Genomic DNA, 60,948 nt, shown 5'->3' with positions numbered 1-60,948 from the left:
TTCAAACATTTATTTATTGATTTTATTTATTAAACAAATTGATGTAAAATGTATATAAGACAAATTCATTAAAAATAACTATCCCATTCCATCCCCATGGCTGCAACAATTTCAGTCGTACCAGCTATTTGATCATCTCCATTAGTGGTTTTCAGGCCCACTGATAAAAGCCATGTTTTTAGGGCTTTTTGGAAAAGCAACAGAGTGGAGGCCAACCATATTATTATTATTATTATTATTATTATTATTATTATTATTATTATCATCATCATCATCATCATCATCATCATCATCATTATTAGACTCAGGGCGGCTCACAACAACAATAAAACAATGTACAACAAATCTAATAATTTAAAAGTCACTAAAAACCCATTATTAAAAAGCAAAAACATACACACAAACATACCATGCATAAACTGTATAGGCCCGGGGGAGATGTCTCAATTCCCCCATGCCTGATGGCAGAGGTGGGTTTTAAGGAGTTTACGAAAGGCAAGGAGGGTGGGGGCAATTCTAATCTCTGGAGGGAACTGGTTCCAGAGGGTCGGGGCCACCACAGAGAAGGCTCTTCCCCTGGGTCCTGCCAAATCTTGGAGGGGGTCTATAAAATGATGTTCCATAACGAAGGGGTCACCACCAAGCAGTCTCTTTTTAATGGTCCCATCAAATGACAATCCCTATTCTATGGGATTTGTGATATGCCCTGCCTATTTAGATGCAATAGGGAAGAGGCGGGTTGGTCCTTCAAATAACCTGGTCCCAAGCCTGGTAGACTTTTAAAGGTGATAAATAGGATTTTGAATTGCACCCAGAAGCAGATTTCCTTACAAATAGTTTCTTATTGCTGTTAATTCAAAGACACCACAAAAAACTGTGCATAGTACAAAACCAAGAACATACAGTTAACAGTGGAAAATCCTCTCCCACCCACCTCAAAAAAATCTGATTTTTGCAGAATGATAATTGCATAATAAAAGCCTCATCTGAAAACATTTAGCAACTCTCTCTTAGTCACAAAGCTTTATAGGACTCTTTAGCAGAAGGGGGTTTAATGGTCATGGCACACTTTAGATTGTGTTACCATCCAATGGGCGATCTATTACAGATAAGCCGTGCCAAGTCTTGAAGAGAAATAAGTTGAGAAAAAGTCTAAATATGTGTCTTAAAAGATGGCTCTAGCTCAGCACCTTGAATTTATTTCAGGATAGGCAAAATGGCACATTTGTTCCTTGCCTTCTTGCAAGTTTTTTCCTCATGATTCTTGACATCACTTGATCTGTCTTGCAGGGCAATCCCTTGATACCTTACAATATCCATTCAACAGCTATTTTATGGATATGAAATCTAACAAACAGTTCATGAAATACTGTAGTAGGAAACCCACTGAAACTGGAATATTTCATCACCATTCCAAGCCCTTAAAGACTGGGAGAAATTAGGGATGAAGTGAGTTAGCCCAAGAACAACAGAGAACTGAAAAAGTCCTTCAAATACTGATGGGCAGATTGTGGGGCAGTGTGTGTTTATTTATTTTATTTTTATTTATTTATTTGTCAAACAATTATAGGGTGATAATTTGTACATATAAAACATTAGATAAGTAATGATAAAAAGTAGACAATAGGACAGGGATGGTAGGCACAATGGTGCGCTTATGCACGCCCTCTGTGTGTGTGTGTGTGTGTGTGTGTGTGTAAAAGAGCTTGGCAACAAAACACCCTAGAAAAAGGACACCGCACACTCTGGAACTGCTGCAAGCCTGGTTTCTTTTCCCCAATCTCACATGTGGCAATCAGCTCTCTACAGCAGTGTTTTTCAACCAGTGTGCCGTGGCACACTAGTGTGCCGCGAGACATGGTCAGGTGTGCCGCGAAGCTCAGAGAGAAAGAAAGCAAGAGAGAAAGAAAGCAAGAGAGAGAGAGAAAGAAAGCAAGAGAGAGAAAGAGAGAGAGAGAGAAAAAGAACTAGAGAGAAAGAAAGCAAGAGAGAGAGAAAGAACAAGAGAAAGAAACAGAGAGAGAAAGAGAGAGAAAAAGAGAGAGAAAGAAAGCAAGAGAGAGAGAGAGAGAAAGAGAGGGAGGGAAGGAGAGAGAGAGAAAGACATAGAGGGACATAGGGAGGGAGAGAGAAAGAGAGCAAAAAAGAGAGGAAGAAAGGAAGAGAAAGAAAGAGGGATGGAGAGAAAGAAAGAGGAAGGAAGGGAGAGAAAGAGGGAGGGAGAAAGAAATAGAGCGAAGGGGAGGAAAAGAGAGAATTTTTTTGTTCAAACTTTTTTTAGCCGCCCCCTCCCCCCCCCCTCCCCCCCCCTCCGCTCAATGTGCCCCAGGGTTTCGTAAATGTAAAAAATGTGCCGCGGCTCAAAAAAGGTTGAAAATCACTGCCTTAGTGAATAGTTTGAGAGTGTTGAGGGAATTATTTATTTAGTAGAGTGATGGCGTTTGGGAAAAAACTGTTCCTGTATCTAGTTGTCTTGGCGTGCAGTGCTCTACAGCAGTGTTTCCCAACCTTGGCAACTTGAAGATATTTGGACTTCAACTCCCAGAATTCCCCAGCCAGCGAACGCTGGCTGGGGAATTCTGGGAGTTGAAGTCCAAATATCTTCAAGTTGCCAAGGTTGGGAAACACTGCCTACAGGATGGCAGAATCACCGGAAAGCGTCAAATCCACAGGCTAGATTAGAAATCAGAAACAGGCAAAACCCTAGTTAGTCCCGTGTTCTCGTTACTTGAGTCTCCAGGAGTGGAGGCCAAAGGAAATTTAAAGCCGACCACAGCCTGCCGGTGCCCGCACTGCATTTTGGGCCATCTGAGGGGCTTCGGGGCTGAATCTCACCGCGGCCCCCGGGACGTGAATTCGGCAACGAGCGCCTAAGGACGTGGATGCTTTTGAGCTTTCCGGGCATATTTCTGGGGGAGAATCCCGATTCTCCCGCCCCGCAGCCACTTCTCCTGCGGCTTTAAATAAAAGGCTGCACACATCCTCTTCCATTCACGGAGAGGTCGAAGCGGTGACGTGGCATTCTCACGTGTTCGGAAGCAGAAGGCCGTGTTTGCAGCGGAGAGGAGATCTTTAGTGCCCCGAGGAGAGCGGCGAGGAGCCCTGCCGACAGACACCCTCTTCCCCCGTCGCCCAGGCCCCCTAAGTGCACCATGCTGAAGGCCGTGATCCTGATCGGGGGTCCCCAGAAAGGTGAGCTGATACCCCACGATGACACCTCCCGGGTGGAGGCGGCAGGGCAGCTGCCCCTTGGCCGGAAAAAAAAGCCAGTCCACGATTTACTGGAAATCCCCCCCACCGGAAAAAAACAAACAAACCCCACTATTCGAGCCTACGTGTTCCTTTAGCCCAGGAGTAGGCAAAGTTGGCTCTTCTATGACAGGTGGACTTCAGCTCCCAGAATTCCTGAGCTAGCATGATTGGCTCAGGAATTCTGGGAGTTGAAGTCCACAAGTCATAGAAGAGCCGACTTTGCCTACCCATGCGTTTAGCCACCAGCTTTTACATGTAAGAGTATATTTAACCATTAGATGACTTCTGCTCCCCCCCTCCTAAATTCTGGGACCTAGGAACCCCTCTTTTTCCTCCTGTCCAGAGCAGCCGGGTCTCTTCTTCAGAAAGACCCTCCCTTTAAAAGGTTATTATGCTGGCTGGAGAATTCTGGGAGTTGAAGTTAAACGTTATCAAATTTGGGGACCCCCCTGCTGTTATGTCTCTCCCAAACCTTATCTGTGCCAGGCAGAATGGAAGGGAATGGGAATGGGAAATAAAATAAGAAATGGGAATTTTTAAAAAGGGGGGAGGAAGGATCAAAACATTTAAATATGTTAAGGTTCAGGAGGGAAGTGTTTTTAATGGGAAAGTGAACACAAGAACAATGGAGCACAATCTGAGGTTAGTTGGGGGAAAGATCAGAAGCAATGTGAGAAAATATTATTTTACTGAAAGAGTAGTAGATGCTTGGAACAAACTTCCAGCAGATGTGGTTGGTAAATCCACAGTAACTGAATTTAAACATACCCAGGATGAACATATATCCACCCTAAGATAAAATACAGGAAATAGTATAAGGGCAGACTAGATGGACCATGAGGCCTTTTTCCGCCGTCAATTTTCTATGTTTCTATGTTATGGTTGGCTCCCGATTCTGGAATTGTCTTGCTTTTTTCAGGGACTCGTTTCCGGCCCTTGTCTTTTGAAGTGCCCAAACCCTTGTTCCCAGTGGCAGGGGTGCCCATGATCCAGCATCACATCGAGGCGTGCACTAAGGTAAAGGGGTTATTCAGATTAAATTTTGGAAAGGCACCTGTTGCCTTACCTGAATCATAGTAATCAGGTAATGAAGCAAGCAAGAAAAGGAAGTCAGCTATGTCTAATGTTTTTCCTGGCGTTTCTAACAGGTGCCTAACATGAAGGAGATTCTGCTGATCGGCTTCTACCAACCCAATGAGGCACTCAACCACTTCCTGGTGTCTGCCCAGCAAGAGTTCAAAATCCCTATCAGGTGGGTGGCCGGTGCTATCTGTCACTCAGGCACTCCTTCTGCATAGTCTGGCCTTTTTTTAAAAAAGCCCTGTTGCATGGGTCAATACATTGGAACATTGTTAACATCTTTGCAAACATCTGAGCTGTAATTCAGTCTTTCTTCTCTTGGTTCTTAGCTGTTCTCAACCTGAGGGTCGGGATCCCTTTGGGGGGGTCGAATGACCATTTCAAAGAGGTCACCTAAGACCACGGGAAAAGGCAAATTTCCCATGGTGTTAGGAACTAAAGCTTCTATTCTGGTACCTTGGAACATATTTTTACAATCCGACCAATCAGGCATTTACAGTGGGGGTGTCCCTCTGACCTTCCTGCCAATCAGCTTAAAACTTGGTTGGGAGAATTGGCGCTAGACTTATGATTGGGGGTCACCACAACATGAGGAACTGTATTAAGGAACTGTTCCTCACAACATGAGGAACTGTATGAGGAACTGTATTAGAAAAGTTGAGAACCACTGACTTAGGGCCTTCCAGATATGCTAGACCAGACCTCCTGTCACTCCCAGGAGCTTAATTCTGTTTTACCTGTTGATTCCAAATTTCCCCTTCCTTTGGCTGCATCTATGTGTAATTTTTCCTAAGGACTGAGTACTGTGCCTCTTGTTGGATGACGTTAGATGTAGTACAGTGGTACCTCTACCTACGAATGCCTCTTCTTACGAACTTTTCTAGATAAGAGCCGGGTGTTCTGGATTTTTTTGCCTCTTCTCAAGAACCATTTTCCACGTACAAACCTGAACCTCTGAAACTATAACCAGAAAAGACAGGGAGAAGCCTCTGTGGGTCCTCTCTAGGAATCTCCTGGGAGGAAACAGGGCCAGAAAAGGTGGGGAGAAGCCTCCATGGGGCCTCTCTAGGAATCTCCTGGGAGGAAACAGGGCCTCCACCCTCCCTGTGGTTTCCCCAATCGCATGCATTATTTGCTTTTGCATTGATTCCTATGGAAAAAATTGCTTTTTCTTACAAACTTTTCTACTTAAGTACAGAACGAATTAAGTTTGTACTTGAAAGATTATCCTGAAATAAAAAGAAGTTCTTATATTGTTGTTGGCCGCCCAGAGTCCGTAAGGAGTTGGATGGCCTACAAATCGCATTAATAAATAAGTTTCCACTATTTGGAAGTCGGAGGCTCCAAAGGCGGTCTAATGAGGTGAATTTCTAATTTCTGTAGGTATCTCCAGGAATATGCAGCCCTTGGCACGGGAGGCGGTATCTACCATTTCCGTGACCAAATCCTTTCAGGCAACCCTGCAGCCTTCTTTGTGCTCAATGCTGACGTCTGCTCTGAATTCCCTCTCGAAGAGATGCTGGCCTTCCACCGTCAGCGGGGCAACTTCCTCATGCTGGGCACGACGGTAGGAGACAGTCCTGCCTTCCCAAATTGGGTCGGTCGTGAAAGGAGTGGTTTGGAAACAGAGGGGTCAGTTAGCTGGGGAGTCCTGGGACACCAGGCCGGAGAGCCTGGACCAGAGGTGGGTTACAGCAGGTTCCAACATGTTCTGGAGAACCGGTAGTGGAAATTTTAGTTCGGAAAACCGGTAAATACTACCTCTGATTGGCCCTACCCTCATCTATTCTCTGCCTCCTGAGTCCCAGCTGATTGGGAGGAAATGGGGATTTTGCAGTAACCTTCCTGTGTGATGCCCACCAAGCCACGGCCACAGAACCAACAGCAAAAATTTTGAAACCACCACTGAGTCACATGACCAACAAGGCACACCCACCAAACAAGCCACACCCAAAAAACCAGCAGTTAAATTTTTTGAAATCCACCACTGAGTCACGTGACCAACAAGCCACGCCCACCAAACAAGTCACACCCACCAAACAAGTCACATCCACAGAACCGGTATTAAAAACATTTTTGCGGCAAATTTTTTTTTTTTTCCCCACTCCAATCACATATGCAAAATAACATGCCATCAATCTTGAATTACATTACAATAAATCACTTTTTAAAGTTCGGTATTCATAACCCATCCAATGCTGCCTCCTTTAGATTTGACATCTGGACAAAAATCGTTACTCAAATTTCTTATATGACTTTGAAAAGCTATTAGCTAATACACTTTTTAGGCTGCTTCTATTCCAATCACATCTAATCATTTAGGCCATAGTGCTTCAATCTGCTCCATATATCCTTAATATCAATTTTCATGTATATTCGACTACTGCAACGCTCCCTACATGGGGCTACCTTTGAAAAGTGTTCGGAAACTTCAGATCGTGCAGAATGCGGCAACGAGAATAATCATGGGCTTTCCCAGAAATGCCCATATTTCATCAACACTCTGTGGCTTGCACTGGCTGCTGGTCAGTTTCCGGTCACAATTCAAAGTGTTGGTTATGACCTATAAAGCCCTACATGGCATTGGACCAGTATACCTCCGGGACCGCCTTCTGCCGCACAAATCCCAGCGACCGGTTAGGTCCCACAGAGTTGGCCTTCTCTGGGTCCTGTCGACTAAACAATGCCGTCTGGCGGGACCCAGGGGAAGAGCCTTCTCTGTGGTGGCCCCGGCCATCTAGATTTAACTCGCCCTGGAGATTAGGACTGCCCCCACCCCGCTTGCCTTTCGTAAACTTTTGAAAAACCACCTATGTCGCCAGGCATGGGGAAATTAATATACCCCTTAGCCATTATGATTTATGTATGGTTTGTTTGGGCTGTATGATTATTTTTTATAAGGGTTTTAAACTGTTTTTTAATCATTGGATTTGTATACTATGTATTGTTTTGTTGTGAGCCGCTCTGAGTCCTCGGAGAGGAGTGGCATACAAATCTAATAGAAACATAGAAACATAGAAGTCTGACGGCAGAAAAAGACCTCATGGTCCATCTAGTCTGCCCTTATACTATTTTCTGTATTCTATCTTAGGAGGGTTATATGTTTATCCCAGGCATGTTTAAATTCAGTTACTGTGGATTTATCCACCACATCTGCTGGAAGTTTGTTCCAAGGATCCACTACTCTTTCAGTAAAATAATATTTTCTCATGTTGCTTTTGATCTTTCCCCCAACTAAGTTCAGATTGTGCCCCCTTGTTCTTGTGTTCACTTTCCTATTAAAAACACTTCCCTCCTGGACCTTATTTAACCCTTTAACATATTTAAATGTTTCGATCATGTCCCCCCTTTTCCTTCTGTCCTCCAGACTATACAGATTGAGTTCATTAAGTCTTTCCTGATACGTTTTATGCTTAAGACCTTCCACCATTCTTATAGCCCGTCTTTGGACCCGTTCAATTTTGTCAATATCTTTTTTTAGGTGAGGTCTCCAGAACTGAATACAGTATTCCAAATGTGGTCTCACCAGCGCTCTATATAGCGGGATCATAATCTCCCTCTTCCTGAATGTTATACCTCTAGCTATGCAGCCAAGCATCCTACTTGCTTTCCATACTGCCTGACTGCACTGCTCACCCATTTTGAGACTGTCAGAAATCACTACCCCTTAATCCTTCTCTTCTGAAGTTTTTGCTAACACAGAACTGCCAATGCAATACTCAGATTGAGGATTCCTTTTCCCCAAGTGCATTATTTTACATTTGGAAACATTAAACTGCAGTTTCCATTGCTTTGACCATTTATCTAGTAAAGCTAAATCATTTACCATATTACAGACATAAATTATTATTAAGTAATTATTATATATTATATTATTGTTAGTTAATTATTATATTTCCCGGACCCTTCTTAAGATCCTCTTTCAAAGCCTGAGGTGTTTCTGTCCCCTCAGTGCATCGGTGCCCATCTTGTTTTCCGCAGGCCAATAGGAAGCAGTCTCTGAACTACGGCTGCATTGTGGCAAATTCCGACACACACGAGGTATGAAGGTATGAAGCCCAGGCAGGAGGGGGTGGGGGTCTGGGAAGGAGGCAGGACCCAGACGGAAAAGAGAAGGCCTTTCTGTGAGTCCGGCCTTCCTGCAATTCCCCTCAGGAATCCTTGGGGTTTTTTTCCCCCAACGTTGGCAAGGCCCTTGTCACTTCCACCTACGCCTTCCCCCTCCCCTCCATTTCCTTGTTCCAGGTCTTGCACTACGTGGAGAAGCCCAGCACTTTCGTGAGCGAGCTCATCAACTGCGGCATCTACCTCTTCACCCCAGCCATCTTTCACCACATTGGGGAAGTCTTCCAGCGTAACCAGCAGGAGCTGCTTTTGTGAGTGTCTGTCCCCCAGCGCTGTGTCCTTTGGGTCCTTCCTGCTGCTCTGGATAGGGGCAGGTTCACTCATCTACCATCTCTCTCTCTCTCTCTCTCTCTCCCCCCCCCTTTCTGTTCATCTCCTCCTCCTGCCAACCTTTTGCCCTCACGCAGGTATTCGTACCTCGGGTAAGTCTCCATCTCTCCCTTTCATCCTGCTGCATGTGCCTTTCCCAAGAGCTGCTGGTGTTCTCCCCCCCACCCCCTACCCTCCATAGAAGGGAAACCTTACACTAAATAAATGTTATACTAGATAGAGATGTAGGCTTTTTTTCGGTTTCCCAATTGCTGGAGGAAGTTGCGCTGCTCCCATATTAATTCTTCCTGCGGCTTGAGAGTTTCATTTCCTGGTTGGATATGTGCTCTTTCTTTCTTTCTTTCTTTCCTTTCTTTCCTTCCTTTCCTTCTTTCCTTCCTTCCTTTCCTTCTTTCCTTCCCTCCTTCCCTCCTTCCTTCCTTTTCCTTCTCTTCTTCTTCCTCTTCTTCCTTTTCCCTTTTTCTCTTTTCCTCTTTCTGTCTTTTTCTCCATTTTTCTCCTCCTCCTTCCCCTCCTCTTCTTCCTTTTCTTTTTTCTCTGTCTTTTTCTTTTCCTCTTCTTCTTCTTCCTTTTCCCTCTTCCTTCTCCTCCTCTTCTTCCTTTTCTTTTTTCTCTGTCTTTTTCTTTTCCTCTTCTTTTTCTTCCTTTTCCCTCTTCCTTCTCCTCCTCTTCTTCCTTTTATTTCTTCTGTCTTTTTCTCTGTCTTCCTCCTCTTTCCGCTCCTCTTCCTCCTCCTCCTCCTCTTCTTCCTTTTCTTTTTTCTCTGTCTTTTTCTTTTCCTCCTTCTCTTCTTCCTCTTCTTCCTTTTTCCCTTTTTCCCTTTTCCTCTTTCTGTCGTTTTCTCCTTTTTTCTCCTGCTCCTCCTCCTCTTCTTCCTCCTTTTCTTCTTCCTTTCCCTTTTTCTCTCTTTCCCGTCTTTCTCTCTTTTTCTTCGAGGAAGCAAATGCGCTGCCCCTCAGCTGGTCTTTGTCTCACCCCCACAGAGAGGAGAGCGCCAATGGTTGGCAGAGGGCTGAAGCCATCCGACTGGAGCAAGACATCTTTACGGCCCTTGCTGGGCAGGGACGCCTCTTTGCCTACAAGACGGAAGGGTTCTGGAGCCAGATCAAATCTGCCGGGTAAGGAAGAGGGAGGGGCTTTATAGGTTGCAGATTCATACCGGTCGTCCTCAACTTATGACCATTCATTTAGCAGCCACTTGAAGTTACCATGGTCCTGGAAAAAAAGCGACTTGAGCAGTGACTTAAGTCAAGTGAGGGAAGATGAGAGAGCGGAGCCTTGCTGCACATTTCCTTTTCCTTTTCCTTTGTTTCATAGGATGTAGAGCAGGGGTGGGTTCTTCACGGTTCGGACCAGATCACCCGAACCGCTGGTGATGTAATTTTGGCATCACGGATCTGGTTCTGTCTCTGTCAGTCCGTGCTTTACTAGATAAAGGGGAAGGTTTGGTAGGGAAGGTTTGCCTATTTGCCGAGGACTCTAAAGTGTGCAATAGGGTTGATATTCCTGGAGGCGTCTGTAATATGGTAAATGATTTAGCTTTACTAGATAAATGGTCAAAGCAATGGAAACTGCAGTTTAATGTTTCCAAATGTAAAATAATGCACTTGGGGAAAAGGAATCCTCAATCTGAGTATTGCATTGGCAGTTCTGTGTTAGCAAAAACTTCAGAAGAGAAGGATTTAGGGGTAGTGATTTCTGACAGTCTCAAAATGGGTGAGCAGTGCGGTCGGGCAGTAGGGAAAGCAAGGAGGATGCTTGGCTGCATAGCTAGAGCTATAACAAGCAGGAAGAGGGAGATTGTGATCCCCTTGTATAGAGCGCTGGTGAGACCACATTTGGAATACTGTGTTCAGTTCTGGAGACCTCACCTACAAAAAGATATTGACAAAATTGAACGGGTCCAAAGACGGGCTACAAGAATGGTGGAAGGTCTTAAGCATAAAATGTATCAGGAAAGACTTAATGGACTCAATCTGTATAGTCTGGAGGACAGAAGGAAAAGGGGGGACATGATAGAAACATTTAAATATGTAAAAGGGTTAAATAAGGTTCAGGAGGGAAGTGTTTTTAATAGGAAAGTGAACACAAGAACAAGGGGACACAATCTGAACTTAGTTGGGGGAAAGATCAAAAGCAACGTGAGAAAATATTATTTTACTGAAAGAGTAGTAGATGCTTGGAACAAACTTCCAGCAGACGTGGTTGGTAAATCCACAGTAACTGAATTTAAACATGCCTGGGATAAACATATATCCATCCTAAGATAAAATACAGAAAATAGTATAAGGGCAGACTAGATGGACCATGAGGTCTCTTTCTGCAGTCAGTCTTCTATGTTTCTATCTTTTATTCCCTTAAATTTCAGCCTATTTTCCTGTGTTTGAATGGCTTGTCCTCATTCTTTGCTTTGAAAAAAAGCCCTCCTGCCCACCCCTGAGTTAAAACCGACCTTTATTTCTTCGCCCGAAGCACAGCTAATCAGCTGTGTTTCGGGCTGAATCCACCGTCCGAGCACGCATGGAAGTCAAATTGCATAAGGGCTGCTTGAAATGTCGCGATGCAATCTGGTGGCGAAGATAAGTGGAACCCACCCCTGCTGTAGAGCCCTTGTAAATCTCTGTCCTGCTTCTTCTTTCTCTTAAGACGGTCATCTCTATAAAAAAGAAGAGCATCCAAATGAATTAAGATGTGTGCATCACTTTAACCGAAGCCTTGGTTTTGTAGGTTAGTGTCTTATCAGGTTTAGACTATGTAGCTTGTCAAGAGCAAAACAAAGAAAGAAAGATAATCTTATTTTTTTGGGTGTAAATATGGATACTATGCCCGGTGGAATGTCATCTACTAATTGTGTGTGTTTGTGTGTGTTCTTGTTGAGAGCCATTTGATTTCTTGTTTTGTCTCCCAAGAGGCAGATGATAAGAGGTTAAGTGTGGTGCTTGAGGGTTGGGAGCCAAACATAGTAACGCACAAGTTCTCTTTGCCAGCTCTGCCATCTATGCCAATCGTCTCTATCTGAGCTGCTACAGCCAGTGCCATCCGGAGAGACTTGCCCAGAACAAACCTGGTGGGCCCAGCATCCGAGGTATTTTCTCTTTCTTCACTACCGTATTTTTCAGACTATAAGACGCACCGGAGTATAAGAAGTAGCTTAGTTTTTGGGGAGGAAAATAAGAAAAATAGCTGATTGGTTAGTATCTATCAGGTTTGGACCTGTAGCTTGTCAGACAGATGGCAGGACCACAACAAAGAAAGAAAAATAATATTATTTGGGGGCGGGTGTAAATATGGATACTGTTCTGTCGGGCTCTCTGGTAGACTCCTCCCAAAAATTCACAGGTACAAATTTCAGACATACACACACGTTTGAAAATTCAAAACAATGTTCTTTATAATGAAAATTCACTTAAACCAAGCCCTCTTTTGTATAGCAAAGAGCACTTGTCTCCAAACAAACTGGTAATTTGTACAAGTCCCTTATCAGTTCTGTGATACTTAGCATGCAGCTGTGAGGCAATTCACAGTCCTTCTTCTTTCACAAAGTGAAACACATTTTGCTCTGGTTGAGTTTCAAAGCGGGGAAAAATCAGCACACAAAAGGTCAAAGTCAGCAAAGTAGGCACGAAACACAATGATCAAATAATCCTCCACAATGGCCAAACCCACAGGCTGCTATTTATAGCAGCCTCACTAATTACCACAGCCCCACCCAACCACAGGTGGCCTCATTTTCTTTGACAATAATCTCTCTGTTGTTGTTGCCTATGCATCGCTCTCCGCATGCGTGGCTGTATCATTAACTCTTGTTCTGAATCCAATGAGGAGCTAGATAATTGATCTCCTTCTGAGCTGTCTGCCACACTCTCCTCCTCCCTGTCACTCATGTCTTCTTGGTCAGAGGAGCCTTCATCAGCAGATTCCACCGGGGGCAAAACAGGCCTGCAGCATGTGGATGTCTCCCCCACATCCACAGTTCTTGGGGCAGGAGCTGGGCCAGAGCTAACCACAACAGATACTATGCCCAGTGGAATGTTATCTTCTACTAATTGTGTTCCCAGAGGAGAATTTTAGCAGCGGGTTCATTGGTTGTGAGGTCTGCTCCTTGCTTTTTTCCTGCCACTGAAACCTCCATTTCACAGGCATTTTTTTCTGAAACTCCATTTCAGAGCATGAAGCTCCGTTTGAGAGGCTTTTTTCAGCCTCTGAAACCTCCGTTTGAGAGGCTTTTTTCAGCCTCTGAAACCTCCGTTTGAGAGGCTGGGCGGGGCTACATTCGGAGTGTAAGATGCACCCAAATTTTCACATTCTTTATTGAGAAAAACGTGGGTCTTATTCTCCCAGAAATATGGTACGTTGTAAGGCAAAAGCAGCAATACATTTCATTGCAGGGATAAGGCACATTCTTTGTGTTGTCAAGGGAAATATGTTGTCATCGCATCCAGCTCCATCAGTCCTGTAGATCAGTGCCTGCATCTCCAAACCTTTGGGCACCAAGGATCGGTTTTATGGAGAAAGATTTTTCCATGGGGCAGAGTGGATGGGTTTTTGTATGTTGCTTGCATCCCACGGATGGGGCTTCACTTGTTTGTGTGAACTGGTTGCTAGCATCCAATGACAATCCACAGACCAGGAATTGGGGGGCCCTGGTGTAGATGCTGGACAAACCTTAGGTTCCCACATCTATTCCAGGACTCCAAAATGCCTGGCATATTTTCTTCAGCTCCTGGGTGATCAGACAGGGTTTCATTTATTAATACTACATTGTCGTCTGCATTGTTTTGGATGAAATGTTTTTTTCCCCCATTAACATTTTCATTGAGTTATAAAGTATTGTAAAATACAAAATACCAAGTAAATAGGAAAGCAATGGGGAGGGAAAAGGGAAAGAGAGGTGAGGAGAGATAAGAAAAAGAAGCATTGACTTCTGACTCTCTCTGTTATGGTAAAATAAGGCATTGACATTATATCGCAGCTTTTTGCTTTTTCATAATAATATGAACAAGCCATTTCTATGAAGACCTGTCAGTGTAATCGGTAAAACCCAAAGTCAAGAGTTTCATTCTTTTCTACATCAAGCATGAGGTTCAGGAGTGGTCTCCATTTGGAAACAGAAGTACAGTGGTACCTCTACTTACGAACTTAATTCGTTCTGTGACCAGGTTCTTAAGTAGAAAAGATTGTATGAAGAAGCAATTTTTCCCATAGGAATCAATATAAAAGCAAATAATGCGTGCAATTGGGGAAACCACAGGGAGGGTGGAGGCCCTGTTTCCTCCCAGGAGATTCCTAGAGAGGCCCCACGGAGGCTTCTCCCTGCCTTTTCTGGCCGTTTCCTCCCAGGAGATTCCTAGAGAGGCCCCATGGAGGCTTCTCCCTGCCTTTTCCATCCCTGTTTCCTCCCAGGAGATTCATAGAGAGGCCCCACTGAGACTTCTCCCCGCCTTTTACAGCCCTATTTCCTCCCAGGAGATTCCTAGAGACGCCCAACAGAGGCTTCTCCCCACCTTTTCTGGCCCTGTTTCCTCCCAGGAGATTCCTAGAGAGGCCCCACGGAGGCTTCTCCCTGCCTTTTCTGGCCGTTTCCTCCCAGGAGATTCCTAGAGAGGCCCCATGGAGGCTTCTCCCTGCCTTTTCCATCCCTGTTTCCTCCCAGGAGATTCATAGAGAGGCCCCACTGAGACTTCTCCCCGCCTTTTCCGGTTGCAGTTTCGGAGGCTCGGGTTTGTAAGTGGAAAATGGTTCTCGAGAAGAGGCAAAAAAATCTTGAACACCCGGTTCTTATCTAGAAAACTTTGTAAGTAGAGGCGTTCTTAGGTAGAGGTACCACTGTACTTATGCTCTTTTCTTGAATCAAAGTGGTCAATTTTGCCATTTCAGCCATCAACTTCTGCAATGTTGAAATGTTTTTGAAGCTGTTTTCATCTTAGTTGGGGGATCCTCTGGCTTTCCCCATATATTTGGTTCCATAAGCTCCAACATTCTGGCAAGAACCTTCTTTGCTTTGCCCCAACTTTGATGAGTTTGAAGTAGTAATTTTAGCAGCTAATCCCTGTGTGGGGAAGGGCATTTAGTGGGGTGTGTATTGAAATCACAAAGTAATTCAGTGCTAGAGCTGGAAGCCCATATGGTAAAGCAGGTGGCCTCCTCTAGCAAAGACTTCAGAAGAGTGGAAGTGGCTTGTAGAGGAGATAGGGGAACGGAAGTAATCGCTGCTTATTTTCCCTGCAGGCAACGTCTATATTCATCCAACGGCCTCCGTGGATGCCAGTGCTGTGGTAAGTCTGTGGGTTGGGTGAGGTCTGCTGCTTCCCACAAAAGAATGAGCATCCCAGTGCCACAAAGTCTTGGTGGGAATAAGCAGGGACAGAACCGGGGCTAATAGCTTAGGCTTGCCATGTAAGCCTTCTTTTCAGCCATTTTTATTTATTTCATTTTGTTTTATAGTTTTGTCAATTACATATAGGTGGTATACCAAGATCTAACAATGTTTATACACTGGTCAAAAAAAATAAAGGGAACACTTAAACAATACAATATAACTCCAAGTAAATCAAACTTCTGTGAAATCAAACTGTCCACTTAGGAAGCAACACGGGTCTACGGAGAGGGGCGGCATACAAATCTAATTAATAATAATAATAATAATAATAATAACAACAACAACAACAACAACAACAACACTGTCTGACAATCAATTTCACATGCTGTTGTGCACATTCAACTTTGTACAGAACAAAGTATTCAATGAGAATATTTCATTCATTCAGATCTAGGATGTGTTCTTTGAGTGTTCCCTTTATTTTTTGAGCAGTATATATAAACAAACTAGGTTTTTTTCACCTTGAACTTAATTGCAGTATGAAGGGAAGGATGCTGTGAGGGGATTGGGAGAGTCCTGCAAGAATAACCTTGGCTGTAATGGGTTGCGAGAATAACAATAGAATGGAATGGAATGGAATAGAATAGAATAGAATAGAATAGTTGGAAGGGACCTTGGAGGTCTAGTCCAACCCCCTGCTTAGGCACGAAACCCTACAGACAAATGGTTATCCAACATCTTCTTAAAAACCTCCAGTGTTGGAGCATTCGCAGCTTCTGGAGGCAAGGTGTTCCACGGATCAATCATTCTAACTGTCAGGAAATTTCTTCTTAGTTCTAAGTAACTTCTCTCCTTGATTAGTTTCCACCCATTTCTTCTGGTTCTACCCTCAGGTGCTTTGGCAGACAGTAGAAAGAAGAGGATATAGATAAAATCAGACCAAAGCTATCTCATGTCACAGAAGCAATAGGGGCAGGGAAAGCGCCTTAGACTGGACCTCCCCTGGTTCTCTGGGGTGAAGTGCTTTCAGACGGACAAGATCCATGATAACAATACTAGTAGTGTTCGTGGTTTTGGTTTCTTGTCTAAATTACCTCAAAAGACTGAAAGGGAGTACAATGGCTAGTCTTTCCTTTACCCTCCCTCCCTCCCAATAATAATAATAATGTCTAGCGTTTTAAAAATGGCAATATAGTAGCATTTATACTTATTCTGTAAACCTGAGGCCTCAAACTCGATTTCTTTGAGGGCCGTACCATGGCTGTATTTGACCTGGGGGGACATGGTCAGCTTGACATTTGTGAGTGCTCCGACAGAAAAAGTGGGCTCCCAAGCTCCATTTTCAGCTGCAACAGTCTCCTGCAATCCTCTGCCAACGAACATGGAGCCCGGGAGGCCTTGAGTTTAACACCCCTGACCTAAACTGTCTCTTAGCAGTTTTACGGCACACTCTGGATGGTTTGCAATTCAAGCATTATTTGCATATTAGCCCCCAACAATCTGGGTCCTCATTCTACCAACCTCGATCAACCTTCAGCTGGTCTGGATTGAACTCCAGGTTGTGGGCAGAGTTTGCCCACAATACTGCGTTTTTAAACTACTGTGCCATCAGGACTCCACCTACCCAAGCACTAGTTAGAGGGTTTAAAAGGATGTGGGGAGAGCTTACGAGTCTACGGAGAGGGGCGGCATACAAATCCAATAAATTATTATTATTATTATTGTAGAGATTTTTTTAAAAGAGCTCGCCTCCCCACCCTCCCTTTAGCATGTGTTGGGTAAGGCTAGGTTTTAGATCCTGTTCCATCTGGCCCTCTGGTCTTTTCCAATTGGGACAAAAGAAAGCTGTGGGCTAAGGAAGGACTGTCACCTGTCAGGTCAGTGATACAGGTATCTCTCCGTTGGCTTTCCCCTTTAGCTGGGTCCCAATGTCTCCATCGGGAAAGGAGTGACCATTGGGGCTGGAGTCCGGGTGCGTGAATCCATCATTCTGCATGGGGCCTCTCTCCAGGTAAGGGGTTTTCTAAAAATCCTAAGGACCATAAACCTAGTATTTGCACGACCTGCATTTTTAGGCGCACAAATACGCATTCGTTTTATATCTTTGTTTCTGGGCATCCCATAAATTTCCTGCAATTTAAATAATGGCATTTCATCTGTGGAAAATTAAATTCTTATCCCTCATTTATTTATTTAGCCTTAGTCTAAGTCACTAATTCACTAATTATACACTTCAGTAATTATACAAGGACTGTGCCTTAAAAAAAGTATTAGTGTGTTTTATTAGTGAGCGTCCTTCTGTGGCTCTTTAGATATTGGGTCACTTATGAAACACAATAAAATAGAAAGGTGCATCTTTTATTACACCAAGCTCCTGTCTTCTCTGAAACGGTGCAATTTCATTTCCCCGCTTTCATTTCCTCTCGGGGAATCCTGTTTAAGAAACGGGGGAAAGATAAATCCGTCATCCGTCCCACTTAGATGTTAGAGGTTTAAGTGAAATGGTGCTGGGAATGCTGGAGCATTCTGCTATGAGATGCTGCTTAGATGCTCTCACATGGAGGCGTTGAGGGTGGCTCAACAAAAACGCCTCCTGAGCATTTTTCTCCCATCCCTCTCAAAGTTCCGGCTTTAGTGTAGTTTTTGTAAATCTTAAATCTATGTGGTTTTAATGTTTTAATTATTTTTCTTTTTGTTTGTTACTTTTAAGCTGCCCAGAGTCACCTTACAGGGGAGATGGGAAGTGTTAAATATGTGCATATAAATGAAAAAAGGGTTTCCAAGGTTCAGTATTTGCATGTTAGCCTCTGATTGGCTGTTCGTTCTGGCGGGAGACTTGTTGCCATGTCAAAAGAGGTTTGTTACTTTGCGAAACATATAAATAGTTAGAGACGCGCCACTTTCCCTCAGATAGAGATTTTGCTGTACTGTACCTTTAACCGATCTGTTTTACTTGCCTGTTCTGACTAAAGAAAAATAAACACTGCTAATTCACCAGTTGGCTTCCTTCAAGTATTTTTCAGGAAGCATAAAAATTTAATAAATAAATAAGAGGCATAGCACCAGATTCTTGGTCACAGCTTTGCTTAGAGTTAACTACTATATGCCTGATACTAGTTCCTTTAACATTGACTTGTTCGGTAACCAATGGCATTAGGTAATGGGGTACTTATAACAACCTGAGAGTTGCTGTTATCATAGCATTCCCACAGTTAACCAACCTAGTTAACCAACTAGTTGGCAACGTAGTTGGCAACTAGTCTCTGAACTCAATTCAAAGTGTTTTAAAACCCTACATGGCTTGGGACCTGATTACCTACGGGACCGTCTCTTGCCTCATGTATCCCATTGACCAGTTAGGGCTCACAGGGTTGGCCTTCTCCAGGTCCCATCAGGCAGAAAATGCTGGCTGGCGGACCCAGGGAAAGGGCCTTCTCTGTGATAGCCCCTGCCCTCTGGAATCAACTCCCCCTGGAGATCCGTACTATTCCCACTCTCCTAGCCTTCCGGAAGAGTTTAAAAACACATCTATTTGTGTAGGGGTGTTGAACTTGGTTGCTTTGTGCAAGCCCACATTATTGTATGACTGTTCGAGATATGACAGTTGTATGGGGTGGGCTGTCTGTGAGATGTTTTAAGTTTAGGGGTTTTTAATAGTGATGTTTTATAGTGTTGTTTTATTTAATGTCGATTTCTTCCATTGTTATGTATTCATATGTTGTAAGCCGCCCTGAGTCTCCATAGATGGGCGACCTAGAAATCGAACAAACAAACAAACCAATAATAAACATGATTGCGATCTGAGTCCTGTTAACTGAGTCGCAGTTACAGTGTCACATCATCCCACAGACACTTGTTGTCATTTGGATCCTTCACTGTTGGCGTCTGACAAACAAAATCAATGGGGAAGTTGGTGGGAAGTCACAAACAGTGATCACATGACTGTAGGATGTTGCAACTGCACAGGATTTGCCTAATAATGGCTTTGGGGTCTTCCACAGCTGCTTTCATAAGCTGGCATGGTCACATGACACTGCATCTCATGACTCCCTCACTTAGTACTGCAGTTCCTAGTCCTAATTAATGTCACTAAACAAGGACTATTTGTATTGGATACAACCATTGTCATTCCTAACCATAAGCAAGGTTGCCTGGAATTGGTGGAATCCATCATAATTGGACAGGTCCCTATACGGAGCCAATACAGTGGTACCTCTACTTAAGAACTTAATTTGTTCCATGACCAGGTTCTTAAGTAGAAACGTTATTAAGAAGAAGCAATTTTTCCCATAGGAATCAATGTAAAAGCAAATAATGAGTGCAAACCCATTAGGAAAGAAATAAAAGCTCGGAATTTGGGTGGGAGGAGGAGGAGGAAGAAGAGTAGGACAGTTGCTGCCGAAGGAAGAAGATGAGATGAGGGGAATCAAAAAAATCCAAAACTTTAAGGCTTAAAAAAAAAGAGGGACTCTAAGGCGGCGAGGAGGAGCACGTGCCTCCCATACACCCGGCGCGAGGTTGCCTACCATACACTGCGCCAGAGAGAGAAACCTAGGGGGAATGGCAGGAAACTGGCTGGGCCTTTGTGCCGCTCTCAAATTTCCTGGGAAACTTTTCCTGGGCTTGGGTTCTTAAGTAGAAAATGGTTCTTAAGAAGAGGCAAAAAAATCTTGAACACCTGGTTCTTATCTAGAAAAGTTCTTAAGTGGAGGCGTTCTTAGGTAGAGGTACCACTGTATAATACAGCATTGAAAATATGGCCTGAGACCGTAGAGGCCATAGTTCAAATCTCATTCAGCCATAAAACCTACCGGATGACTTTTGGTGTGTTCCTATTTTTTGGTCCAACCCACAAGTTGTTGTTCTAGATTAGAACAACATATAATGAAGATAAATCTTATTGAAGAACAAATGAAGAATGAATCACAACCTACAGTACTCTGGGACATTAATGCAATAATACAGTGTTAGCCTTCCCTTGTATCACATGGGGATGTTACATTTGGATTAGTGCAATCTCTCTCAGGTTTTCCTAACAAGTCCTCTAGAGGGGTCAATGATAATTCACTGTGGCCAACTCACCACAGCTAGGACAATTCATTGATTTGTCACTGAGTTAACTTATCCCGCTCCGAGTCCTCGGAGAGGGGCGTCATACAAATTTAAATAAACAAACAAACAAACAAATAAATAAATATTCTTGCTGACCATGGCCAACGTGCTGTGGGACAATGGCAACTTGTCCTGCGGCAACTTGTCTCATGTCAAGTTGGCCATGGTGAGGTAGTCGCAGCTAATGAAGGGCTTCCCATTGCCGGTGCTACCAGGATGTGTACGCAGCTGTGTGCCCTCGTGAGATTTGACTTCTGCGCATGCGTCAGCAGCCAAATCTCACACGAAGACACTAGTGTGAGATTTAGGCGATTTTTGCCTATTTTTTACTTCAGCGCATGCGCAGAAGCAAAAATATTGGTGAAAATCGTTGGAATCTCACTCGCACGAGCGTCCTCACACAAGATTTGGCTTTGGGCACATGCACAGAAGCCGAGTCTCATGTGGGGATGTCCGCGCGATGAGATTTTGGTGATTTTCACCGATATTTTTGCTTCCAGGCATGCACAGAAGCAAAAAATTTGCAAAAGTCACCAAAATCTCATGTGAGCGTCCTCACTCGAGATTTGGCTTTGGGTGCATGGGCTAAAGCCAAATCTCACATGGGGGTGTGCAACTGTGCACGCATCCCAAAATTTACTAGCACTCTATAGAGTGGCCTGCACCAGGAGCAGCCCATCACTGACTCACAGCAATTTGGCTGTGGCCAGTGTCCCATTCTGCCTCTAGAGCAGGGGTCCCCAAACTTTTTACACAGGGGGCCAGTTCACTGTCCCTCGGACTGTTGGAGGGCCGGACTATAAAAAAACCTGTGAACAAATTCCTATGCACACTGCACATACCTTATTTCTTTCTCTCTCACTCACTCTCTCTCTCTCTCTTGCTTTCTTTCTTTCTCTTTCTCTTTCACTCTCTCTCTTGCTATCTCTCTTCCTCCCTCCCTTTCTCTCTCCCTCTCTTTCTCCCCCTTCCTTCCCTCCCTCCCTTCCCTCCCTCCTTCCTTCCTCTCCACTTCTTTCCTTCGCTCTTTTTCCCTTTTCTTTCTTTCTCTCCACTTCTCTCTCTCTCTCTTCCCTCTTTCACCCTTCCTCTTCTCTCCCCGCGGAGGACTCACCTGACAAGCCTCCACCCTCCGACCCCGGACTCCCATTCAATCCCCATTCAGAAAACGGGAGCTAGCAACTCAAAGAGGAGGAGGTGGCAGGTGTGTGTGTGTATGTGTGTGTGTTGTGCCCAGCTTGGCTTTCGGCAAGCCTTACTTTACCTCGGGGGAGATAAGATTGAAGGGGACGTTCTCACTGCTTTTCCAGTGCGGCCTTGGAAAAGATCTGTGGGCCAGATAAATGGCCTCAGCGGGCCGTATGTGGCCCGCGGGCCGTAGTTTGGGGACCGCTGCTCTAGAGTATGTATGTATGTATGTATGTATGTATGTATGTATGTATGTATGTATATATGTATGTACAGTAATACCTCATGATACGAACTTAATTGGTGCAAGGAGGAGGTTCGTAAGACGAAAGGTTCGTAAGACGAAACATTGTTTCCCATAGGAAACAATGTAAAGTCAATTAATCCGTGCAACCAAAAAACCCCCCGCAAAAAAAAACAGCTTTCGGCAACTGCTGGGAAGCCGTGCGGCTGTTTTAAAAGGTGACAGCCGGCCTGGGGGGCTTCCCAGCACCCCCCTGAACCCAGGTTCGGGGTTCGGGGGGGTTCTGGCAAGCCCCCCAAGCCGGCTGCGACCTTTTAAAACACCCGCGCCACTTCCCAGCTGTCTCCTGAAGCCGAATGCTAAAGCCGAACTTCCGCGTTCGGCTTCGGGAGACAGCTTGGAAGCGGCGCGGGTGTTTTAAAAGGTCGCAGCCGGCCTGGGGGGCTTCCCAGCAACCTCCCGAACCGAACCCGGGGTTCAGCAAAATTTTGCCTCTTCTTACGAACTTTGTTCGAGTTACGAACCGGCGTTCGGGAGGCTTCTGGGAAGCCCCGCCGCCCGGCTGTCACCTTTTAAAACAGCCGCGCGGCTTCCCAGCAGTCTCCGAACGCCGGTTCGTAACTCGAAAAAAGTTCGTAAGAAGAGGCAAAATTTTTCTGAACCCCGGGTTCGTATCACGAGTTGTTCGTAAGACGAGGGGTTCGTATCTTGAGGTACCACTGTATTTATTTATTTATTATCCTTTGATTCGGGGCGGCTCACAACAAAATAAAACAATTTATGACAAATCTAATAATTTAAAAAACATTTAAAAACCCCATTATTAAAACTGACATACACACAAGCATACCATACATAAATTGTATAGGCCCGGGGGAGATGTCTCAATTCCACCATGCCTGACGGCACAGGTGGGTTTTAAGGAGTTTATGAAAGGCAAGGAGGGTGGGGGCAGTTCTAATCTCCGTGGGGAGCTGGTTCCAGAGAGTTGGGGCAGCCACAGAGAAAGCTCTTCCCCTGGGACCCGCCAAACAACATTGTTTAGTCGACAATGTTGCTTTTCATATTTTTCTAGTGCCCAGCAGGTGGTGCTACTGTGCTGCAAATGTTTATAAGACACTATACTGAATGAACAAAGAGGGTTTTGTTAGTAGTCCTCTTCAAAGCTAACAGACTATTATATCTCCTGGGGGCTGTGTACTTGTGGCTCAGGTTCTGTGAGTTGCAATTCTCCAGATTAGATGCAGAGTCTTAGAAAATGAACTGAAGCGCTTAAAATATCTGCTACTGTACTTTCTGAGGCAAGCATCTCTCTTGTACAGGTGGGATCTGTATTGGATCTAGGAATAAAAATCTGTCGTTCAGTAACATAAGGCATTAATTTAAAATTAATTCAGTTTTTAAAAATGCCTCAAATTTTGGGAAGGTACCAACGTTTAATGTATTATTATTATTATTATTATTATTATTATTATTATTAGTAGTAGTAGTAGTAGTAGTAGTATTAGTATTATTAGTATTATTAGTTAGATTTATATCCCGCCCCTCTCCGAGGACTCGGAGCGGCTCACAACAAGAAACAGTACAAATCCAATACTTAAAACAATTTAAAACCCTTAATATAAAAACAATCATACATCTTTCTCTTATGCAAGTTCACTGAAATTTTGTGCGATGTAGCCTTTCTTGGGAAACTTCAGCTATTTGCGATTCATTCAAAAAAAAAAAAAGGGAAAGAAATTGCAGGTAGGGGCTTTTGGTGCTCCTGATTTATGGGAGAGACCTGAACTTTGGCAGTGCGTGATTGACTCCCCATACAATGCCCCACTCTTTTTCCCCCCCCATAGGACCATACCTGTGTACTCAACAGCATTGTCGGCTGGGACAGCACAATTGGACGCTGGGCTCGTGTGGAGGGTACCCCCAGTGACCCCAACCCAAACGATCCCTATGCAAAGATCGACAGCGAGACACTCTTTCGAGATGGACGCCTGACGCCATCCATCACTATTCTGGGTACGTTTTCCACCCTGTTTCTCCCCTCCCCAATAAACACTTGGGAACTTCCTGCCTTTTTAAGCAGGAGTCCATTGCAGCTCCTCCAGGCAAGCTTCTCCTCCCACAGAGCCTTGTGACTGCGATGCGTGCCTGCGAGAGATTCAGCTTCGGCACATTTTGGCCATTTTCACTGAATTTTTTGCTTCCACACATGCACGGAAGCAAAAAATCAGCCAAAAACGCTGAAATATTGTTCGGGCACGAATCCTTGCATGAAATTTGGCTTCAGACACTGCCACCTGCTGGTCAGCTGGAGCTGTGCACGCAGCTCCATTTTCACTGCCGGGATAGCGCCCCCCCCTCCTTCCGGTAGCAACCCAATACTGAGCTCCTCCCCAGCCTGTTTTCTGAGCTGATTTTTTGATCCCCTTCCCCCCTCAACAGGGTGCAATGTGACCATTCCTGCCGAAGTGGTCATCCTGAACTCCATCGTGCTTCCTCACAAGGAACTCAGCCGCAGCTTCAAGAATCAAATAATTCTTTAACGAGTCGTGGATTCACCTCAGGGTGACCTCTCGACAGAAAATTCAAGAGCGTCGTGATAATGTTAATTTGTGACCATCCCGACATACTCTCAAGCCTCATCCAATCTGGGTAGGCCAAGATCTATGGTTTTGGTTACTGTCTGCAATGTCCTTCTGGGTTTTTTCAGGGAATGGGAATACGAGCCTCTTTCTAGACTGGGAGAAGTTGAGTTGCCCCCTCTTCCCTAGACGTGACTAAAAAACCTCTCCAAGGAGGAGGCCTGCCTGAACTTTACCTCAGAAAAGGCTATTGACAGAGAAAGATGTGTAGCTGTGAGGATGCCTCTCTGCAGGCTTCCGTGGCCCTCAGATGCCCTTTGTTCATCCTCCAGTTAAATTCCCATCAGTCCAAAGAGCTCCATTCTTGCAGCTCACACGGCAAAAAGGCCTGTAATTCTCCTTTCCTCGTAGTGTCCCCTTTCCCAATCCTTGTGAACTTGCTCACTAAGGACCCCGCACCTCTGGTTGTTTGTGAAATGAAGGAAGTGATTTGTTTCCATATTCTAGTAGAACACACGGCAAATTGAAACTTTTAAATGAAGGAGAAAGGGTTGGTAGGAAATCACCCATAAATAAAACATATATTGTGGAAAGGTTTAGGTATATTGCCTCCATCCCAGCGAATGGAATGGCTTCACGTAAGGCCTGGAGCAAAAGCTGCTTGTCAGGGGTCCAGCTAATACATCCATAGCAACCTGAAGCTGACCGGAACTGTGGCCATTTTGAGGCTCCAGAGTGGTCACTGCTACTAATTCAGAGGCTTTTTGGAGAAGAAAGCAGATAGGGACTCCCAACACAGGAAGTTTCTACGTTGCCGTTAGATTCTTTTGGTGTCCAACTCTCTTTCGTTTCTCTGGAGAAAGAAGATCTTACCCATCGGTTTTACCTTTCCACAAAAGAATGGACTTTGCAAAATTGGTGCACCAAGCTGTCTTCTTTTTTATTATTATTTGGAGAAAAAGATCCTTTGAAAAACATAGCAGGTTGGGAGAAATGTCTCTCTTTTCTTCCCCACCCTTGGTTATCCATGTTTTAAGCAGGAAAGTTGAAACACACATGCCTAGAAAAATCCTGTTTTTGCAAGGATTCTCTGTGCTATCTCTGCTAGCAGTGAGAATATGAATGAATGGTCACCCTATTGTAATGCCCCGGCTATGAACCACAAAGAACGCAGCACAGATAAATTCTGTCCAAACCTTCGTTTACTAAATTATAAAGACTACTAATGAGCTTTCTTAGTAGTCGGCAAACACAAATACACTGTAGTGCACTCTTTGTGGAAAACTGGCTGTTAATTCAACTTCATTAACAGCTAGCACAAGTCCATGAAATAATAAATCAAGCCTGAGCAAAGCAAAAAGTCTTGGAAGGTATCAGGAAGGGTACAACGGTTGGCAAAATGCCCCAAAGCAATTTGCAAGAAGAATGCCGAGAGAAAGATCAAGAGCTGAGCAGACATTTCTGAATGCAAAACACAAAGGCATATAGAACGAAGGTTGTTCCCTGCAAATTGCTGCCTGTGTCGTCATCCCTTAAATAGGCTAGGGGAGTTAGCCCCAAGCCTACTCTTGAGGAGACCTCCTCCTGAGGAATCCCTCCTGACTTTTGACACAGAATCCTTTTCAGCCTCCTCAATGCCTGATTCGGGTGCCAGCTGCACAGACCGCTGGCACATCACCACATCAGCCTCTTCTCTGGCGGGATCCGCCACCAGTTCCATGGGCTACTGTGGACCACAATACCTGGTTTAATTCTCATCATGTTTAATGATGAGATGGTGTAGGTTAGTTTAACCCTGTATCCTCCAGGGCTTTCTGGGGTAAATCTAAACAAACATTGACTGGCTTTTTTTGAGTCCCTGTAATAAGCTAATTGGACCCCACTAACCACCCAAATGTGGATTTTTTTCAAAGTGATGTTTCCCAGCAAACTCCTGTCCCTACAGAATCCCACGTCCCAAATAGCTGAAGTCAATACCTGTCCCTTGAACAGGTTTGTGCTGATCCATCTCTGCTGGTTTTTCTTTTGAGTCCTACCAGGGATGTTCATTAGATGCCCATTTACCAAGAGAGGATTTATCTTTCTCCCGCTACTGGAAGCATGAATTTCTTTGTATTTGGTTAATGGCAAAGGGAACCCGATAATGGCAAATTGGCAACTTTAGCTAATTGCTTCCTGTAATCTTTTGATTGCTTCCCCTCCTCTGGTCTGCAGCTAACTAACTTGGCAGGCAGCAATACCTCTCTGATTTCATTTGGGCTCTGAAGCTAAGCAAAGTCTGGGCTGGTTAATCCTTGGACACCAGAGTGCCTGGGAAGCCCAGACTGGGATGTTTAGAAACTCCCATAAGGAATGCAGTTTCTGCTGTCTGGAGCCCATGATGGAACTGGGCTCAACTCGAATGTGGCTCCTGTTTGCTTTCTATTTGCCTCCCAGGCCTCGGAGCTTAAGTAATGGCTAGAAACTGAACAGGCAGATTGGTAAATGAGCCCAGCAATCCCGGGGACGGCTTTGATGCTTGCAGCATTAGTCACACATTATCAGTGTGTTATTCCCGAGGATGCTTTGTTGTAGAGCCACTTGTCAAGAAAGGGAGGTGGTGGTGAAGGATGCTGCATCCGAGTTGTAAATACAGTCAGCGCTGTCTGATTCTGCTCGTGTTGTTTAATTCTAAGACAGCAGAAATCCTGCTACTCTCTTATGTGATAATCCAACTTAATTGGATTAAACTCTTAAATAGATGGTGTTGTTTGAACAGCAATATCGCCAAACCTCTAAATAGATTGCATCATTTGAATAGCAATATCTTCAAACTTAACGTCAGAGATCCCCTGGTCCATGGACAGGTACTGGTCCGTGGCATGCCAGAAATTGGGTCCGCAGAAACAAGCGAAGCTCCATCTATGGGATGCAGGTGAAACCATGCCGCCTCTGGTCTGTGAAAAAACCTCTCTCCATAGAATTGGTCCCTGGTGCCCAAAGGATTAGGGGCCTCTATCGTAGAAAGCAGGAGCACTTAGACACTTCTTCACAGTGTTTTACAGTCCTCTCAATGGTTTACAGAATCAGCCTATTGCCCCCAATAATCTGGGTCCTCGTTTTACCCACCTCGGAAGGATGGAAGATTGAATCAACCTTGAGCCGGTGGTGAGACTTGAACTGCTGAACTAGTTAGCAGTTAGCTGAAGTAGCCTGCAGTGCTGCATTCTAACCACTGTGCTAGATGGTTTTGTACTAGAAACATAGAAGACTGACAGCAGAAAAAGACCTCATGGTCCATCTAGTCTGCCCTTATACTATTTCCTGTATTTTATCTTAGGATGGATCTATGTTTATCCCAGGCATGTTTACATTCAGTTACTGTGGATTTACCAACCACGTCTGCTGGAAGTTTGTTCCAAGGATCTACTACTCTTTCAGTCAAATAATATTTTCTCACGTTGCTTTTGATCTTTCCCCCAACTAACTAAATGGAAAAATTGAGGAAGGAATGGTGCAAAGACGTGTGGGTTATTGAGGGTTTTTTTTTTGTTTACCTTCTATAAAGAGGCTACAACTTGCTTCACCAGAAGTCACTCGGAAACTAGTAAGATTTCTGAATATGTTTGTAGAGTTTTTTGGCTACCCTGGCTTGCTTCTGAGCAGGCGTTCAGAGGACATGCAGATACAAATACGTAATATTGTTGGTTATTTCAGGTTGCTTCCACATCCATAACCACCTACATTACTTATCTACTTTAATTTTGGTCTCATCAAAATGGAAAATGGCCCTCAAAACATTTTTTTATTAAGCTCTTTTTAAATAGTAAAAAATAATACAAGCTAAAAAAAGAAAACAAAAAATAGAGGTGCAAGAAAGCAAAAAAATTACAGGTGAAAAATCACCTAAAAAGTGATTTCCCACTCTCATAGCAAGTATAAACAATTTCACTATCTCTTCTCCTCCTTTTAATTAGCAGGTGCAAAATGCTTCAGTCCATAACTGTAAATTATTGGTAAATCCAATAAGTAACATTTCCAATCTGGGTATTAGCAAAAAAATCCAAACTGCCCTAAAGTAATAACATTAATTAACAAGTATAAATCTCGCCATATCTCAAATCTTAACTGTAAGCAGATGCACATTTAGAAAGTATAAAGTGGTCCCAGTATCCTACTGTGAACAAAAGATTGATATTTAACATAGCAAGAGGGACAAATTCTCTTTTAAGAGGAACAAGCTCACAAGAGCTCTTATTTTAAGTAAAAGGACAATTACAAAGCAATTTAAACACTATCTGATTACATAAAAGGACTACAGGAAAAAGGCCTAAGCACCATGTCAATTGTAATCAAATCCAATTCACAGCATTCCAGTCCAAATATCTGCAAGTTCAAAAAAACCAACCTCAAATAATGTCCCATTTTAACCCTGATCAAATAAATCAAGTTTGTGTTCCTTCCATTTGTGTAAAATAATCTTACTCTTTAGTCCATTCATATTATTGATCCTTATCTCTTATTTTTTTTCCAAATTTTAAAAAGGCTCTTTTCTAAGTCTAGCAAAAAGAATTGTTTCTAATTGCTCTTTGGGACAGGCATGTTTATTTCCTATTAATTTTTAAAGCCTCAGCCAATTTTTTTTTGTATGTGTAATGACAATTTTTTATTCATGTTGCGCTCAGATAAATGTTGCTGTAAATCTTTTTCTGTAACAGATTCTTCTGGGAACAAACTGTTCCTAAGAACATACAACATTATTGATTAAAGGTCCTGAGGCAATTCCTCCAAAATGTCTCCAAACTTTTTACTGTTACGTCACCAATATCAAAACTCCTTTTTTCTTTCCCGTAAAAATGCCTTCTTTAGTTTTAAAAATGAATTTCAAAGTCTTAATAATCAAAATAAATCATTCTAGGTTTTTTTGCACCTTTAGTCTGTGTAAAACATTCTATAGCAAAAGCCTTAACTTGATTTTTGTGGTTTATTTTAAAAATTCTTAAAACCTATGAAGATAGTTTCATTTTATTATGTTAAAAACTGATACAGGCCGTGTTTCCGTTTTTCAGCCTTGTCATTTTGAAAGTAAGTTATTTAGAGAATCAATAACCGATGTCTAAAAGTGATTAGCAATATACATATACATATATACACATACATACATACATACATACATACATACATACATACATATATATTGTTCTGAGTTCAGGTTATATACATATACTCAAAATATTGAGTATATACATATACTCAAAATATTACACGGGGCAAAACCCGAACTCAGAACAATCTACATACATACATACATACATACATACATACATACATACATATATCACATGTTTTTTTTGCTGAATTTGAAAATTAAGGGAGACTAGGATAGATCTATTTCGGCCTTATTTTGGCCTCATCAGCTAGCCATACCCATTGGGACTTGAACCTGCAACCTTTGCCTTGTAAGGCAGAGAATTATCCTCTAGGCTATAGCACTATATACACTGCTCAAAAAAATAAAGGACACACTTAAACAACAAAATATAACTCCAAGTAAATCAAACTTCTGTGAAATCAAACTGTCCACTTAGGAAGCAACACTGATTGACAATCAATTTCACATGCTGTTGTGCACATTCAACTTTGTCTCCAGAGAGGGGTGGCATACAAATCTAATAAAATATTTATTATTATTATTATTATTATTATTGTACAGAACAAAGTATTCAATGAGAATATTTCATTCATTCAGATCTAGGATGTGTTATTTGAGCGTTTCCTTTATTTTTTATATATGGCTCAAACTCTATGGAGATTCTTAGTCATCCAGGATTTGGTTGTCTCAAAGATGTTTTTTTCGAGCAGCAACTGGACTTTCTGGTTTTTCCTCTGAAGACGTTTCGCTTCTCATCTAAAAAGCTTCTTCAGCTCTTCAAAGAAAAACTAGAAAGTCCAGTTGCCTCTTGAAAAACCATCTTTGAGATTTCCTTGGCTCCTGGTTTTCTCATGCTCCAGAACCCCTTACGCTCTCCTTAATGAGAAGGAACCATATGAAGGGCAGCTTGGGAGTTCTTGACCAGGGAAGGTCGGAAGTGTTGATCTACCCATTGGATTCTCTTTTCAGCCACAATCACCAGCTCTGCTTCATATGCAGGACTGCCTTCAGCCTGCCGTTCTCCCTGAAAACGTTGCTCAGAACCAGTTTCTAAATGATTCCTGTCACTAATAATCATCCAGCACAGGATACACAAACCTGTCTTATCCCACATTCTGATGATTAGAATTTTTCACAGGTCATTCGATATACAGTGTTCCCTCGATTTTCGCGGGGGATGCGTTCCGAGACCGCCCGCGAAAGTCGAATTTCCGCGAAGTAGAGATGCAGAAGTAAATACACAATTTTTGGCTATGGACAGTATCACAAGCCTTCCCTTAACACTTCAAACCCCTAAATTACCATTTCCCATTCCCCTAACAACCATTTGCTCACCACTATTACTGGTACTCACCATGGAATAAGACAGTGATCCTGATATTTATAAACATAATTATTTATTAACAATAATTATTTTTTTTGTTATTTATTTGCAAAAATTATTACCGTGTTTCCCCGAAAGTAAGACAGTGTCTTACTTTCTTTTTACCCCCCAAAGCCCCACTACGTCTTACTTTCGGGGTATGTCTTACATTGGAAAAAAATTGAAAGGGTCGCGTTCCCGAAGGCATCTCCCCAGAGTCCAGAAGGGCAGCCGTGGGACAGGAGCCTCGTGAGCCCTTTTCCAAGTTCAACCTCAGGGCTCCAAGCGGCGTGCACGCGTGGAGCCACAGACGCGTGTCGGGGAAGCGTGTGTCTGGAGGGGAGGAGCCGCTCTGCGCAGTTGGGCAGCCCCACCTGCCTGCTGGAAAGGAGGCGGGCAAAGGAGGGCGCAGCTCCGGCCGCTCGCCTCGGAGCTGGTCGGCCTCGCTGGCCGCTTGCAGCCGAGCCTCGGCAGGACTCGGTTGCTGGGACGAGTGCTTTCGCTGCAAGCCGCCGCCCGCTCAGCTCGCTTCGGACCAGCGCCATCCTTCGCTTTGCCAAGCCAGGGAAGAGGCGGTGGCGCCACGGCGAGGCGAAGGCGAGGGGCACGCGGGGAGCTTGGAAGTGACGTCATCGGGCTCTCCCCCCGGCAATACCCCCTGTGTTTCCCCGAAAGTAAGACATATGTCTTACTTTTGGGGTATGGCTTATATTAGCCGACCCCCCTGAAACCCCCGATACGTCTTACAATCGGGGGTGTCTTACTATCGGGGAAACAGGGTAGTTTGGCGATGACATATGACATCATTGGGTGGGAAAAACTGGTATACGAAAAAAAGCGCGAAGTATTTTTTAATTAATATTTTTTGAAAAAACGTATAGGCTATTCGCGAAGTTCGAACCCGCGAAAATCGAGGGAACACTGTACTAACGGAATATATATACTGCTCAAAAAAATAAAGGGAACGCTCTAAAAGCACATCCTAGATCTGAGTGAATGAAATATTCTCATTGAATATTTCATTTGCAGAACAGCATGTGAAATTGATTGTCCATCAGTGTTGCTTCCTAAGTGGACAGTTTGATTTCACAGAAGTTTGATTTACTTGAAGTTATATTTTGTTTTTTAAGTGTTCTCTTTATTTTTTTTGAGCAGTGTATATGAAGTAATAAACTAAATACAGTAATACCTCGTCTTACGAACTTAATTGGTTCCGGGAGGAGGTTCGTAAGGCGAAAAGTTCGTAAGACGAAACAATGTTTCCCATAGGAAACAATGTAAAATCAATTAATGCGTGCAAGCAAAAAAACAAACAAACGCAAAAACGGCGCTCCGCTGGGCGCCACCGCCCGGCTGTCACCTTTTGAAACAGCCGGGCGCTTCCCAGCATTCTCCCGAATGTCGAATCCGGAAGTTCAGTAATGTTTGGGTTCAGGAGGCCGCTGAGTAGCCCCGCCGCCCGGCTGTCACCTTTTGAAACAGCCGGGGGGCTTCTCAGCGTTCTCCTGAACGCCGAACCCAAACTTTGCCGAACTTCCGGGAGTACGCCGAGAAGCCCCCTGGCTGTTTCAAAAGGCAACAGCTGGGCGGTGGCGCTTCTAGGCGGACTTACAAACCTGAACGCCGAACCCAAACTTTTGCCGAACTTCCGGCATTTGGGCGGCGGGTTTGTAAGGCGAAAAAAGTTTGTAAGAAGAGACAAAAAAATTCTGAACCCCAGGTTCATATCTCAAAAAGTTCGTATGACGATGGGTTCGTATCATGAGGTACTACTGTACCTAAATTTAACCAGCAGTGGTGAAGTTGTTGGATAGACATTGGGGGAAAGCCAGCTTCAAGTTAATATAGAAATTGCTGGGCGAGTTTGGGTCAATCACACTCTCAGCGCAACCTACCCTGCAGAGTCATTGTTATGGAGGGTGGTTGTTGGCAAGAGAAAGTGCAGCTCTGAAAATCACTCTGCACTCCTGAACAAAGGGAAAAAAATTATGGGTATCTTGCTTGAGGCCTTGAATCTGGAACAAACACCTCCCCATTTGTTTCCGATAGAGCAGTGCTTCTCAACCTTCCCAATGCCCCGACCCCTTAATACAGTTCCTCATGTTGTCGTGACCCCCAACCATAAGCCTAGCGCCAATTCTTCCAACAGAGCTTTAAGCTGATTGGCAGGAAGGTCACTGTAAACGCCTGATTGGTCGGATTGTAAAAATATGTTCCAATGCTCCAGAATAGAAGCTTCAATTCCTAACACTGTGAGAAATTTGTCTTTCCATGGTTCTTAGGTGAACCCTATGAAACGGTTGTTCAACCCCCAAAGGGGTCCCGACCTCCAGGTTGAGAACCACTGCGATGGAGGCATGCTGACAGAAATGATTAATGCACCCATTGACCTACTTCCACCCGTTGCCCAGGCAGAGCCTGTGGGTCCTTGGTTGTGAGCTTGGCTTTGGACCCTCCACAATCCTTTCCCACCACCTCAGGCGTGCCCACCGCTGCTGCGTTCGACCGCTGGCCTGTTTTTAATCCTTTGCCACTTCTGCCCTGCTAATGGAATTGTGAATTTTATCTTCCCTGAAACGCAGGCTTCTCTAAAATGCTGGACTGTGAAACTGGAGGGGAGGGGGGGATTATAAAGTACTTAACACAGCGCTAAGGCTCAGGGTGGGGGGGAATTAAAGCAATAAAATGCCAGGGATTTGGCTGGGGCGGACACATCATTCTCGGCTCTGAGCTCTTGACCACGTGGCGAATGGCTTGTTGTGCCCACCAGGCTCTCTGGGTGCTTCTGATAATCAGGCCAAGCCTTATCTGGCTAGGCCAACGCTGGAGGGAATAGCAATTATTTTTATAAACCAATACAAACCGATTCCAGGTGCAAGCGAGGAAAGTGCAGAGTTGAAATGAGGTGAGGGTGGCTCGGAACTTTGCTGAAAGCTTGAGGGAAAAAACCGTCGGTAAACACACAGGCAAAGATTTGTATAATTAGACTTTTCATAAAGCAGGCTATAAAGTCCGCCATCGGAGGCCCCTGTATCAGGTTAAGTCGTTCCGGCATAAGCGGAGGCATCCTTTTGTGGAGAAGCAAGTGGCTGAATTATAGGAAATAAGAAAGCAAGCATAAATGGTCAATTTGCACAGCAGAGAGAGATAAACCGTAGGGAGCCTCGGAGATCTATAATGGGACCTGCGCTCTTTTAACACATTCATTAATGACTTGGAAAAGGGATTGAGCAAGGATGTAGCAAAATTTGCCGATGATAAATTATTCAGCATAGTTAAATCTAAAGCAGATTGTGAGGAGTTCCGTGGGGATCTTGTAACAGTGGGAGAGTGCATAATGAAATGCAGAGTTGATAAATTCTGCACGGTGCATGGGGGCGGCCGGTGGGGAGGAGGGGAATAGATTCAGCTACTGTGTTTAGAATTGGCCAGGTCCATTAATAAAGAGAAAAGCTGCACTGTGGTCCCGGGCATATTTACAGAGAGTTAAAGTCCATGGCTCATTCCAGAATCCATCAAAATGGGGCAATTTGCCAGCGTCCTAGAAAAAAAAAAGAAAAACTAACATAGGCATTTGCAAAGAAGCTGAGCAAAATAAAATAAACGAATAATAATAGTCTTGCAATAAAACCAACAGCCTTGTTTTTGCTTTCTGTGAAAACGAAACCTAGAAAGAGGGTAGAAGAATAGAGGAAGGAATAAAAACAGCTGTTGTTTCCTCCACTCGGTTCTTTCCACTGTGGGGGAAAAAGTGGGGCAGTTTCTGAAATGGACATGAGTTTTACACACAAACACACACACACACACACACACACTCGTTCTACTGTGCATAATTAATCTGTCTTTTTTTAAATAAACTTTATTAATTTTCAGTAAAAAAGACATACAAACTTACAAACATTTAAACACATATTAGGGGTTACAATTACCCTTCTTTTCTTGAAGTCAATTTTTAATACAGAAAAAAGGATAAAATCTTAAATCTTTAAATCAAACTAATATTCTAATTGAAAAGAAGAACTTTTTTTACATATTCTAATAAACATAAAGTTAAATTGATAAAAAAGAGAAGCCAACAACACTAACAACAAAAAATATCAATAACATTTAATTATATCCATATCGTTTTTGTTACTTATTTTCAATTTTATTCTTATCTATCCATGAATAAACTTTATCCCAAATAATATAAAAATCAGATTCTTCTTGATTATTCAGCCTTCTCGTCATCATATCCATCTCTGCACAATCCAGGATTTTTTTAACTACATCCTCTTTTTTGGGGGATATTTTCCCCTTTCCAATTTTGTGCATAAACTATCCTAGCGGCTGTTAAAATATGTACAACCAAAAAAAAAATATCTTTTTTATATTTCTATTTAGCTATGTGCATAATTAATCTCAATACTTTTGTTAGATGATAAGGAGTAAGCTGTGCTACTCTTAAGTTACAAAGGATATACAGAGGGAAATGTGGAGGTATCCAACTAATAATCCGGAGATACGAGTAATATTACATATAGCAAGACCAGATAGTTTGAGTATATAAATATTATTTACATTTATCAAATATCGTAGTCAGTAACAATCCTAGCCACAAATACATCAATCAATCCTCTCAATACATGTATATATACAAACCAACATGAGAATACATAATTCTTACTACACACAGTAGTTCTTACAACAATTCTCCCCCAAGAGAGATGCTGCTACCTCCCTCTTATGGTTTACTGCATCACCAGTACTTAAAGCAACAATGTACTAAGTCCTTAACCATATATTGCTGATTTGCTTTACATGTTGTAACACCCAACTAGTTATGCACATGGCATTAACAACTTTTCTGTAAATTGGAATGCATATTGATTATTTTCGTGCATTTAACATTTAAAAAAAGTGAACGCAGCAGCTACAAAAGTTGCGACCCTTTGTGGGTCACCAGTTTCCTTTGACAGAAATCACAATCCTTTCCAAACGATTTGTTATTTCTAGGCAAGAGTCACTCTAGTCTTGCTTGTTAGATTCTTTTTCCAACTTCTTCCTTGCAGAACCTGCCTAGCTCAGAAATATTCTTAGGTCTTGGGGAGATTCTCAGGTTATCCTCAGTCAGAAACTGAAGAAGCTTCTTGGAAGAGAAACGTCTTTAAGAAAAAACATCTGGAGCATCTTTGGGATTCTTAGTTCCTTTTGCATGTACTTAATCTATCTTTCCTGTATGTCATGGCTGATTTGGAGGTACGGTTAAAACACATGTTTTGCCAAAACATCCAGCCTCTTTGCAGCTCCAGTTTCTTCACTGACTTTGGGACAACAGAGTGAAGGCTGAGAAAAACCTCTAGCAGAATTTCCCCCAAACTGATGATATCAGCAAAAACAAAACTCATAAATCACAGGAACAACCTTCTGAAAAGCCAGCAATGGAGTAGTTGCCCACAGGTTGTTTGCTTCTAACACAGTGATCTGCATAGAAAAAATTTGCAGAAGGAAACTTTTTCTCCAACTGTCTCCTACTGTCATTGTCTAAAATATGCAGAAGAAAACTTTAGCAAGGCTAAAACGCTTTGAATTTTTTTAAAAAAAATACAGTGATACCTCGTCTTACGAACTTAATTGGTTCCGGGACGAGGTTTGTAAGGTGAAAAGTTTGTAAGACAAAACAATGTTTCCCATAGGAATCAATGGAAAAGTGATTAATGCGTGCAAGGCCAAAACTCACCCCTTGTGCCAGCCGAAACGCCCGTTTTTGCACTGCTAGGATTCCCCTGCAGTATCGCAAAAACACGGAAGTCCGGAGGTGGTGTTTCCCATGGAGGGGAGCCTCAGGGGAGTTCCAGCAGTGCAAAAATGGGTGCTTCACTGGCAGCAGAAGTCCGGAGGTGGGGCATCCCAGTGGCAGCGGCTTGGGTTTGTAAGGTGAAAATAGTTTGGAAGAAGAGGCAAAAAAATCTTAAACCCCGGGTTTGTATCTCGAGGCGTTTGTAAGACGAGGTATCACTGTACTTTAAAATGAAACAAAAATGGAAATCTTTAGCCACAACCACACAAAGGTCTGGGCATTTGCCCTCCCTTTTGATAACAACCCTTTTAAAGAAAATTGTTGAGTGAGGGGAAGTATTGTTGACTTGTGGATGGAATAGGAGCAACTGTAGGAATCTGGGATAGGTTCAAGGGCAGCAATGCACGATTTTGAATAGAGGACTATTCCAAGCAGATAAACAGATTTCTTCTTCCTTTCGTTGGATTCCCCCTTGTATATAACACAGAAGGTGTGTGTGTTGTGTGTGTGTGTAAATATAGCTCAAGAAATGTGCATTTAGGTTGCAAGAAACCATCAGTCCAGTTCTGAGTCAGTGTCTGTCTCCTGACATTGTCTCCGTACTGGGAACTGAATGGCATAACATGACATATTGCTACATAATTAAACTGCTATGCTATGGCCAAGAACTGCAGGAAAAAGCTAGCAAGGATGGGAAACTTCCAGCACTGTGTGTCTGCTAAGGAAAGCTGCATTCTCAAAATTTACAGAAGTTACTAAAGGCATCGGAGGTCTAATAGAAGAGCAAATTTATCCTTCCCCGTTAAAACAATAAAGAACTGTTTGATTAACTTAATCTGTGGGTGAATCTCATTCCACTTGCCAACAATATGGAACATTTAAATTCTGGCCTTGTAGTGCCATCTTCTGGAGTGTGAGGAAGGAAGGGAGGGAGGGAGGAAGGAAGGAAGGAAGATCACTTTTTCTGAACTACAATAAAAAATGTATAGTGAAAGAAGTAAATTCATGTAACTTTCACCTACATTCTGTTGTGGTTAGCTCTGGCCCAGCTCCTGCCCCAAGGACTGTGGATGTGGGGGAGACATCCACATGCTGCAGGCCTGTTTTGCCCCCGGTGGAGTCTGATGATGAAGGCTCCTCTGACCAAGAAGACATGAGTGACAGGGAGGAGGAGAGTGTGGCAGACAGATAAATTATCTAGCTCCTCCTTGGATTCAGAACAAGAGCTAATGATACAGCCACGCATGCGGAGAGCGATGCATAGGCAACAACAACTGAGAGATTATTATCAAAGAAAATGAGGCCACCTGTGGTTGGGTGGGGCTGTGGTAATTAGTGAGGCTGCTATAAATAGCAGCCTGTGGGTTTGGCCATTGTGGAGGATTATCTGATCGTTGTGTTTCCTGACTGCTTTACTGACTTTGACCTTTTGTGTGCTGATTTTTCCCCGCTTTGAAACTAAACCAGGGCAAAGTGAAAGGAGGAGGACTGTGAATTGCCTCACAGCTGCAAGCTAAGTATCACAGAACTGATAAGGGACTTGTACAAATTACCAGTTTGTTTGGAGAGGAGGGCTCTTGGCTATACCAAAAGAGGGCTTAGTTTATTTGAATTTTCGTTATAAAGAACATTGTTTTGAATTTTCAAACGTGTGCGTGTCTGAAATTTGTACCTGTGAATTTTTGGGAGGAGTCTACCAGAGAGCCCGTCAGAACACAAGGAATCCTAAAACTGGAGAGTTGGATATGTTCTAAGGATTATCTTCAGGTTAACCAAAACTTTTTGAAAAGCAAATCAAGTAGGAAATTCTGTAAAATTAAATACAGGAAGGTGCTTGGGAAAGCATTATACCCGAATTGGCGAAAGTGTTTCCCTCCAACAAGATAGTTGACGTGCCTTCAGAGATTTTGTGGGGCGATTCATTTCTCAGAAGATATTTGTTTTATTTTAAAGTAATATTTCCTTTCAGAAGTGAAGGGATCGCAGATTCATAAGCAGCTGGCAGATTGCAGGTCCCTTCAGTTTTCACCTACACATCTATATGATCATAAGGAGAATTTTTTAAAAAACTAACCTGTTGCAGTATTTTTTTCCCTTTTGTGTTGTACAGAGGAAAGTAATTCACTAAGAAACTTAACCTTAATTGGTCCATAAATATGACCGATTTTGAACAAATCCTTACATGTAAGACTTGGCAAGGTTCCAGGTAGCATCCAAACTAAATCAGAATCCGAGTCAAAGTACTCCTCAAATTCCAATTCATTCCCAGAGCCATCCTGGCACCCACACTGGGAAACCTGAATCTGAGTTTCCCACCCAGTTGAAAGTTCACATCCTTTGTCCCCCACCCACAAGCTTGTCACGTTGCCCTCTCAGAATGTGCCAGCATGGCCAGTCCTCCTTCTGCTTCCGCCCAGGTGGATGGGCATAGGATGGCCTTGAACCACTCGAAAGAATGCTTTGTGGCTGCATCTGTTCCCTTATGTAAATCACTCCTCCAAAGTTCCCATAAACCTCAGGCCTTTTATAGATAGTGTGGCAAGCCATTAATTTATCACCAACTTCTGCACCGGCTTTACAAGAGGTTTCAAAGCTCTTCCTTGTGACATCAGTTTTCCAGGTGAAGCCATTTTCAACTCTATTAAATACCAGTGAAGCAACAAAAGATGAATCTTGGAGGGTTTTTTCTTGATATTTCAAAAGTTAAATAAGAGAGCAGGGTGCAGTCTTATTGTTCCACCTGTACACCCAAGGTATTCAACCCAGTGATGGCCAAACCTGGGTGGGTTTCCAGCCTTGCTTCTCTTGTATGCATGAATGATGCCCTTACTATCATCCACTTGAATTGGGGGGGGACGGGGGACGCTAGCATCTTTCCTGCCAAAAATGTCTAAAGGAGCAGTCTAACAGTCACATCAGCTCTTTCCCCAAAACAGCACTTCTCAAATAATGGAATGGGCCCCCTGGGGGGGGGGGGGTGCAGAGTGATGCTGGGGGGGGGGGATATGACTGGGGAACGTGGGTTTTTTTGCCGCAGGGAGTAGGGTTTTTTTTTGCACTGAACAATAGCATGCAGCACAGAGCAGGAACTATGAAGTACAGTTAACAACTCCTTTAAAGGACACCATGGGGAAATATTTAGCAGTAATGAAAAGAAAGGAGGAGAGAAACGGAGATAATGTGACAAACCTAAGTCTCCCGAAATCTAAGATGAGGAAATACGAGGAAGCGTATGTAGCACTTGGCTTCACTCTGACTATAGTGGGAGACGAGGAAAGATCGGTATGTTTACTGTGTCTAAAGATGTTGACAGTGGACAGCATGAAGCCAAATAAATTAACTTAAACACTTAAGTCACTTAAACACATTACACCCCAATCAAGCTGAGAAGCCACTTGACTTTTTTCAGTGAAAATGTACTGAATATTGTAAACAATCGTCCCGGCAGAGAGTCGGGGGGCATGAAATTTTTACTTCTTCTTTAAGGGGGGGCGTAACAGAAAATAATTGAGAAGCACTGCCCCAAAGTAAGGAAGCTTGGTGAATAAGCTTGGCTTGGCTCTCTTCTTTTCCATCCAGTTTCCTCCCCCCACCCCGCGCCAAAGCAATGTTTAAACTATTATTGACAGCATGGTTAGATCAGCACTCAGCACTCTCAATTTACCTTTGAGTATTTATCTGAAAGACACCTCCCACAAAGGAAGACTAGATGGGAAGTTGATCTTCTGAGCAAGGGCCAGTTTCGCCCACTTATCCAAACTAAATGTTTGGAGACTGCAGCTAGTCCAGAATGCAATTGTGCGGGCTGTTGTGGGTGTATCTAGGTACATCCACATCACACCAGCACTCCGTGTGCTGCATTGGCTACATTGGTCTCCAGTCACAATTCAAGGTGTCGGTTATCATCTATAAAGCCCTACATGGCTTAGGGACAGACTATTAATGGGACTGTTTCCTGCCACATGCCAGAGACCAATTAGATCCCACAGGGTTGACCTACTCTGGATCCCGTCAACTAAGCAGTGTTGGTTGGCGGGCCCGTGGGGGAGGGCCTTTTCTGTGGTGGCCCTGGCTCTTTGGAGCCAACTAGCCCCCAAGGTCTTCGGAGAGGGGCGGCATACAAGTCCAACTAATAAATAATAAATAAATAAGGTCAGTACTGGCCTTGAAAAGCCTTGAAAACCTGGCTCTGCCAACAGACCTGGGGGGCTGTGAGAATTAACATCTTTAATCCCAATTGAAACATGACTTCTTCATCATCATCATCATCATCATCATTAATTGGATTTATATCCAATACATTGGATTGATTAATTGGTATGTGTGATGGTAGGGTTTTTACTGTTATTGTTTTAATTTGATTTATACTGTGTTAATTTTATTGTTGTGAGCTGCCCTGAGTCCTTCAGGATTGGGTGGCATACAAGTCAAATTAAATGATTGATTGAATGAATGAACGAATGAATGAACGAATGAATGAATGTTATCATCTTTAACTGAAATCAGGTACGCTCTCTACATGGGGCTACCTTTGAAGAATGTTTGGAAACTCCAGATTGTGCAGAATGCGGCCGTGAGAGCTATCATGGGGCTCCCTAGATTTGCCCACGTCTCATCAACACTCTGTGGCCTGCACTGGTTGCCGATTAGTTTCTGGTCACAATTCAAAGTGTTGGTAATGACCTATAAAGCCCTACATGACATCAGACCAGAATTCCTTCGGGACTGCCTTCTGCCACACAAATCCCAGTCACCGGTAAGGTCTCACAGAGTTGGCCTTCTCCAGGTCCCATCGACTAAACAATGCATCTGGCGGGCCCCAGGGGAAGAGCCTTCTCTCTGGTGGCCCTGGCCCTCTGGAATCAACTCCCTCCAGAGATCAGAACCGCCCCCACCCTCCTTGCCTTTTGTAAACTACTGAAGACCCATCTATTCGTCAGGCATGGGGAAATTGAAATACCCCTGGGTTTATATTGTTTATGTATGGTATGGTATGATTGTGTTGCATGGTTTTAATAATGGGTTTTTAAATGTCTTTTGTTACACTGTTGTTATTGTTGTGAGCCGCTCTGAGTCTCCGCAGAGTGGTGGCATACAAATCTAATAAATTATTATTATTAATTATTATTCTATAGAAAGAATGTAGGCATGTACATATGTATTCTTGCCTGACTATGCTGTAAAAAGGGGAGAAAAGAGAGAATGAGTGAAAACCAATTCCCTACAAAGCAAAACGCCCTATTTTCATAACCAACTGATTCCCATCTCCACATGCCAACCAAACACACCGGCTTACGCACCACTCGAAGGAGAAAAAAACCCAACCAGGAGGAGATGCAGGGAGGAAAGGTGAAAACAAGACTGGGTGGTGAAGGAAATTGGTAAATGGAAAGGGAAGAAAATGGGGGGAGGGAGATCTGTTTAAGAGATACAAAAAGGAATTAATTCATCTGAGAAGCAGCTCCCATCTCCGCCCCGTGTCTAATTTTCAGGCTAATCTATGCTTTTCAGCAGCGACTTAACAATACCTGCCCATTCCTTTGTTTTCAGCAATTTCTTTTGTGCTTATCAGAAGAACTTTATTCCATTCTATTTAATTCACCTCGATTCACAGGCAAATGCTTTCCCACCTAACTCATTTCGCTTCTTTTCTATCTTTGCTTTTATGTACCAGATGAGTTTCTTCAACTGGGTTTGAACTGGCAATGTTACAACCTGCCAGCAGAGGGCACTGTCGCCATACTAAGAATTTTTACTAGCCAATTTGCTAAATACAGTATTAGAGTTTCTGTTGAGTATTGGATTTTACTTACACAATAGCACAACACAACCAACCAGCTTCTCTTGTGTGCGTTGTTTCACACTCTTTCTCTCCCCCACCCGAAGCCCTCACATACTATTTTGTTTCTCTTTGGTCCCTGATTTATATGACGATTTAACATTCTTAGGACATATTATTTGAGAGCGAATGATAGGAGCAGGCACACCCTCGAATTCTCAGGCCAGATTAGTTATTCCTTAATGTACTTTAACCAGCCTTGTTGTTCAATCAAGATGATTAAGAAGAGCTAAAGGGCTGTGTTTCTCCAATTGGACTCTCTGCCGGGGACTGTGAGCTCAAAGACACGCAATGATAGTAGTCGTCTGATATTAATCGCCATGGAGGAAAACAGAATGATCTTATGTACCTTGATGCTCAACACTTTTGATGAGGTGGGGGAGAAGGAATAGGTAGATCGGGAGTGACAGTAGGAAGTTTGCTCCAATCCCACCTTTAACTGCACCCACACACAAAAAGGATCCAAACAATTAACCGATTCCCATCTAGCCATACAGCTGTGTCATCGCAAGCTTCCTTGAGAATCCACCCTCGACCAGCCTCAAAATTCCCATTTTTGGGTGAGCTCCCTCCTTCCTCCACTTGTCTCTTTTCTCTTCCTCCCTCCATATCTTTCTCACTCACTCACTCTCTCCCTACCCTTCTTTCTCTCCTTCCCTCCTTCCTTCTCTTCCTCACGCCCCTCTCTCTCCCTTCCTCGCTCCCTCCATCACCTTCTCTTTCTCTCCTTTTCACCCTCTAACTGTTTCTCCACCTTAGCAGCTTAAAGATGTGTGTACCTACTTCAACTCCCAAAATTCCCCAGGCAGCATGAATTCTGGGAATTGAAGTCTTCACATATTAAAAAGTTGCCAAGGTTGAGAAGCATTCCTTGCTCTACACCAGTGATTTTATTTATTTATTTATTTATTGGATTTGTATGCCGCCCCTCTCTGTAGACTCGGGGCAGCTAACAACAGGAATAAAAAACAGCACGTAAATCCAATACTAAAACAGCTAAAAAAAACCTTATTGTAAAATCAAACATACATACAAACAAACAAACAAACAAACATACCATGCATAAATTGTAAAGGCCTAGGGGGAAAGAATATCTCAGTTCCCCCATGCCTGATGGCAGAGGTGGGTTTTAAGGAGCTTACGAAAGGCGAGGAGGGTGGGGGCAATTCTAATCTCCGGGGGGAGTTGGTTCCAGAGGGCCGGGGCCGCCACAGAGAAGGCTCTTTCCCTGGGCCCCACCAAACGACATTGTTTTTTTGATGGGACCCAGAGAAGGCCAACTCTGTGGGACCTAACCGGTCGCTGGGATTCGTGCGGCAGAAGGCGGTCTCGTAGATACCCTGGTCCGGTGCCATGAAGGGCCTTATAGGTGATGACCAACACTTTGAATTGTGACCGGAAACTGATCGGCAACCAATGCAGACTGCGGAGTGTTGGTGTTACATGGGCATTTTTGGGAAAGCCCATGATTGCTCCCGCAGCTGCATTCTGCACGATCTGAAGTTTCTGAACAAATGACGAACCTTTTTTGGCTCGGGTGCCAAAAGAGGATATGCGAGCGCGATAGCGTGTGTGCCCACACCAGTGAGGGCTCCTACGGGAGCGGTCAGGAAGGCAGTTCCCGTAGCAAAATTTGGAGCGCCACCCCAGAGCAGCCAATTTGCATTGAAAGATGTTGAAACAAAATGCATAAGCCACGCCCACAGTGTGGTAGTAAAATTTTTGGTAGCCCATCACTGGCCCACACCCATAATGCCATGCCTCCCCCCCACCGCATGTGCACACCCCCCCCCCTGCTCCCAAGAATGTGTACAGGCCTCACTGAAGCCTCTGGACATCCGGTAGGCCCGTTGGGCCGTTTTTCACCATCCCCAGGGTTCAAGAGGCTTTCCTGAAGCCCAGGGAAAGGGAAAACACACTACTAACCAGGGCATACAAAACTTTTGCCACACCAATCCTTGAATACAGCTCATCTGTCTGTAACCCACACTGCATTTCAGACATAAACACTCTAGAAAATGTCCAAAGATACTAGAAGAGCCCTCCATTCCTCCACTCACAACAGAATAACCTATGCAACTAGACATACAACCCTACGTTTAAAAAGCTTAGAACTACGTCACCGTAAACAAGACCTAAGAATAGCCCATAAAATCATCTGCTACAACATCCTTCCTGTCAATGCCTACTTCAGCTTCAACCACAACAATACACGAGCACACAAGATACAAACTTAAAGTAAACCGCTGTAAACTCGACTGCAGGAAATACAATTTTAGTAGCCGAGTAGTTGATGCATGGAACTCACTACCAGACTTTATAGGTTCATCTCCTAACCCCCCTAAGCTTTACCCTTAGACTATCCACTGTTGACCTCACCCGATTCCTAAGAGGTCAGTAAGGGGCGTGAATAAGTGCACCAGCATGCTTTCCGTCCCCTGTCCTCATGTTTTCATTTTATTAGTATCATATATATACTGCTCAAAATAAATAAATAAAGGCAACACTCAAATAACACATCCTAGATCTGAATGACTGAAATATTCTCATTGAATACTTTGTTCTGTACAAAGTTGAATGTGCACAACAGCATGTGAAATTGACTGTCAATTAGTGTTGTGAACAGTTTGATTTCACAGAAGTTTGATTTTCTTGGAGTTATATTGTATTGTTTAAGTGTTCCCTTTATTTTTTTGACCAGTGTATAAACATTGTTAGATCTTGGAATACCACCTATATGTAATTGACAAAACTATAAAACAAAATGAAATAAATAAAAATGGCTGAAAAGAAGGTCGAAAATCAGCTGGAGCTGACATCGCGCAATGCCTCACATGCCTTCAGATATGACTCTGTGTACCATAGGTTCAGCATCACTGCTCTAGCCCAGTGTTTCCCAACCTTGGCAACTTGAAGATATCTGGACTTCAAGTCCCAGAATTCCCCAGCCAGCATTTGCTGGCTGGGGAATTCTGGGAGTTGAAGTCCAAATATCTTCAAGTTGCCAAGGTTGGGAAACGCTGCTCTAGCCAATGGAAGGGAAAGTCCTCAATCTCCTGCTAGGCCTGGAAAAGCAGCCTATGGCACAAAGGACACTTGCTGAATCAGAGAGGAGGGAATCTAGGCCAAGCCCAGGATCTCCTAGCAGAGGCCTGCAGAGGGAGGTTCCGCCATGGACGGCAACGAGACGAACGCCCTTGCTTTGTGTCTGGAGGGGACGTCGTCCTTGAAGCTGAGTGCTGTGTTGGCTGCCACACAGAAAACAGTGCGTGCCGACCCCAGTGAAGGCTGCCATCTCTGGGACAGCCAGCCCTCCGCATGATAAGTGATTGCGGAGGGAAGGGACAGTAGGACAGGGTGGGCATGTGTAAGCAATGGTGAGCTATGATGACCCTTCCGCCTCCTTCAAGTTTCATTGATGTTGCTCAGGTTCCGCTTGCTCTACTCTGCCAGAACGCTTCTCGTTTCAACCCCCCTCACTCTAAAAAGAGAAAGTAACTATATAAAAAATGTGTGTGTGTGGAATAGAAACATTATCTGTCTTGACTGCAATAGAGAACATAAGGACATAAGAAGAGCCGTGCTGAATCAGGCCAAAGCCCACCGAGTCCAGCATTCTGTGTCACACAGTGGCCCACCAATTGTCCGTGGAGATCTTGAGCAGAAAGAGAAGCCAAGACCCTCCCTTTCCCTTGACCCCCAACAAGTGGTACCCAAGGGAATCCTGCCTGACTCAACCAACATAGAGGAGGCACATGGACACCCGTTTCAATAACCTTCTCTGTGGCAGCCCCGGCCCTCTGGAATCAACTCCCCCCAGAGATTCGAACTGCCCCTACCCTCCTCGTAAAATGTTGAAGACTCACCTTTGCCGCCAGACGTGAGGGGATTAATCTCCTCCCCTCCTTTTTTCGCTGACCTTTATTGTTTATATTCAGTCGGACTGAGTGTGTGTAATTGTGTAACAGATACGTTTTTATAACAATGTATTTTAAATTAGTTTTTTAAACGTTTTAACATTAGATTTGTATTTATATTGTATTGCTGTTATGTTGTGAGCCGCCCCGAGTCTTCGGAGAGGGGTGGCATACAAATCTAATAAATTATTATTAAATTATTATTATTATTTAAAACCCTTAAAGAGACCAATCATACTATCAAACGTACCAATTGAATCATATCTAAGCCGGAATAAGAGGTCAATCTTATGGTCCCTAGGCCTGCCAGCAGAGCCAGGTCTTCAGGGCCTTTTTTGAAAGCTGGTAGGGTAGGGGAAGTACGGACCTTGGCTGGTAGTTGGTTCCAAAGAGCCGGGGCCACCACAGAGAAGGCCCTTCCCCACGGGCCCATCAACCAACACTGCTTAGTCGACAGGACCCGGAAAAGGCCATTTCTGTGGGCTCTAATCGGTCACTGGGAGATATGCGGGATGACACAGTCCTGTAAGTAATCTGGTCCTAGGATATGTAGAACCAAGCTCTATAGGGCTTAGGACCAGACTAAGGAAGTATTATTTTTATCCTCCAGATAACGGAGGAACCCAGTAACCATTCACCCAAGTATATCCTGCCTGCCAATTCAGAGACTGGAGGAAATCACCCTTTTGAAAATGAGGGATTTTAAATTTGCCCCAAGCGCCTACACTTATAATACTACTGATTTGGTAAGATTTCACACATGTATGCAGTATCCGTGAAGTACTCTCTGGTATAGACTGTTCGCACTCCATCTCCAGTGACATTCACAGCTAAACATAATATCCCCCATATGGAATGTCATCATGCAAACACCACTATCAGGTGTTCGCCGATGACATTTGCATCATAAATGTTTTGCCATTTGCCCACAGCAAGGATACAAACCCATGTACATACATACTTCTCCTCGTGATTCGGCTAATACATTTTTGCGTAAATGTATGCAAAAAAAGAAGAAGCAACAGGCGTGGATACATGTGCCTGGCTTAATCCATCCGGCTGCATTGTGTATGTCAGTGTTTCCCAACCTTTTTTGAGCCGTGGCACATTATTCACATTTTCAAAATCCTGGGGAACATTGAGCACGGGGGTGGGTGGGGGGTGTTTGGACAAAAAAAATATCTCTCTTCCTCCCTTTTGCTCTATTTCTCTCTCCCTCCCTCTTTCTCTCTCTTCCTTCCTCTCTTTTTTGCTCTTTCTCTCCCTCCTTCCCTCCCTCTATGTCTTTCTCTCTCCCTCCTTCCCCCCTCTTTCTCTCTCTTTCTTTCTCTCTTGCTTTCTCTTTCTCTCTGTCTATCTTGCTATCTCTCTTTCTTTCTCTCTCTCTGTTTCTCTTGCTATCTCTGTTTCTCTCTCTCTGTCTCTCTTGCTATCTCTTTCTTTCTCTTTCTCTTTCTATCTCTTTCTTTCTGCTCCGGCATCGGGCAGTAGCTAGGGGTGGCGGCGGAGCGGTTGACTACGGCGTCCAGCAACACGTCCAGCCGCCACCATTGGTGCCTCCGCGCTGGAGCTCCCGCTCGCTGCCGCCGTCCCCTAGGGGCTACTTCCCGGCACCACTGCTGCCGGTGCCCTCCCGCTCCCACTGCCGGTGCCCTCCCGCCGGGCTCCAAAGGTCACTTGTTGCTGCCCCTGCCAGGGAAGCTCCAGCTGGGCAGGGCGCTGCCGGTGCCTCCGACCTGGAGTGCCCGCTTGCAGCTGCCGCCCCTGGCTACTGTCCAATACCGCTGCTGCCAGCGCCCTCCCGCTAGGCCCCAAAGCTCATCTGCCGCGAAGAAGGAAGGCATGAAAAAGGAGGCGCAAAGAATGAAGTTCAGCTTCTGGTCTTGGAAGCTGAGCTTCGCGGCACACCTGACCATGTCTCGCGGCACACTAGTGTGCCGTGGCACACTGGTTGAAAAACACTGGTGTATGTGCATGTGTTTACATAGCTTGGAGTGTAGTGGCAGCTGCTTTCTTTTATCAATATACTTTACATTGCACCAGCAAACTCCCATCTAAAGCTGCCTAGGCTGGGAAATGTTAATGTGGCACCAGCCACTGCGTTTATCTCCCCGGGAATAATTGGGGCGCTCATTGCTTGCTCACAAATAAGAGTTTCCCAAGCCCGATTCATTCTATAAAAGTGAAATTCCTGGCCCACCGCTTGGCACTGAGTGCAGATGAGTTAACCCTTTGGGAACCTGGTCGTAAGGGGCTGGGAATCCCTTCTCAGAACAGCTCAGCCAAATGCGGAGGTGGTGGGTCCCAGTTTTCTAAGCCTCTTCAGGGTACCTTTCCTGGAGAAAACACAAAGGGTGGTGGTTTCGGGGAGGGGTGGCAGCTCTTTGATTTGGCTTTCCAAAAGACTTCTATAACACTCCTGATGCAGGTGGAGTGGCTTGCGGGGTGGATCCTCTGCCAGTAAATAGCTTACCAGAGATGATCACCAGGACAATGGGCCTTGCACTGACCCCCTGGATGCTGACAGAGGCTGGTTGCCATGACAGCAGGCAGGGGGGCATCAGTCTCTGCCTCCTGGACAAGCTAGGCTCCCTGGGAGATTTTGTGAATTTTAAGTGCCAGTTGGATTCCAAGTCAAGGATTATGTTTTTATCCAATTTTTTTTAAAAAAATTCTCCATATTCAACATACAAGTTCATGTACCTTCAAAACATCTTAATATACATATATCATTATTCAATCGTGATATACATATATATCATTATTCAAATACAATGAACTAACTCACATTTCAGATTGCTTTATATTATTTCATTTGCATCCATCTTTCTTCCCTCCATTTCCCTCTGTCTCAGGCAGCTATTCCCCCTCTCCTACCTACTTTCTTACTTCTTCTCCCTCCTTCTGCTACCTTTCCCTTTTCCTCCTTCTTTCTCCTCCTCTTTCTTTACTCCCTCCCCTTTCTCTCCTTCCTTTCTACTTCCCATTCACCCTCTAAATCAGTGGTTCTCAACCTTTCTAATGCTGTGACCCCTTAATACAGTTCCTCATGTTGTGGTGACCCCCAACCATAAGTCAAGCGTCAATTCTCCCAACAGAGCTTTAAGCTGATTGGCAGGAAAGTCAGAGGGACACCCCCACTGTAAATGCCTGATTGGTTGGATTGTAAAAATATGTTTCAAGGCATCAGAATAGAAGCTTTAGTTCCTAATATCAGGGGAAATTTATCTTTTCTCATGATCTTAGGTGACCCCTGTGAAATGGTTATTCGACCCCCCCAGGGGGTCCTGACCGCCAGGCTGAGAACTACTGCTCTAAATCTTTCTCTAAGTGGATAATTCTATAAATATTATGTAACATCTTGAAATGTTCCCCTAGATTAGGAGTAGGCAAAGTTGGGTCTTCTATGACATATAGACTTCAACTCCCAGAATTCCTGAGCTAGCATAAATGGCTCAGGAATTCTGGAAGTTGAAGTCCACAAGTCATAGAAGAGCTGACTTTGCCTACCCCTGGCCTAGATCATATCCATCATGATCCTTCTCTTTTTTTCAAAATCTCCTATTTGATACGTTCAGATCTTAATTATCAGTGCATATATTTTGTCAAGTCAATGATTATTGCAATAGTAGTCCAAGGAGCTGATTCAACCTGGAAATAAGGAAGAACTTTCTGAAGGTGAGAGCGATCAACCAGTGGAACGGCTTGCCACTGGAGGTTGTGAACGCCCCAACACTCGACACATTCAAAAAGAGATTGGACTGCTATCTGTCTGGGGTGGCGTAGGATCTCCTGCTCAAGCAAAGGGTTGGACTAGATGACCTGCAAGATCCCTTCCTAAGTAAGTAAGTAAGTAAGTAAGTAAGTAAGTAAGTAAGTAAGTAAGTAAGTAAGTAAGTAAGTAAGTAAGTAAGTAAGTAAGTAAGTAAGTAAAGTAAGTAAAGTAAGTAAGTAAGTAAGTAAGTAAGGAAGGAAGGAAGGAAGGAAGGAAGGAAGGAAGGAAGGAATAAATCTGTCTGTCTGTCTACCCATCCATCCATCCATCTATCTAGGGATGAGAGGTGGGCAACTAGGAGCCTTTTCGGGCACCTTACAGAGACCACAAAGCAAAATTGCCAGGCAATGGGGGTGCAGTGTTTTGTGCACCTCACAGAAAAGGTGGGGGCAGAGAAAAAGGGGAGAGGCTGGGCCGCATATAAAAGCCAACACAAAATTGCCCCGGGGGTTCCTTCTCCGAAGGCTTCCCCAGCAGAGTAAGAGCGTCTCACCCGGCGCCGCTTTCCTCACGGCGTCCCTTGGCACCGGGCCCCGAATTCCCCAGGATTTCTTCTCCGACGAGCTCTCTTTCCAGGCGCCCCCATCGGAGCTGCCTGATTTTCCGGCTGTTGAAAGGAGGCCGCCAGGGCTAGCCAAACAACTAGGAGGGAGGGAGAAGGGGAGTGTTGACAAGAAATGGCAGCCTGCTGAAAAAAAAGGGAAGGCCGCTGAAGCTACGGCGGCGCCTCTCGGGCGGTGGAGACGCATATCCGCGAGGCTGAGCCGCAGGCGACGAGGAGAGGGCGCGCCTAGGGCAAGAAAAGGGCCCCCGAGGGCGCCCCCGAGCCGGCATTATGTTTTTGTCGCCAGACATTGCAATGTTGATACTTCCAGCTGCTCAGTTCGTGTCGAATTAAAGGCAGAGGAGGAAAGAGACATTAAAGGAGAAGCCACCCTTGTCTACAGTCGTCACGCAGGTCATTCCAGAGAGGGAGTGCTTGCGATAGGGGAATCATTTTAAAAGTCAACCAGGGATTCCCCCCCCCCCTGCTTTGCATAGAAAATATAAATATAGTATAGTATATAGAATTCCACAAACGTTTAAACCAATAGCTAATAGAGACATCCACAGATATTTCAAATAACATCACATTAAAATCCATCCTCCAGCTCCCACCCTCCCTGCAACATAAATACACAAACCTGTAATTATTATTTTTTATAGAATAGAGTAGAGTAGAATAGAATCATGAGGTATAACAGTTGATTGTCATAGGGGTGAAATAAGCAATCAGGAAACAATATTAATTAAAATCTTAAGGATAGAAGCAGCAAGTTACAGTCATACAGTCATAAATGGGAGGAGATGGGTGATAGGAATGATGAGGAAAAACTAGTAGTAATGGTAATGCAGACTTAGTAAATAGTTTGAGAGTGTTGAGGGAATTATTTGTTTAGTAGAGTGATGGCATTTAGGAAAAAACTGCTCTTGTGTCTAGTTGTCTTGGTGTGCAGTGCTCTGAAGCGACGTTTTGAGGGTAGGAGTTAAAACAGTTTGTGTCCAGGATGTGAGGGGTCAGTAAATATTTTCACTGCCCACTTTTTGGCTCGTGCAGTATACAGGTCCTCAATGGAAGGCAGGTTGGCAGCAATTGTTTTTTCTGCAGTTCTGATTATATCTGAAGTCTGTGTTTGTCTTGGGTTGCAGTACCAAGCCAGACAGTTATAGAGGTGCAGTTATAGAGGTGCAGATGACAGACTCAATGATTCCTCTGTAGAACTGTATCAGCAGCTCCTTGGGCAGTTTGAGCTTCCTGAGTTGGTGCAGAAAGAACATTCTTTGTTGTGCTTTTGTGATGACATTGTTGATGTTAGGTGATCATTTTAGGTCTTGAGATATGATAGAACCTAGAAATATGAATGTCTCTACTGTTGAAACTGTGTTGTCTTTATTACCCACAATCAACCATGTTGGACACAAGTGGCTTCCAGATATAAGAAGCTACATTACCTTACATTATAAAGAGGTGATTTTGGAAAGAGAAAACAGAGTCCAACCCTGGAATGGGAGACCACTGGGAAATCTGAAGACTGTAAGTCTAGATAGAAACTGGAAAACAATTCCTAGAAGACACGGCAAGCCATGTTACATCTTGTGGCCAAGACCTTATTTGGATGTCTTATGGAATCCCCACTTGTGATGTTCAGCTCAAAAGAAGCTTTCTGTCTACAATCTTTTTATTCCAAGAATACACAACTACCAGTTTCTCCTCCTATTTCATACTCAAACCCATTCAAGCGGAATAAATTAGGCAGGGAGCCAGTGCTCTGTTTTACATAACCTTGTAAGTGTCATGACAGGATTTGACTCTAGGCCCGTAAGGGCCCTCATCTATGTTTTCATTAAAATTCTTTATGGCTGAAGGTCTTCATAAGGTAGACACTGTTCAAAGATACTGTATGTTGTGCATGAAGCATATTATAGGGATGTGTGATCCTGCTGCTCTTGAAATTAAGAGACAGCAGGCCACCTTGTGTGTGTGTGTGTGTGTGTGTGTGTGTGTTAGTAGTACGATAGTACCTATACTTACGAACTTAATTTGTTCCGTGACCAAGTTCTTAAATAAGAAGAAGCAATTTTTCCTATAGGAATCAATGTAAAAGCAAATAATCTGTGCGATTGGGGAAACCACAGGGAGGATGGAGGCCCTGTTTCCTCCCAGGAGATTCCTAGGGAGGACTCACGGAGGCTTCTCCCCACCTTTTCCAGCCCTGTTTCCCCCCAGGAGATTCCTAGAGAGCCCCATGGAGGCTTCTTTCTGCTTTTTCTGGGCCTGTTTCCTCCCAGGAGATTCCTAGAGAGGCCCCACGGAGGCTTCTCCCCACATTTTCCAGCCCTTTCCCCCCCCCAGGAGATTTCTAGAGAGGCCCCACAGAGGCTTCTTTCCACTTTTTCTGGCCCTGTTTCCTCCCAGGAGATTCCTAGAGAGGCCCCACGGAGGCTTCTCTCTGCCTTTTCCGGTTACAGTTTTGGAGACTTGGGTTTGTAAGTGGAAAATGGTTCTTGAGAAGAGGCAAAAAAATATTGAGCACCTGGTTCTTATCTAGAAAAGTTTGTAAGGACAGGCGTTCTTAGGTAGAGGTACCACTGTACTTTCTAAAGCAGTCAAACTATGGAGGTTTGTGAGGCCACAGTGTCACAAAGCTGGGCTTTTTGAGTGATCGAGAATGTGTGTGTGTATGCGTGTGTGTGTGTGTGTGGAGGTGTCTTTGTGTTTTAGATTTACCCCTCCGCCCCCAAAGGGTAGGACATTTCACTTCAATTCATCGAGGGCAGAGCACATGTCAGGGGGCTTTGGGGCTCACATAAATAGCTCACCGCCTCTTGATTGCACACTCCTGAGCTAGACGAATGCAGAGTCATTACAAAGGAGGAACTGAAATGGACATTGATTAAATCAAGGGAAGAATGGATAAAACGCCTTTCAAATTTTGATATATTGTATTATTTATTTTTGTGTATAGCAAGCTGTACAGGAGCAGAGAACACTGCTAAATTCTGCACTACTTGCTTTCCTTCTCACCCCTGAACAAGCAGCGTTATTGATTCTCATCATCCCTCGTATAATCATGAAATATAAGGGAACAGCCAGATGGCTGAGTTAGAGTGCAATCCACCAGTCCTGGAGCTACATAAATTTGCTGCCCCAATTGAAAGTCCTGTATTGACTCAGGAATAAGGCCTGCAAACCGATGCTATCCTTAATGCTTAAGTGTGAAATGAATTAAAGGAAGTGATTGATTCACTTTTTCTCACACCACGTGTTTCCACCAACATAGAGCAGGTTAAGACTGACAAGGGCACCTGGAATGGCCTCTTTGGATACCTGTCAAATTGCTAAATTAACAGCTGGCCATGCACAGTGTTCTGTCGGGCTCTCTGGTAGAATCCTCCCAAAAATTCACAGGTACAAATTTCAGACACACACACGTTTGAAAATTCAAAACAATGTTCTTTATAATGAAAATTCACTTAAACCAAGCCCTCTTTTGGTATAGCAAAGAGCACTCGTCTCCAAACAAACTGGTAATTTGTACAAGTCCCTTATCAGTTCTGTGATACTTATCTTGCAGCTGTGAGGCAATTCACAGTCCTTCTTCTTTCACAAAGTGAAACACTTTGCTCTGGTTTAGTTTCAAAGTGGGGAAAAATCAGCACACAAAAGGTCAAAGTCAGCAAAGTAGGCACGAAACACAACAATCAGATAATCCTCCACAATGGCCAAACCCACAGGCTGCTATTTATAGCAGCCCCACTAATTACCACAGCCCCACCCAACCACAGGTGGCCTCATTTTCTTTGATAATAAATCTCTCAGTTGTTGTTGCCTATGCATCGCTCTCCACATGCATGGCTGTATCATTAACTCTTGTTCCGAATCCAAGGAGCTAGATAATTGATCTCCTTCTGAGCTGTCTGCCACACTCTCCTCCTCCCTGTCACTCATGTCTTCTTGGTCAGAGGAGCCTTCATCAGCAAATTCCACTGGGGGCAAAACAGGCCTGCAGCATGTGGATGTCTCCCCCACACCCACAGTCCTTGGGGCAGGAGCTGGGCCAGAGCTAACCACAACACACAGGACCTGGCAGTATTTTTGATGATAGGTTTAGCACTCTTGAAATAGAATGGAATGGAATAGAATAGAATTCTTTATTGGCCAAGTGTGATTGGACACACAAGGAATTTGTCTTTGGTGCATATGCTCTCAGCGTACATAAAAGAAGATACATTTCTCAAGAATCATGGGGCACAACACTTAATGATTGTCATAGGGTACAAATAAGCAATCAGGAAACAATCAATATTAATCAAAATCTTAAGTATACAGACAACAATTTATTATTTGGATTTGTATGCCGCCCCTCTCTGAAGACTCGGGGCGAGACATACAGTCATAAGTGGGAGGAGATGGGTGATAGGACCGCCAGACCCGTGTCCAGACATAGCCTATTTCACAAGTTACAAGGGAAGAGGAAGGCTCAGCTGAAGTGGGAGGGATTAATTAACAAGCCTTCTCCTCGCCTGTGGGAATGCCCGGAGCCCACTTCTGCCCTCATGGCCAACAGCAACCAGAAGCAGCCTATGGACAGGATGGGACAACTTGCCATAGCCAATTCGCCATAACCAATTCATGGCCAAATTGCTGGTGGACAACTCGCTGCGGGACAATTTAACAATTCTGTTTAATTATTTAAAATAAATGTAAAAAATATTTTAATTTTATGCCATTCACATTTCATTCTGTACCTTTGTTTTGCATCCTTTTTTTAACAATTCTGTGCCACCATTTCATTCTTTCATCTATCCATCCATCCATCCATCCATCCATCCATCCATCCATCCATCCATTTATGCCGCCCTTCTCTGTAGATTCCGGGAGACTTATAAAACAAGAGTAAATACAAAATACAGTGAACCCTCGAATTTCGCGTCCTCGAGCATCGCGAAAGGGCTATATCGCTAGTTTTCAACCCGGAAGTAAACTCCACCATCTGCGCATGCATGCCCTTCCACGCATGCCTAGATGGTGGAGTTTCCCCGCCGGGCAGAGGCTTCCCTGGGTCTTCCCCCTCTTGCCCCGGTAAGACCCCAGCGGCAGCGCGAGCAACGGCATGGGCAGGCGGGCGGCACGCGCGGGGACACCCCAGCTCCGCTCCCCAGCTGGGAAGCGGCCCCAGCAACGCGCGCGCGCTTGGGGAAACCCCAGCTCCACTCCCCAGCTGGGAAGCGGCCCCAGCAACAACGTGGGCGGGCGGGCGGCACGCGCGCGGGGAAACCCCAGGCGCGAGCAACGGGGTGGGCGGGCGAAGGGCGGGCGGCGGTGGAAGTAAAAACACCATCTGCGCATGCGCAGATGGTGTTTTTACTTCCGCACCGCTACTTCGCGAAAAATCGATCATCGCTTGGGGTCCTGGAACGGAACCCTAGCGATGATCGAGGGACCACTGTACAACATATAAGAAGCCCAAACATAAAATCTGATTCTAAACTCCCAGAATTATTTAAAACAGGCACCCACATTCATCCTATCACAATCATTTACTCATATCATCGGCCGGAGCAGGATGCCAGTGCTCAACGGGCCGAGACCTGCGGGCAAAGGTGAGTTTTTAAAACATCACAAGAGGCTGGGAAGGTGGGGGCAGTGTGAATCTCTGGAGGAAGCTGATTTCAAAGGGCCAGAGCTGCCATAGAGAAGGCTCTTCCCCTAGGCCCCGCAGGCGACATTGCTTAGCTGACGGGACCTGGACAAGGCCGACTCTGTGGGACCTGACCGGCCACAGGAGACGGTTAATATTATTATGCTTATTCTGTGGCAAGTTGCCTGTGGGATGTTGGTCATGGTGAATTGCCTGTGGGGTTGAATTGTCATAGACACGCATATGGAAGGTCATGAATCCAGGACAGAGTAGGCAAAATGATATTCTGCTCAGGCGATCTCACACTACTCACAAGAGCCTACAAAACTTTTGCCAGACCCATCCTTGAATACAGTTCATCTGTCTGGAACCCATACCACATCTCAGACATCAACACCCTTGAAAATGTCCAAAGATATTTCACCAGAAGAGCCCTTCACTCCTCCATTCGAAACAGAATATCCTACGAAAATAGACTAACAATCCTAGGCCTAGAAAGCATAGAACTATGGAGCCTAAAACACGAGTATTGACCACAAGATCATATGCTGCAACGTCCTACCGGTCAATGACTACTTCAGCTTCAACCGCAACAACACAAGAGCACGCAATAGATTCAAACTTAATATGAACCGCTCCAAACTTGAGTGTAAAAAATATGATTTCAACAATCGAGTTATCGAAGCGTGGAACTCATTGCCGGACTCAATTGTGTCAACCCCTAACCCCCAACACTTCTCCCTTAGACTCTCCACGATTGACCTCTCCAGGTTCCTAAGAGGCTAGTAAGGGGCGTACATAAGTGCACTGGTGTACCTTTCGTCCCCTGTCCAATTGTCTTTTCTTTCTCTCACTTATCATATATATTCTCGTCCTTTCATATATCCTCTCCTCTAAGTTCACTTTACCCTTATATATATTACTACATGTCTATTTTTCTTCCTATATATTTGTGTATTGGATAAATGAATGAATGAATGAATGAATGAATAAATAAATAAATAAATAATTAAGAAAAATAGTTTAGAAATGTGCAAAATGCACTCAAACTAAAAAAGATATTGTGCTTTTTCAACAGATGGGGCTGACAGTTTCATATTTCAGACTCTCTCCCCCCGCTGGCCAAATGACTCCTAGTATGAAGGGGGGTGTACAGAAGTCACTCTCTGCAGGTTACCCTTTCCTCGTTCAATTAAGATCAAAAAAGGTCTCGGCAGAAGCTGAGATGAGCCAGACATGGGTTGGGATGAAGAAAATAGCAGCTCCCTTCCTCTCTCGAGACACACACAGAGGCATTTTTAGTGCAATTCTATGGATGCTTACCCATATGTAAGCCATCTACAGTATCTCAAAACTGGGTACAGGATTGTAACCTCCCTAAATTTTCTGATTGTACTTCTCTGAAGTGACACCTGTGGTTCACCTCAGATAACAATAAATTGTTGGTGGCTATTGATCAAGCTCTGGTGTGGATGTGGTTTGTTTGATGAACTAGCAATGTTGTTTTTAGGGGCCTCAGTCAAGTTTCTTTTTAATGCTTGGTTCTGAGTTCGGTCCAGCCCATGGAATTCCTTGGGTAGATCAGTTTCTTAAATTATCAAGCAAATAAAAGTACCAAAGGGTAGTTATTTATAAAGCAGCATTTCAGTGGCACTGATAGAACTGCTGATCTTGCAATTAGAAATAGCACTTAGATTTATATACCGCTTCATAGTGCTTTTACAGCCCTCTCTAAGCTGTTTACAGAATTAGTGTTTTGCTAACGTATTGGGTCCTCCTTTTACCCAATCGGAAGGATGGAAGGCTGAGTCAATTTTGAGCTGGTAGTGAGATAACTGCTGAACTTCAACTAGCAGTTAGCTGTAATAGTCTGCAGTGCTGCACTCTAACCACTGCACTACCCTGGCTCTATTTATTTATCTAATTATTGTCAGGAAGATATTTTGTGCCGTTGAAACCAAAGACCATAGCGTCTATAGCTTTATGGTAAAATGTGGTGGTCCAATGTTCCTTCAATACGTTTAGAAGGAACATTGGATAAACAAAACATTCCTAAGATAAAGTAGGCATCTGAGCAGATCTGGGCAGCCCTGGGATGTTGGGGCCGGGAAAGAGACCCGCCTGCCTCCCTCCTTGGCCCCACGTGCGACCCTCTTGCCGTCTGCAATGTTCCCTCTAATTTTTTTTCGGTGTGGGCGGAAAAGTATAGTGTCTGAGCGACAGTCCCTTTGGGGCTGGGCGGCATAGAAAAAATAATAATAATAATAAATAAATAAATAAATAAGAAAAAAATTCCCTTCTTTTTTTATTAAAAGAAATTAATAATAAAACAAAACAAAAATCTATTACTATTATTATCTTCTCTTTTTCCATCCCTGTCTCCTCCCCCCTGGTGTCTGTCTGTGTGTCTGTGTGTCTGTGTGTGTGTGTGTGTGTGTGTGTGAACTCTTGAACCATTTCCAATTAGAAGTGAGCTATTGGAAATGGTTCAAGAGTTCACACACACACACAAACGGCTGGGGTTTTTTTTCTCTGTTATTATTTGGGTGCTTTTTACCATATGCTTTAAATCAAGAGTCATTTCTCTCTCTTTCTCTCTCCCCCTCTTGCTCTCTCTCTCTCTCTCTTGCTTTCTTTCTCTCTCACTCTTTCTTTCTATCTCTCTTTCTTTCTTTCTCTTCTCTCTCTTGCTATCTCTCTCTCCCCCCTTTCATCTCTCTCTCTCTTTCTCTCTTGTTTTCTTTCTCTCTCTCTATTGCTTTCTTTCTCTTCTCTCTCTTGCTATCTCTTTCTTACGGGGAACTTACGGGGAACAGTGGCCGTCTGCCAACTGGGACCAACCTTCCTGGCCATCGGCACGGCTCTCCCTGCTCTGAAGATTCCTGGCAGGGCCATAGCCCAGGTCAAAGGGGCTTCGGCTGAGCCCTTGGAAGTCAAAAAGGGCGGCTCAGGAACCAACCCCCTAGGGAACCTCCTAGGGAAGGGCAGCTCCATCCTCCTCCAGAGCAGCCCTTCTCAACCTTCCTAATTGCCGCGACCCCTTAATACAGTTCCTCAGGTTGTGGTGACCCCCAACCATAGGTCTAGTGCCAAATCTCCCAACAGAGCTTGAAGCAAAGGGACACAATCCGAGGTTGGTTGGAGGAAAGATCAGAAGCAACGTGAGAAAATATTATTTGACTGAAAGAGTAGTAGATGCTTGGAACAAACTCCCAGCAGACATGGTTGGTAAATCCACAGGAACTGAATGTAAACATGCCTGGGATAAACATATATCCATCCTAAGATAAAATACAGGAAATAGTATAAGGGCAGACTAGATGGACCATGAGGTCTTTTTCTGCCGTCAATCTTCTATGTTTCTATCTTAGACACCCAGGCTTATCCTTTGAATAATCATCATCATCATCATCATCATCATTATCATCATCATCGTCATCTCTTTACCAATCCAAAATGCCAAATACCAAGCATAGAGCAGAGTTTGCCAACTTTGAGCTGTGTGGACTTCAACTCCCAGAATGCCCCAGCCAGCATTCTGAACTTCATCCAGAACTTCACACAGTCATCGCTGGCTTGGGAATTCTGGGAGTTGAAGTCCATGCAACTCAAACTTGCCAAGATTAAGAAACACTTATCCTGGAACTTTTGTCAGAGCCTGCGAGAAGCAGGCTGTTGCTCCCAGAACTGTGGAGTGAAAAATATTCCCTGCATGCTTATGACACCCATCTGTGGTGCTGCTGATTCCTTTGGGGGCTCCCCTCCCTCCCTCCCTCCCCGCCACACACTCCAGTGGCTCTGTCTCTGCGTTAGGAACCGCACTGGGAAATGTCAGCACTTGACCTTTGCAGCTTCTGGATTAGCCTTTCTAAACAGCGGGAATGCGTTTTAGCAGGGAACAATTACGCTGCTATCGACTGATCCCAGCGGAGTTAATGGAGTGGCAGCCAGAGGCGGAGGGAGGAGCGAGGAGAGAATGAGAAGAGGGAGCTCCCTGTTTCTTGCAACACCGCATGTTCTCCGCCCCCCCTCCCCACTCTCTCTCAAGCTTAGACTAAGCCCCCTTTCACATCCTGTGGGAATGGCTTTCCCATGGTGAATAACCAGAAGTGCAAAACTGTTAAGGGAAAAGGGCTCATGTATGACACCGCTTGCAAAATGGAACGTCACCCCTCATCATCTCTCGAGGTCAACGGTTTGGCCTTAGAAACATAGAAACATAGAAGTCTGACGGCAGAAAAAGACCTCATGGTCCATCTAGTCTGCCCTTATACTATTATCTATATTTTATCTTAGGATGGATATATGTTTATCCCAGGCATGTTTAAATTCAGTTACTTTATCTACCATGTCTGCTGGAAGTTTGTTCCAAGGTTCTACTACTCTTTCAGTAAAATAATATTTTCTCATGTTGCTTTTGATCTTTCCCCCAACTAACTTCAGATTGTGTCCCCTTGTTCTTGTATTCACTTTCCTTAGTTTGGCCTTCCCTTAGTTTGATACTTATGGCATGTCAGGAAGGGGATAAATAAGATACATGAACATAGAAACTACAGTATATCAGGTCAGTATTGATGGTTCCCCTGGACTTGTATATCAGGATGAGTGAGGAATACGAGAGAAGTTTCAGTCCCTTGGTCTTCATAAGATTTGCCATCTGAAATACAGGTGTCACTAAGAATGAAGGAGTGGAAAACAGCACAGTAGTGCCTGAAACAATCAGGGAAAGA

The 60,948-nt window shown here is 44.1% G+C and overlaps 1 protein-coding gene across 1 annotated transcript; it reads left to right on the top strand.

Moving 5' to 3' along the window:
* Positions 1–2,989: 2,989 nt before the first annotated feature.
* On the top strand, positions 2,990–25,209 carry GMPPA (GDP-mannose pyrophosphorylase A). Its single transcript, XM_070728597.1, has 12 exons — positions 2,990–3,192; positions 4,172–4,269; positions 4,401–4,504; positions 5,716–5,899; positions 8,314–8,373; positions 8,578–8,708; positions 9,771–9,905; positions 11,775–11,872; positions 15,016–15,062; positions 17,025–17,117; positions 23,498–23,666; positions 24,093–25,209. Exons 1-12 carry the CDS (start codon positions 3,153–3,155, stop codon positions 24,191–24,193), a joined length of 1,260 nt encoding a protein of 419 aa, XP_070584698.1. The 5' UTR covers positions 2,990–3,152; the 3' UTR covers positions 24,194–25,209.
* The last annotated feature ends 35,739 nt before the right edge of the window (positions 25,210–60,948 follow it).

Source organism: Erythrolamprus reginae, chromosome 1 (assembly GCF_031021105.1).
Source record: "Erythrolamprus reginae isolate rEryReg1 chromosome 1, rEryReg1.hap1, whole genome shotgun sequence".
NCBI classification, from domain to species: domain Eukaryota; kingdom Metazoa; phylum Chordata; class Lepidosauria; order Squamata; family Dipsadidae; genus Erythrolamprus; species Erythrolamprus reginae.
The sequence above is the reverse complement of the archived record's forward strand: the minus strand, read 5'-3'. Positions and strand labels throughout refer to the sequence as shown.

Coding starts and splice junctions, on each gene's coding strand:
- GMPPA (XM_070728597.1), top strand. CDS start 3,153: ATGCTGAAGGCCGTGATCCTGATCGGGGGTCCCCAGAAAG. Junction 9,906..11,774: donor AGCCAGATCAAATCTGCCGG/GTAAGGAAGAGG, acceptor TCTCTTTGCCAG/CTCTGCCATCTATGCCAATC. Junction 23,667..24,092: donor GCCATCCATCACTATTCTGG/GTACGTTTTCCA, acceptor CCCCCTCAACAG/GGTGCAATGTGACCATTCCT.